This window comes from Lathyrus oleraceus, chromosome 3, assembly GCF_024323335.1.
Source record: "Lathyrus oleraceus cultivar Zhongwan6 chromosome 3, CAAS_Psat_ZW6_1.0, whole genome shotgun sequence".
Lineage (NCBI taxonomy): Eukaryota > Viridiplantae > Streptophyta > Magnoliopsida > Fabales > Fabaceae > Lathyrus > Lathyrus oleraceus.
The window spans coordinates 35293857-35365945 of NC_066581.1; the positions used below are offsets into that span (position 1 = coordinate 35293857).

Below are 72089 nucleotides of genomic sequence, written 5' to 3' on the forward strand. Positions count from 1 at the left end.
TTTGCCACCGTCTCTCTCGAACCTGTATGATGTCTTCCATGTGTCTCAGCTTCAAAAGTACATTCTCAGCCTGTCGCATATAATTCAGGTGGACGATGTACAAGTGAGAAAGAATATGACCGTTGGAGTATTCCTAATAAGTATCGAGGTTCGAGAAGTGAAACAACTCAGAGGGAAAGATATTGCTTTAATGAAAGTGGTATGGGGAGGACATGCTAGAGGAAGCTTGACATGGGGGTTGAATAACCGGATGAAGGAATCATATCCGGATCTATTTTTGCCGGGTAATTTTGGGGGGCAAAAATCCTTTTAAGTGGAGGAGAGTTGTAACACCTCAAACTTTTAAATAAATTATTTTATTTAATTATGAGGTATTTTATTCATTATATTTGAATTTTTGTGTTTTTTGGTGTGTAGGATATTTTAGTAATTTAATAATTACCAGGGTTATGAGATTTGAGAGCAGATAAATAAAGTATTATTATTGAGATTATTACGGATAATTAGACATACTTAATTATTTTGTAAGAAGTAGAGATAGTAAAAAACATAGAAATCTTAATTAAATAATAATTTAAATTGAATATTTATTTAATGTAAATATTAATTTAATTTAAATAAATAAATAGAGATTGAGTCGTTTGTGTGAATGAAGAAAAGTATGAGGTGAGAGAAGTGAATTTGGGAAGAAGTGGGCAAAAATATAATTTTGAGAAATAGTAAAACCATATATATTCTAAAATGTTAAAGGAGCTAGGTTTTTAGAAAAAATTTGTTGTACGTGAAAAAGAGGCAACAAGTTCAAAATGGTTGTTGGAAAGGAGAGTTGAGTTTGAGAAAGAGTTGCTAGGATCATCATCTTGCTGGAAATCTAAGGTAGAGAGAATTATATTCTTATGAATGATATATGCATCCAGGATAGCGAGGGTTCCTTACCATTCTATCAGCGCTTTGGGGTAATATTTTTTCTCCTTAATTTCTCTTTTCACTTACGATTTGTATGAGTTAACCAAATAAGATTTGAGCAAAACCTTATTGGTGTGATTGTTGAAGAATTGTTGTATGTGATTGCTCCGAGATCCAAAAAGGGGATTTGGGATAAATCCCCTAAGGTCTCTCTATAAGCGTTATTATTTGTAGGTTTATAATCTTATATTGATGATGTTTTGAACGTATGAATTCTTTTGCTTTTTGGTTAGTTTTATTGTGGATTTGATATTCTCCTATAGAATTCAAACGACTATGTTGAGTCGTTTGATTTCCCAAATGCGTGATGTTGAAACCTTGTTTTGTTTCCTTATTTTCCCCCTTTTACCGAGTCGAATGATTTTTGAGAACTTTTTCCAATTATAAAAAAACCTTAATTTAAATATATTTTTGGAAAATCAGTTTTTTGGTAGAAACTTAAACATTGGAAAATCTCTTTTCGAAAAATCAGATTTGGGGGGAAAATAAAAAAAATAAAAATTGATTCAATAAGGAGAGAAATGCAAAAAAAATCGTAGGTAGACATAAAAGGGGATTAACCGTCTTATTTTAAGCATAGATTAAGTTTCATAAGTGCTTTTAGGGCGCCGTTAGTTGTCTTGGAAAGCTAACGAGATAATATTTCGTTTAAAGAAAAGAAACAAGAGTTTAGGGGCACTACAATGGTAAAAGTTCCCTAGTTTTTATACCAGAGACGTAGTAAATTTCAGTCTTGTGTTGGTCATCTTGAGTTTCGTAAGTCTTTTTGGAGTGACGTCAGTTGAGTTAGAAAGACAGTTCAATGATATATAAAACTGGAGAGTTTCAAGAATTTATCATGAGTATATAAATTTTCATGCCATTTTGAAGTCAGCTATTTTGCTTTAGAGTTTATGCAGGAATTGTCACAATATATCTGGATTGAAATGAATAGAACTAGAGTTTCGTAATTTTGCTTAAGGTGTAGTTAAGTGCATTTAAAGGAGGGTTTACAGAAATTTCAAACTGAAATTTTTTATAATTTTATCATAAGTCATTAATATTTGGTACTATTTTGAAGTGAGACAACTTTAAATTTGTTTATAATTGTTTTAGAATTGTGGAAATTGTTTAAGAGATCGCCTTGAGAACCCTGTTGAGTTAAAGACAAAAATTGTCACCCATTTTGATGAGTTATGAGTAAAATATAAATTATTATTACTCTATTGATGTGTTTTAGCAATTTTTGACATCAATAGCCTTTTGGTACCCTTAGAGTCACTTTTGAGTAAAATCGTCTAGCTTTATGCTTAGTAGAGTTATCACTCCGAATCATTATCCTTAGAGCAATTAGGTACCTTAGAATACTTTTAGGGTACTCGAGGGTTATTTTGAGAATTATGAGTTATGAGGCATTTGAATTCCTTGAGTATTTTTATGAGTCGGGGGTTTGGGGGTAATAACACAATTTTACCATTTTTGATGAAAAATAATTAAAACTGTTTCCAAAATATATTTTTGAGTATAGTAATTCAGATGGATTACAATAATGACCTTGATTGGCGTTTTGAGCAGGGGCGGAGCTACTTTGTAGCAAGGGTGGATCCATGCCTCCACCGTAATGATCACTTATTTAATATTTAGTATTATAAACAATATATTAATATATTAATTATATTAAAAATTAGGAAGAAAATTTTATAATGCCCCCCACTTAATAAATAATATTGAATAATTTAGTTTCTTACAGGAACCAATTGTCCCACTGCATTTAAAATATCCAACTGTTTATTTTTTTATTTAAAAAATTAGTTTTACATAATAAGTAAAATAAATGATTTAAATAAAAATAAAAAAATTCAACTTTTCTTTTCCTATTCCTAGTAATTCTCTTTGACTCTTTTCGAGTATAAACAAATTATTTTTCATATTCTTCTTTCTCTCAGTCCAATTCCTCTCACTCCAAAGTGCATATATGTGTCATACCCCGATTTTGGTCCTGAATTTTTTTTTTAAAATTTTATTTAGCATGCTTGGCCTAACCTTACTTTGGTCTTATATGAGGATTGGTCTTGATCCAAAGTCATGGTGTTGTTCATGTGATTGTGGATACATCTATGGTCTGGGTCATCTGAACAACAATGCTTCTTGTGTTTCAAGCCACTTGCTAGTCATGTTATTGATTCATGGATGCTATGTCAAAACCCTAACCTTATGGTCTCATTTCATGGCCTTGTTCATGTACATTATCAGTCAAGTTATTTTTCAAAAGTCAAACATCCAAGTCATAAATAAACCAATGGTAAAACCAAATTTCAAATCATTTTTCAAACCATTTCAATCCATTTCATGTCATTTTAAACCATTACATTTGATTCTACACAAGAAAATACAAAATTTGACATTTTTGACCAATTGTTAACTTTGGTCAACTGTTGACTTTTTGGTCAACTTTGACCAAAGTCAACCCAAACTCCAAAAAACCCTTGATTTCACCCTTTACAATTGCTTCTTCAAAGTTGGAGAAAGTTGAGAACGTTGCTACTAGGGTTGAATTGAGTAACGGTGCTGTTGGGTGGGGTGAAGCACCGATTTTGCCTTTTGTTACTGCGGAGGATCAACACACGGCTATGGTTAAAGCTTCTGAAGCTTATGATTTCTTGCTGAAATGTCCTGCGTTAACATTGGGTTCTATGTTGGGGAAAATTGGTGATATTCTTCCCGGGCATCAATTTGCTTCGGTTAGGGCTGGAGTGGAGATGGCAGTAATCGACGCTGTTACGAATAGTATTCGTGTGCCATTGTGGAGGCTTTTTGGTGGTGCTTCAAATACCATAACCACTGATATAACAATCCCGATTGTTTCTTAAGCCGAAGCAGCTGAATTGGCTTCTAAGTACTATAAACAAGGATTCAAGACATTAAAGCTGAAAGTGGGAAAGAATCTGAAGGCAGACATAGAAGTGCTTCAAGCGATACGTGTTGCTCGTACAAACCCTTCACTTTACAAATCAAGAAAAACAGAAGATGATTATAACAAACAAGTGAGAAAATCCCAAGCCAAATCAGATAATTGCAGAAGGCTCTGACAGTAAATTGAATGAGTTACCTCAAAATGGTGAACAGTCAATATCACTGGTGGTTGTGTCAAATGAAATTAATGTTGAGGTTGCTATGAAACAGGATGATGCTGTGCTTAATTGTGCGTCTGAAACATCTGAAGCATTTTTTAGTAATCTTTCCAGCAGAATTCAACAAGGAGTTGAATCTAATACCATAGACCTCCTAGCTTTGTCAGAGCGACTCGTGAATTCATCTATATACTGGTTATGTAAGAAGGTTGATAGGGAAACAATTCCTCAGATAGATTCTCATATGAATGATAATAAGGCATGTGGTAGTGTAATTGTGTCTGAACTGATAAAACTACTGTTGAAGGATCCCAAGGAGATAGCTGCAAAGCATAAAAGCAGAAATTTGTTCTCTCAGTTATCTGATGCAGCAGGACCGGCTACAATAATCACAGAACATGCAGTTAGAGAATATGAACTACAGATTTTATTTCGAATGGAAATTTTACCATTAGAGGTTGCTGTTCGATCCTTTATGATCCTACGTCCAAGGTTCCATCATCCTAGTGGGGGAGCATCAAGTGCCACTGCCCATCAGACTGCTGCAACAACTTCATCTTTGTCAACAGGAAGTGGTTTGTCTCTTTTTAGCACGCCGACATCAACTCCCTCTCTGTTCGGTGATAGTACTCCATTGTTTAGTTCAACTCCGGCTGCAAGTTCACTCTTTTCAACTCCGTTTGCTTCAGTACACCATGTTGCCTTAACCAACAGATGCAAACTAATCTTGCATTTACAATAATCAAACATGTTAGTGATGCGAACAAAATCCAAGTCATGACTAAAACAGTAAACCAAAACCACACCATTGCCATGAGCTTGCGTCAATCGAATAATGGACCGTTGATGAGAGCACTGTCAAAGTTGATCTACCTTAGCAATCCCGACCTGGTCTTATTTGTTGGAGAAGCACTTGTTGGCAATGATGCAGTTGATCAACTTTCAAAGTTCAACCAGAAACTGGCTGATCTCACCTCATCCGCTACCCCAAAGTTTCACTGCAGTAAAACACAGAGGAGTTAGCATTGGCAACAATAAAAATTCAAATTTCAGAAGGATATCCCAAATTGGCATGAAGTCAAAACAGAGCAAGAAAGTACGAAGGTTCAGATTACCATTTTCGAACCTAGCATCAAAGAGGTCAATCCAATTTCTGAACATCCAAAGTGCTTTGCAGAGTTACTCTTCTGGAATACCAAAGACACCAACTGAAACCCTAATTTGAAAAGGATAAATAGAAAACGAATCAGTGGAGGAAAAGGGGGGGAACGACGAAAAAACCTAATAGGGAGGCGGAAAGGAAAACTTCAAAGAAAATCAAAACCCTAATCCTAAAATAAGAGAAAACCAGCACTTGAAGAGGCGAAGGGAAAGGTTCGATTGTTACCTGAGCTGTCGTCTTCATCGAAGGTCCGAAGGTAAGCTTCCTGTTTTGTAACAGCCATTGATCTCTTGTATGTTTGAGAGGGATTCGGTGAGGTCGCGATGAGAGAAGAGATTTCGTGAGGGAGATGAGAAGTTGAAAACGAAAGGCTAAGTTGCGAGTGAGAGGTTCGTGAGATTTAGAGAGCGAATTTGGGAGATTGAGAGAGAACAGGGAGAACGATCCTGTTACCAATTTGTTTTTTCCTTTTTTCTTTAATTCGTTTTAAACAAAATAAGTTCTTTTGAAACCATTAAAAAGTTTGTTTAAACCTAAGATTTAGTTAATATTAGTTAATAAATGTTTCCATATTTTCAATTCATATTCCCTGGAAAAACCCAACAGCCAGGCGGCTGGGTTTAACTACTGGTAGTCCAACAGACTTTTTTTTATTTTAGTTTTTATTCTAATGTTTAATCTATTTTGGTTTATATATTTAAAGTAGCATCAAAATAATAAATAACCATGAGTGGTCTGGTGGAGAAGGGTAGTATCATAGTCTTGAGTGGGGTGGGTTCAATACCCGGGTATGTTGCCTTGGTTTTCCAACACTTTGATTTATTTCCATATTTTCTTCAATTCTCACATTTAATTATCTAGCCTTATCATTTAACTAACATGTTTCTATCATTTATTCATTTTTTTATTATTTTATTTTTAATATGACGTATGTGATTATTCATTTTTTTGGGATTTATGTGAATTATTATATTTGTGTTTGTTCATTCATTTGTACAAATTATTTGCCTTTATGTGTGAGTTACGTTACAATCATGATAAATCATCACAATCTCATTGATAAAAAAAACCCATTCAAAACCATTTTAAAATTATAAAAATCATATTTTCTCGATTCAATGTCGAGCCCATTTTTCCACACCCTTGTAAGTCGATTGCTTTTTAAGCATCGCCATCAACCTCACATAGCTTACTCTTGGGCTTTCTTACAATGAGCCGGTTCTCTTGCACTTACACTCATATTTCGAGTCATTTTGTTGTTTGGGCCCGATTTAATTATTTCATGATTTTTGTCAACCCCCATTCATAACAAATGTATCCCTCTCCCATGAAATGTATAATATTTATTCTTTCATTCTTTATTCATCTGTTAATACAAGAATTAAAATGAACATTCGATAACCATTTCAAAACAAGATCAAAACCTCGATCCAACGTCGAGTAATCATTTTTCAAAACCTAACAGAACCAGCACGTATTCATCCACCCTTTTGTAAGTCGATTGCTTTATGCATCGCCATCAACCTTGTAAGTCGATTGCTTCATGCATCACCATCTACCCTTATCCCTAATGTAACACCCTTCTAAAATACCCCAAAAATTAATTAAAATAATAAACATATAATCAGAGTAATAGTGCACCAAGGGTGTCACACAAACATTCCACACCATTTAAACAATATAACAATCATGCTCTTTTATTTAATTTAAATATAAAGTATTTGCACAATTACGCAGCGGATAGAGATCAACTCAATCATGCAAAACATGTAACATCACATGTAATTTAGTTCAACCACAACAACAATAATAATCAAAGTGTTCCCGCCCGATGTTACATCTATCAGAGCATGACCCACTAGGGAGACTACACTAGACTCCAAGCATTTGCTTCTACTCAACTCATTTCTCGTTACCTGAAAAATAGTTGTAAGGGTGAGTTCCTCAATCAATATAATAAGCATTATAAAACAACATGTAATGCCAAGTAATTAACACATCAATCACCCTAATTGCAATACACATTCAGTAATAGCTCATTGGCTTAAACATCATACTCAACATCAATATACAATACCAGTATAATCTCAAATCATACTTAACAACAACACAACACACGTATAATATTGGAACACATCCATTCATATTATACGCCATACATATTTTTATGCAATGAGACTCTACACATGCGGTACCGACTATTCTCGAACACATAGTTCAAGCTCACCGATCCCTCCAGATACGACTACTAAGCTCACTAGTCCCACTCATTTGAGACCTAGTGACTCACTCACTAATTCCTCACCATGGGAATTAGCTACAGCCCCGAAGGCTAGACTATGCACACTAATCATCTAGTATGCAAACATCAACAACAACCCACAATGGTTCACTCACTAATTCCTCACTATGGGAATTAGCTACAGCCCCGAAGGCTATGCCATGCATGCTAATCATCTAGCAATGCAACATCAACAATAATTCAAGAATAAACATATGCTCACACTCTGAGCCATACAACAGTCCATTCACACATACATGCATAATATATACATTCACAGCATCATGTACATCATTATACATCATCAATCTTTCATCACATAAGCATGTCAGATTATGCCAAACAACAACCACAATATTAGTACATTTCAATATTGCATATACTGCTCAAAACAGCGGGAATTTATCCCTATTACACCATAGGCAACATAGGCCAACCCCCAATTAGGTACACCACGTTTAAAAACAATAATTTTTCACTCTGCAACAGTGTTAACCGGTTAACGCCCTGGGTTAACCGGTTAACGCAGGCAAAACTCACTTTCTGGCAAAACGCAACAGCGTTAACCGGTTAACGCCCTGGGTTAACCGGTTAACGCAGGCAAAACTCAATATTTTCACATTTCAATACAGTGTTAACCGGTTAACACCCTGGGTTAACCGGTTAACGCAGACCAAACAACAATTCCTGCGCTAACACACACGGCAGAATGCAGAATTCCGCCGTTGGAAGACTTCCGGACCTCCGATTCCGATTCCGTAAACAGCTATACGATCGGGAAAACATTACTCACACAAATACCGATTTAATTTCAACTTTCAACACAGTTCATCCAACAACATTTCAACATTTACAAATCCCAATTAGGGTCAAATTAACGGCTTATCACTACCCATGACATATTATCCCAAAATACCCATTAATCGACGATAAACCCCCCTTACCTTAACAATCCGGCGAATCTTTGAGCTTCAAGCCTTTCCGTTCTTCAACCTTTGCTCTTCAGCTCCTTTCTCCTCTTCTCTGCCCTTTTCCCTTTTCACGATTTCTCTGTTTTCACGTGAAAATGTTTTTACTCCCCATGGGCTTTTTCCTTAATTCCAACTTATATATTTTCCAAATAATAATTATTATTCCAAAATAATAATAATTCAAAAATAATAATAATAATAAAATTTCCAATTATTTAATTAAATTAATAATTAAATTATTAACTCAATTCAAATAATTATTTTATTATTATCGGGGTGTTACAACTCTCCCCCACTAAAAGAGTTTTCGTCCTCGAAAACATACCTCAAGCGAACAACTCTGGATAAGATTCCTTCATCTTACTCTCCAGTTCCCAAGTCACGTTGCCACCTGCTGGTCCCCCCCAAGCTACCTTCACCAAGGCAATCTCTTTACCCCGCAACTGCTTCAACTCTCGATCCTCGATCCTCATAGGTGATGTTTCAACAGTCAGGTTATCTCTCACCTGTACATCATCTATTTGGACTACATGCGACGGATCATGAATGTACCTCCTCAACTGAGACACATGAAAAACTTCATGCAAATTCGCAAGCGACGGCGGTAAGGCGATACGATAGGCTACTTCTCCTATCCTCTCCAAAATCTGATAAGGACCAATAAATCGAGGTGTCAACTTCTTCGACTTCAAAGCTCGACCAACACCAGTTATCGGAGTGACGCGAAGAAACACATGATCTCCCTCTTGGAACTCAAGTGACTTCCTCCTCTTATCGTGATAACTCTTCTGACGACTCTGAGCAATTCTCATCTTCTCCTGAATCATCTTAATCTTTTCCGTAGTTTGTTGAACAATCTCCGGTCCAACCACAACACTCTCACCGGACTCATACCAACATAAAGGTGTCCGACATCTCCTACCATACAAAGCTTCAAACGGTGCCATACCAATGCTCGAATGAAAACTATTGTTGTAGGTGAACTCAATCAAAGGCAAATAACAATCCCAAGCACCTCCTTTTTCTAAAACACAAGCTCTCAAAAGATCCTCCAGTGACTGAATCGTCCTCTCAGTCTGACCATCAGTCTGCGGGTGATATGCAGAACTCAATCTCAGTTTAGTTCCCAAAGCCTTCTGCAAACCTTCCCAGAACTTCGATGTAAATCTAGGATCTCTGTCCGAAACAATACTAGACGGAATACCATGCAAACTTACAATCTTCTCAATATACAACTCGGCTAATCTCTCTAACGGATAATCCATTCTGATCGGAATGAAATGAGCCGATTTTGTCAACCTGTCAACAATCACCCAAATAGCTTCAAAATTCCTACTTGTCCTCGGTAAACCCGAAACAAAATCCATACTGATACTATCCCACTTCCACTCTGGAATAGCCAACGGTTGCATTAGTCCAGACGGCTTCTGATGCTCAATCTTTGACTTCTGACAAGTCAAACAAGAATAAACAAAACTCGCAATTTCTCTTTTCATTCCCGGCCACCAAAATAACTTCTTCAAATCATGATACATCTTCGTAGCTCCAGGATGAATACTTAAGCCACTACGATGTCCCTCCTCAAGAATACTCTTCTTAAGCTCAATAACATTCGGAATACACACCCGACTACCAAATTTCAAAACACCATTCTCATCAACTCTGAATTCACCACCTCGACCTTGATTCACTAAAGTCAACTTATCAACCAAATGCATATCGGATTTCTGACCCTCTCTGATCTCCTCCAGAATACCACTCGTTAACTTCAACATTCCCAATTTAACACTGTTGTGAGTACTCTCACACACCAAACTCAAGTCTCTAAACTGCTCAATTAAATCCAATTCCTTAACCATTAACATAGACATATGTAATGATTTCCGACTCAATGCATCAGCCACTACATTTGCTTTACCCGGATGGTAATTCAACCCAAAATCATAATCCTTCAGAAACTCTAACCATCTCCTCTGTCTCATATTCAGCTCTTTCTGATCAAACAAATACTTTAAACTCTTATGGTCACTGAAAACCTCAAATCTTGATCCATACAAGTAATGCCTCCACAACTTCAAAACAAACACTACAGCTGCCAACTCTAAATCGTGCGTCGGATAGTTCCTTTCATGAACCCTCAGCTGTCTCGAAGCATAAGCTATAACCTGCTTATTCTGCATCAACACACCACCCAAACCCAACAATGAAGCATCACAGTAAACTTCAAATGGTTCCGACGAACTCGGTAACGTCAAAATAGGAGCAGTAGTCAACCTTCTCTTTAACTCTTGGAAACCTTCTTCACATTTTGAGTCCCAAACAAACGCTTGCCCCTTTCTAGTCAACATCGTCAACGGTAACGCCAACTTAGAAAATCTCTCAATGAACTTCCTATAATAACCAGCCAAACCAAGGAAACTTCGAATCTCAGCAACAGACTTCAGAGCTTCCCACTTAGATACCGCTTCTATCTTAGAAGGATCAACAGCAACACCACCTCTTGAAATCACATGACCAAGAAAACTAACTTCTTCTAACCAAAATTCACACTTAGACAGTTTAGCAAATAACTGCTTTTCTCGCAGCACTCCTAAAACCACTCTCAAATGCTCAGCATGCTCTTCTTCAGATTTCGAATACACCAAAATGTCATCGATAAACACCACAACAAACTGATCCAAGTACGGATGGAAAATCCTATTCATGTACTCCATAAATACTCCAGGCGCATTAGTCACACCAAAAGGCATTACAGAATACTCATAATGTCCATACCTCGTTCTGAAAGCAGTCTTCTGAATATCCTCAGTTTTCACACGTATCTGATGATACCCAGATCTCAAATCTATCTTGCTGAACACACTCGCACCAACCAACTGATCCATCAAATCATCAATCCTCGGCAAAGGATACCGATTCTTGATCGTCACTTTATTCAGTTGCCTGTAGTCCACACACAACCTCATAGTACCTTCCTTCTTCTTAACCAACAACACTGGTGCACCCCACGGTGACACACTTGGACGAATAAACTTCTTATCCAACAAATCTTCCAACTGACTTTTCAATTCAGCTAACTCAACAGCAAACATACGGTACGGAGCCATCGATATCGGTCTAGTACCAGGTACCAATTCAATCGAGAACTCAACTTCACGCTCTGGCGGTAACTCATTCACTTCTTCCGGAAACACATCAGGAAAATCACACACCACTGCTAGATCACGAATCACTAGTTTATCTTTAGCCTCTAAAGTTGCCAACAGCATAAACAACTCTGCCCCATCTGCCACTTCCTCATTCACCTGCCTGGCTGATAGAAACAGACTCTGCCCTTCCTCAGTCTCAGGAAATATCACCGTCTTATCAAAACAGTTGATATAAACTCGGTTAAACACCAACCAGTTCCTACCCAAGATAACGTCAATCTGCACTAATGGAAGACACACAAGGTCTATCCCAAAATCTCTACCAAAAATATTCAAAGGACAACTCAAACAAACCGAAGTAGTAGCCACTGAACCCTTTGCAGGAGTATCAATCACCATACTTCCACGCATCTCAGATATCTCTAATTTAAGCTTCACAGCACAATCCACAGATATAAAAGAATGAGTAGCACCTGTGTCAATAATAGCTATAAGAGGAAAGCCATTAATATAACACGTACCTCTGATCAAACGATCATCTGCAGAAGTCTCAGAACCTGATAGAGCAAAAACCTTGCCTCCTGACTGATTCTCCTTCTTCGGCTTAGGACACTGGGGACTGATATGACCCAACTCTCCACAGTTGAAACAAGTTACAGTCTTCAATCGGCACTCTGCAGCCAAGTGACCACCTTTCCCACACTTGAAACACTTCATCTCAGCACTGGTACACTCATGAACACGATGTCCAGCCCGACCACATCTATAACACTTAGCAGGAGCACTAGAGTCTCCCCCACTAGGCCTCTTCATGCCACTCTGCTTCTGAAAACCTTTGCCAGCTGCATACGGTTTTCCACGATCCATCTGATTCTTACCCTTCCTATCAACCCTCTGCTGATAGCTCTCTGCTCTAGCCTTGGAATCCTGTTCAAAAATTCTGCAACAGTCAACCAAGTCAGAAAACACCCTGATCCTCTGATATCCAATAGCTTGTTTGATCTCAGGACGCAACCCGTTCTCAAACTTCACACATTTCGAAAATTCTCCAGCAGCCTCATTATAGGGAGTATAGTACTTTGACAGCTCGGTGAACTTCGCAGCATACTCAGTAACCGACCTGCTACCCTGCTTCAATTCCAAAAACTCTATCTCTTTCTTTCCTCTGACATCTTCTGGAAAATACTTTCTCAGGAACCTTTCCTGAACACAGCCCAAGTGATCTCAGTATTCCCAGCAGATTCCAACTCAGTGCGGGTAGCAACCCACCAATCATCAGCTTCCTCTGACAGCATATGTGTACCGAACCTGACCTTCTGGTTATCAGCACACTCAGTTACTCTGAAGATCCTCTCGATCTCCTTCAACCACTTCTGAGCACCATCTGGATCGTATGCTCCCTTGAACATTGGAGGATTGTTCTTCTGGAACTCACTCAGTTGACGAGCAGCTCCCATTCCTACAACATTTGGATTCCCTCCAAGTACTCCAGCCAGCATACCCAGAGCCTCAGCAATCGCAGCATCATCTCTGCCTCTTCCAGCCATCTCTATTCTGAAAACCCAACAAACTAAAACAATAAGTACTGATAGGGTTACACAACCCCTATCCCGTACAGGGAAAACAGAATAATTACGACTCGACACGACCGACTATGCTCTGATACCACTAATGTAACACCCTTCTAAAATACCCCAAAAATTAATTAAAATAATAAACATATAATCAGAGTAATAGTGCACCAAGGGTGTCACACAAACATTCCACACCATTTAAACAATATAACAATCATGCTCTTTTATTTAATTTAAATATAAAGTATTTGCACAATTACGCAGCGGATAGAGATCAACTCAATCATGCAAAACATGTAACATCACATGTAATTTAGTTCAACCACAACAACAATAATAATCAAAGTGTTCCCGCCCGATGTTACATCTATCAGAGCATGACCCACTAGGGAGACTACACTAGACTCCAAGCATTTGCTTCTACTCAACTCATTTCTCGTTACCTGAAAAATAGTTGTAAGGGTGAGTTCCTCAATCAATATAATAAGCATTATAAAACAACATGTAATGCCAAGTAATTAACACATCAATCACCCTAATTGCAATACACATTCAGTAATAGCTCATTGGCTTAAACATCATACTCAACATCAATATACAATACCAGTATAATCTCAAATCATACTTAACAACAACACAACACACGTATAATATTGGAACACATCCATTCATATTATACGCCATACATATTTTTATGCAATGAGACTCTACACATGCGGTACCGACTATTCTCGAACATATAGTTCAAGCTCACCGATCCCTCCAGATACGGCTACTAAGCTCACTAGTCCCACTCATTTGAGACCTAGTGACTCACTCACTAATTCCTCACCATGGGAATTAGCTACAGCCCCGAAGGCTAGACTATGCACACTAATCATCTAGTATGCAAACATCAACAACAACCCACAATGGTTCACTCACTAATTCCTCACTATGGGAATTAGCTACAGCCCCGAAGGCTATGCCATGCATGCTAATCATCTAGCAATGCAACATCAACAATAATTCAAGAATAAACATATGCTCACACTCTGAGCCATACAACAGTCCATTCACACATACATGCATAATATATACATTCACAGCATCATGTACATCATTATACATCATCAATCTTTCATCACATAAGCATGTCAGATTATGCCAAACAACAACCACAATATTAGTACATTTCAATATTGCATATACTGCTCAAAACAGCGGGAATTTATCCCTATTACACCATAGGCAACATAGGCCAACCCCCAATTAGGTACACCACGTTTAAAAACAATAATTTTTCACTCTGCAACAGTGTTAACCGGTTAACGCCCTGGGTTAACCGGTTAACGCAGGCAAAACTCACTTTCTGGCAAAACGCAACAGCGTTAACCGGTTAACGCCCTGGGTTAACCGGTTAACGCAGGCAAAACTCAATATTTTCACATTTCAATACAGTGTTAACCGGTTAACACCCTGGGTTAACCGGTTAACGCAGACCAAACAACAATTCCTGCGCTACGCACACGGCAGAATGCAGAATTCCGCCGTTGGAAGACTTCCGGACCTCCGATTCCGATTCCGTAAACAGCTATACGATCGGGAAAACATTACTCACACAAATACCGATTTAATTTCAACTTTCAACACAGTTCATCCAACAACATTTCAACATTTACAAATCCCAATTAGGGTCAAATTAACGGCTTATCACTACCCATGACATATTATCCCAAAATACCCATTAATCGACGATAAACCCCCCTTACCTTAACAATCCGGCGAATCTTTGAGCTTCAAGCCTTTCCGTTCTTCAACCTTTGCTCTTCAGCTCCTTTCTCCTCTTCTCTGCCCTTTTCCCTTTTCACGATTTCTCTGTTTTCACGTGAAAATGTTTTTACTCCCCATGGGCTTTTTCCTTAATTCCAACTTATATATATTTTCCAAATAATAATTATTATTCCAAAATAATAATAATTCAAAAAATAATAATAATAATAAAATTTCCAATTATTTAATTAAATTAATAATTAAATTATTAACTCAATTCAAATAATTATTTTATTATTATCGGGGTGTTACACCTAACACTTCTCCTTGCTCCACTCGTCAACTCTTGTTCCGATTAGGTAGCACCCATTAGATAGAACCCTTTGTATGATAACATAGGTAAGATTCCCATATCCTTTTGTATGATAACATAGGTAGGATTCCCATATTCTTTTGTATGATAACATAGGTAGGATTCCCATATTCTTTTGTATGATAACATTAGGTAGATATTCCCATTTGTAAATCCTAAACACCTAAGTACATATTGCATGACAACTCTAGGGCAAAGCTTCCCCACTTCTAGACCTTTCCGAGCGTCTCCGATCTTGTGGCATGTAGTCCGTTCTATTGCAAAGAGGTAACTGCCTAAGACTCGATTCAGCGAGCTGCGACACCTACTGCTAGGACGTAAACACATTGCCCACTCTCCTTTGACACAACTGGTGTCCTCCTTTTGTAAGTCCATGTTCAGATGGCAACCCCTATGTAGCCGAACTACGGCAACTCTGATTCTTATGTTCAGATGAGATACGTAGGCACAAGATGCGATGTCTTGCCGAGTTTGACTAACGACTAACAACTAATCCTTGTTTGCTTTTGCCTTTGCTGCGATCCTTTCTATCGCCCTCGTTGCGATCGAGACATTCCCTTTCTCTTGCCCTAGTTGCAATCGAGACCCTTATTCCCGTAGTTAGCTGAACTACGTTTTGCTCTGATTCTCATTCCAGATGAGATACGTAGGCATAAGACGCGATGTCTTAGCGAGCACACTTATCCTTCACCCATAGGTACCCGAGCTACGAAGACTCTGATTCTCATATTCAGATGAGATACGTATGCAATGGATGCGACATCCGTGCGAGTCATTTTCTTTGACCCTTTCTTTTAGTAAATAGTACATTAGATATAACACACACCCTTTAGACAAGAAACAACAAGAGTGGATCCCGTAGAGTACTACGGATGCGTAGGGGTGCCAATACCTTCCCTTCGCATAATCGACTCCCGAACCCAAGATTTGGTTGCGAGACCTTGTCTTTTCCTTTCCTTCTCTTCAGGTTTACTTCGAGCGTTTCCTTTCCCTCCTTTGGGATAAATAACACACGGTGGCGACTCTTCTGTCATTTCTTTCTCGCCGGTTGTTTTTCGCACCTCTGTATTTTTCAGGTTGCGACAATATGCTATTAGTTTATTCTCCAATGTTGTTCTTTTAAAAGGTAGATTTTTTAATTTTAATCTTTATGAATTTATAACTTATTTTTATTATTGTAATAATAGTAAAAATATATTATTATCTTATTGAGCTTGAGATTGTGTTAATGGTAGGAAATTTAATTTTAGAGTTTTTTTTAGTGTTTATTTAAAATTGTTGTATTTGTATCAATTTTATAGTATTAGTATGAACTTTATGAATATGTTTTTAATTGTGAATTTTTGTTATTTTTAGTAATAAGAAATGGAAAAAATCAAAAAAAAAATCAACAGAGCAGTCATTAACTTCTAATCCTCAAACACATAATATATACTTATATTTTTTGTTGATGTTGAAAATGAAAAAATTATTCAACATTTTCAGAACATGAAAAATCGTAGAGAACAATTATAATGTATATTTATATTTTTGAAAATGAAATATTATATTTATATTGACCCTATTACTCAATTTTTTTGGCTCCGTCCTTGGTTTTGAGTATGTAATCTAGATGGATTATAGTGATGACATATGATTGACGACTTATAGATTCAAGAGTGAAACCTTTTTGAGGATGTTTTGAGATTTGTGATTTGTGATTTTATATTGCTATGATATTAAGGATGTTACATGTTTACATTATTTATGACCAAGCATCAATTTATTTCAGAGATAGGTATGATTTCGGTCCAGTGATGGCCTGGTTCAGAGAAGAACTATTATGGTCTCACGTCCAAAGAGGGATACAGTTCAGAGAGGAATCAGAGACATGAGAAAATCAGTAATATACCTCTGATCCCAGAGATTTGATGCCACATGCATTTTGAGAAGGAGTTGGTGGCATTAACATTTGCATTGTTATCTATTCGATTGTGTTTTTGGATGTGAATGATGTATGTTATAACTCGTTTATGATGTTGTATTTCACCATTAATATTTTTTAGATGTATTCTCACCCCCTGTCTGTTGTTGTGGCGTCTGTTCTCCTCGGGAGTACAAACACTTAAGTACATGAGTAGCCACTTGAGTTAGAGGATGACGTTGATGCCTCTTTAGCTTTTATTATTGGGTCTTAGAGGAGTCACTCTAATATGTATCACTGGGGTTGTGATGTTCATTCTTTATTTGTGTTATGTTTTATGTTGGAGTTTTTGTTGTTAAGACTTATATGTATAACTTGGTGATTTTCGCTGCTTATTTTCATATGACTATTTTGTGTTTGATATTTTTATGCTATGGTAAAACATACGTGACATTCTAATTATGGATTTTCATTTGAATTATTTTATTAAATGTGGATTCGGGGACTATGGTGTTACACTTTACCCCGACCTTTGTTAGTAGGACGATCGTGATTTTTCTTACTCCGACTTTTCGAAGAGGCAGAAGCAACTACGGGAACCCAAAAATCTAACATATGTATGACACCATTAGCCGATGAATCTTTCTTTTTGAGACCATATGTAAAAAGTGGGTGATTAAACAATAAGATAATAACCAAATACATGTATTTCAAGAGAAGAAGGGAGTATACAATACCAAAAGGTCTCCTCCTTTCCACCACAAACTCTGCCTCAACAACATCATGACAACATGTTTCTAAATCAGAAAAGGAAAGTAATGTCTTCCCCACATCCTTCTGTGCAGTAGTGATGGATTTATAAGGAAAGTAATAATCCTTAGCTTTATGAGTAAAATGACCCGAGGAACAAAATCGCCTCCTCTGCTCAGAACAGATAGCAAGGCCAAAGAAGAAGAAGAAGCAATGCAGACTTTATTATGGACAGGAGGAATGAGAGGGGAAACCAGGAAATAATGCCCTTTGAAACCCTTCCAACTATCAATATAGACGTGGAAATTTTTGTTTTTTAAAGTGGCAGATAGAAACAAGTCCATTTCCCTTGCTCTTGGAAGGTGAATTAATTTAGAAAAGATGAAAAAAGAGATTTACGGAAGCCGAGTCCATTTTCCTCTGATACTCATACCAATATTGGAAAACCCTCGCAAAAGCCAAGGCACGTGGATAAAGCTGCGATGGGGGAATGCAAAGGTGATCCAGTAGCCCCTTTTCAAAAGCGGCTAGGGGTCTAACTTATCAAAAATGTAAGAGTAAAAGTGGATGAACCACCCCTCTAACGTGTGACATGCCCTCTTATCTACAAGGATCGCCAAATTTTTTCCAGACTGAAGAAGACCCAACTTCAAAGGGAAACTCTATTCCCCCATCCTTTTAAACATGCTTGGAAGGGATCCCTAAATATTGAGGATATACCCTTGAATAATCTTCGACATTGTTCACGACTATATCAATGATATCTTTGTTGCTGCATACGATTAAATCTAAAGTGGAAAAAGATCGACAGTAAAGACGGACCATGTAAAAGACAAAAAGAAAGAGTAAAACTTCGACAACATACCTGTATAAAGAAAGGAGAATCGCAATGCAGATGGTTAATTTAAACATGAGAGACGATATTCAATGACGTAGAAAGACAATCACAAATGAGCCAAATAGGAAACCTATCAAACATTAACTGCCCAAATTAAAGAAGGGTATTAATCCAAGGGCAATCATCACGCCACTCAATAACATAGACACTCAAGTGCTATAAATAGAGAAATAATTCCCTAAGACAAGATCATTAGGCTGACATGACGATAAAAGGTATCAAAGCGTTCTTATGACAAGAAAGCATTTAATGCTCTTCTTCCCCACTACCCTTTAAACAAAATATGGAGTGTTCCGATTACATTTCACACTGGACCTTGTCAAGGAGGCCAACCTGAATTACTTAAGGCCTCGCCCGTCTCCTTCGGTGTCCGACAAAGCCCTGAGGGCAATTGTTCCGGACCTGCCAAAAGGCCCAATGGACCAAGGTCCAATCCATCTCAAATCCATTATATGAGATCCAATATATATATAAAAATATATAATTCACGCATCTTGAGAGGTATAAAATCTATGATCTTCAATTTCACTTTACTCATCTTGAATCTTAAACTGACGTGGATATTGAAGTGCTAACCATACATGTCCACTCCACACCATCGTAAAGAAAATCAGAGCCAACATTCAATATCAACATTTATTCACCTTCATCCTTTTTAGTTCTTTCGTGAAGTTGAAACTTTCATTTTTAATTCCCAAACAAAACATGATGAAATAAAACAAAATTGCTATTCCATCCAAATTATAGAATTAAAAAAAATGATGAAATGATATGAGATAAAATAACCATCTCTCTTATCAAAATTTTATTTAAAAGTGGAGTAATTTAAAAATACGTGAAAAAATGGGTTAATTTAAATATTTATTTTAAAAAATTGATTATTTAGATAAAAATTTCATAATATGATATACCTTTCATATTCCATTATATTCGATCATCTTTTTATCAATCCAAATAACTACTCTCTCAATTCCTTTTTAATTGTCATTTTTTTGACTTTTTACACATAATAAAATTAATCATTATTGTTACTTTTTCATTAATAATTCTTATTTTACCTATAATACACTTAATTATTTATTATATTCATTTTACTTTTTTTTCTGTGTAATAATTATCTAAAGGTAATTTTGACAAAATACAATTAATACTATCTTGAACTGCGTGACTGACAATTAAAAAAGAATAATTTTTTTTATAAAAAAAATATTTATAAAGGGAGTATAAAACTTTTTAAGAATCCAATCCTTTACATTTTTAAGAATCCAATCCAAATCCAATCCAAATAATAAATCATAAACCTATTTTAATCCACATTTATACCAAATCAATCTTGCTTACAATTACAAACCCATGTATGCTAGACACCTCTTTCATCTTGCATGTACCCACTCTTTACTCGGACCAACCTTCTCATTCTAACGATATAAGTTAAATTTCAACCATTTTCTTATATTCACCCATCCTTATCATATCAGACGCGCGTATCTTGACTTCTCAGCATCGAAACCACCGTGCGATATTAAAATACATATTAGATCAGAATCACCGATTTTAAAATATCTTCCGGCAGCGCCCGCCGCAGAATGCGATGTTTGTTCGAAACAACAATATCCAGTTTCCCACTAGCAGTTTTACTCACCACCATAGGTATTCATTCATCATTCATAACTAACTTTTTCTCTCATAGTAACAATAACTAATCTCTGAATCTCTTTTCTACTTAAAAAGGATGGAGTCTTCAACTCCTCTTCTATTCAGAGGGAATGCCGAATCGCAACAGCGTGAATCCGACGACGATGACGGACAGAAGCAGAAGCAGAATGCAAATTCTTCTTCTATACCATCACCAACTCTCACACTTACCACTCTTGTAGCTGTTTTTGGTTCTTACGTTTTCGGAACTGCTGTAAGCTACTTCGCCATTTTCTTTAAATAAAATCCGTTACAGAAAATCTGAATCGCCACTGGTTTTGTAGATCGGGTATTCGTCCCCTACTCAATCTAGAATCATGATTGATATCAATCTCGGTGTGGCACAGTTTTCAATTTTCGGTTCAATTTTGACAATTGGAGCTATGATTGGTGCCGTTGTCAGCGGTACGATAGCAGATTACGCTGGTCGTCGTCTTGTAAGTTTCGCTTCCGTGTTTATTTTAAAATTGAATGTTGTTGTTTGTTTTCCACCTTAATTGAATTTGGTTATTTTGTGTTATGTTGAACAGGCTATGGGATTCTCACAGCTATTCTGCATTTTGGGATGGCTTGCCATAACAATTGCAAAGGTATGTAGTTCATTTCTTCCACTTTATTCCCGAATTCTATGGTTTTCGGTTGTGATTTCAGCTTATGAGAAGAGCCATACTGAAAACATTGATCCATTAGGTGGAAGAGCCTCATGGCTTATGGCTTTAGTATCACATTGTGCTTTCTTATTTACTAAATGTTGGAATTATAACTTTTTCTTTATGCTTGCTTCGTACATACTAAACGACATGGCTAACGCAAGTACACAACTTATATTTATTCCAAGTAAGGGGAAGGACTTCTATGGAAAGGATGTTGCATAAAATAAGATTAGAATAAAATTAGAAATGACAATATTAGATAGTGTTGAGGTAGCACCTATAGCATCAAAGATGATGGAAAGTAGACTTAGGTTGTTTAGGCATTTAGAGAGAAGACCTGTAGATTCTGCTGTAAGGAAAATAGATCATATGGAGAGAAGTCAAACAACTAGAGGTAGAGGAAGACCTAGAAAAACTATAAGAGAAACTACTAATAAAGATCTCGAGATTAACGAATTGGATAGAAACATTGAATTAGATAGAACATTATGGCTGAATTTGATCCATGTAGCTGACCCCACTTAGTGGGATAAAGCTTGGTGGTTATTGTTGTTTATTTTAACTATTGGAAATTTGAAGTATAAGCCATGATATTAACTAGGAGACGTCACTTAGCTCTCCTAAGATATGTTATACACACTCTTCTATTTTTTAAAAAACAAATACTCACATGGATCCTTATTTATTGAAGAAGTTGCATTCCCCCTCCCTTTAGGTTTGTTTAACCGACACCCTTATTCTGAGTGTAATTGAGGGGACATCAATGTCATTTACAAAATAGAAACAGATCAACAAAGTTGAGCTACAAAATGTGAACTACTAAGATTCTATCAGTTGAGTGCTCTTCTTATTTCCACGGGTTACCTCAAGTTCAGTTGTTGATATCTAATCTTTAGTGGTGCTTATTTGAAGAATGCTTGGTGGCTTTACATTGGAAGACTGTTGGTAGGATGTGGGATTGGCCTGCTATCTTATGTGGTAATTTTTGTGACATGTTATTTGTTATGATTGCAATTAAAACAATATTGTCACCGAAAGAATACAAATATATACTCCCCTTTGCATAATAGGTACCGGTTTATATAGCAGAAATAACACCAAAGAATCTTAGAGGCCGATTCACCGCAGTTCATCAGGTGAAGCAATATTGTAATGATATAATATCAATTCGCTCTTTTTTTTGGTGTACCTTGTATTTTTGTATATGTCATTGTAGCACGTGTAGGCACATTTCAAATCTCTATTTTATTTTATTTTCACAGTTAATGATTACCTGTGGGATGTCATTAACTTATCTTATTGGAGCATTTGTAAATTGGCGGACTTTGGCTCTAATAGGTAACATTCTTCTTTCTGGCGTTCTTTTCACAAAACAAAACCAAGTGTTTGATGTAATTCTCATCCTTTTCGTCTCTATCTCAGGAATTGTTCCTTGTCTTATACAGCTTCTCAGTCTTCCCTTTATCCCGGATTCTCCTAGGTGGCTGGTGAGTTGTCCGTGATATGATTGTTTGGGGCTGTATGTGTTGGACATGGCCTACCCAAGCGGCTGGAGGTTTTTCATCATTATTTTTGTCTGAGTCAAGACATGTCATCAAGTGGTACTCGTGATCTTCTGCAGGCAAAGGTCGGCCGCTTGAAGGAGAGTGATTCTTCATTACAGCGCCTTAGAGGAAAAAATACTGATGTTTACAAAGAGGCCAATGAAATCAGAGTATGTATTTAGAATGCACTCTTGTGTTGCAAAAGGTAGAAGCCAAATGGATAAGTGTTTATCATCTGATGAATTGTACTTTTATTTGAAGGATTATACCGAAGCCCTTCAGCAACAAACAGAGGCTAGCATTATTGGCTTATTTCAATTGCAATATTTGAAGTCACTTACAGTGAGCTTTCTAAATTTCGTCCTATTCATGGATCATATCTTAGGTTTTTTTGTGTGTAGATTCTTATGATATTTACCTACTGCGTTTAGGTAGGACTTGGCTTGATGATACTACAACAGTTTGGAGGGATTAATGGCATTGTTTTCTATGCAAATTCTATATTTACCTCTGCTGGTATGTTTATGTTCTTTTCTATGCTAATACTATTTTTACTACTATACGAAAAATAAAAGAAGACGGATACAAGAATATTAGATTTACGACAACTTGATTCACACAACTGCAAAATTTCATCTATGACAGGGTTGTCGGAGAGTATTGGAACTATAGCAATGGTTGCTGTTAAGGTTCTTAGTTCTCTTCACACAATTTCATCATTTACGTTGGTCTAATTCTGTATAAGAGAATGGATGCACACTTCATTAGTGACTCCTGAGTCTCTTCACACAATTTCATCATTTGTGCTTGTAGATTCCAATGACAACTTTAGGAGTATTTTTGCTGGATAAATCTGGAAGGCGACCACTTTTACTGGTAATACGTTTGAGATTGTATTTCGTCTTATTTTGCAACGTTTTGTAAATTCTGAATCCGAAATTTTGATTCTTACACAGTTGTCTGCAGTGGGATCTTGCTTAGGATGCTTCCTCGCAGCCCTATCATTCTTCTTGCAGGTTCTTCTAATACCAAAATATATGCTTTAACAAATATTTTTCCGCATGAATTATTAATTAAGGTCTCTGTTTAGATTGACTAATTCGAGCTTATCTACTGGTACAAGTACTTGTGAGACTGTTTTGGATAGCTTATGAAAATACTTATAACATGATTTATAAAAACATTTATTTCTCCTTTTGTTATAGAAATAGCTTATACATAAGCACTTATGTGCCATACACAATAAATTTGTTTATCCAAACAACACTAAGAATAGTTACACTTGTCTTGTGCAGGACATACATAAATGGAAGGAAGTCAGTCCTATTCTGGCACTTGTTGGTGTACTGGTAATAATGCTTATGCAGTCATCCTCATATATGTCGAATCTTGGACTATAGTGTGAAATCTCTTAAATTTAAACTCAAGCTTGTAGTTTCTTTCAATGGCCTTATACAGTTGTACTTTCCTTCATGTGATAGAAATGATTTTAAGACTTTGAATCTATTGACAAATAAATGTAATTCTCTTTTTAATTTTGTTAATGACCAGGTCTACGTCGGATTTTACTCGCTAGGCATGGGAGCAATTCCATGGGTTATAATGTCTGAGGTAGCTTCGTCTTAATATGCCTGAAATAATGAAAATACAAATCCAAACATAATAAGTCCTCAGCATGATAATGAGTGATTATATTTCATTTTCCAGATATTTCCTATTAACGTGAAGGGCTCTGCTGGAAGCTTAGTAACCTTGGTTAACTGGTTATGTTCTTGGATTGTATCATATGCTTTTAACTTCCTCATGACTTGGAGTTCAACAGGCATGTTTGCTTTTAATCTTCATATTCCTCGGTTCTTGAATGAATTTGATTTTTTTAATGTAGTACGTATATAACAAATGAAATTGATTATTGTGTATGTTCGGCCAGGAACTTTTCTTGGATTTGCTGTTGTATGCGGCTTCACCATTATATTCGTAGCAAAACTAGTTCCTGAAACCAAAGGGCGTACACTAGAAGAAATTCAAGCTTCTTTGAATTCAAATTCAATGAAGAGATGAGTTCAATGTACAAAACACCCAGTAAGAAGTTTTCAAAAATGGCAGATTGATTCTAAATGAAGGTTTCATGAAACATCTTGCCCATACAAAGATGGAAAGCGCGTAAATTGTATTGTAAAGTCTCACAGTTATTGTATTGTAAAGTCTCACAATTATTGTATTGTAATAGTTTGTGATTTTTACTCTTTTTTTTGTTGACAGAACGCGACTTTCACATCCTTAGAAACAGATGTTAAATTATACCAGAAATTTTATTGATATTATACTCAACTAGTTCATACCTTATATAAACTATTTTGTATTTAATGTGTATTATTTTTTCTTTTAATAACTCTAATGAAAAAAGTCACTGACAAAAAATAATATCATATCCTCTCATTTCTCCTCCACAAATTTTGATAGCACATGCTGCATATGGTATATATATTAAAATAACTATAAATTCAATGATAAAAGGATTATATTTATACCACTTAGTCATTCTATATCATATTTCTCATGTGAAACTTCATGAATAACATGACTCCAAAAAATTTCTACTTAGATGATTTGTCACATAAAACAAAGGAATTTGTTGTGTAGGAAAAATAATTTATCATTCAATACAATAGCTTAAATAAAATAAGTTCACATTTTCTACAACAAAACCAGTGCCAATCATTTCAGATCACACACACACATCACATCATATACACTCAAGTTTTCTTCTTTTACAGTATCCTTTCTGAGTTCTGAGTGTAGTTTGTCATGGACAATGAAAGTACCGAACCATTCGAATTTTCAACTCATCTTCTTTCTTCCATTTGCGAAGATGCTAGTTCAGTACCAACTAGTATTCTTATACTTAGCACCCTTGTTGCTGTCTCTGGTTCTTACGTTTTTGGCTCTGCTGTATGTTTCCATTGACTCCATGCTTTGGGGGATTTAACAAACAAGTTTATGATATACTAACACTCTCATCTTGCAGGTCGGGTATTCATCCCCTGCTCAATCTGGAATCATGGATGACCTCAATCTTGGCGTAGCCGAGGTTTGAACTTTCTTTCAGTATATGAATCAGTAATCACAGAAACGCTTGTTTATTTGGTTCCGATTTATTAGTCTCTCTAAGTCAAACTAGTTGCATTTATGCAGTATTCAGTTTTTGGTTCAGTACTGACAATTGGAGCAATGGTTGGAGCCATTGGTAGTGGCAGCATAGCAGATTATGCAGGTCGTCGACTTGTAAGTTTCTCCAATTCTGACTAGATTTCCTAAAATGTGATCACAGTTAATTTATTGTTTTTTCAATTTGGTGTCATAGGCCATGGGGTTGTCACAGCTATTCTGCATCTTGGGATGGCTTGCCATAGCATTCTCAAAGGTTTACGGTTTCTTTGTCTCTGTTCCCATTTTTTCTTACTTGCTTAGGCTCTGATTATTTTGTGAAAACGTTTTCTATTTTCGTATTCTCTGATTACAAGTTCATCGGTTGATATTTGATGCTTGGTTTTTCTTGTTTGAAGGTTGCTTGGTGGCTTTATATTGGAAGACTATTGTTAGGATGTGGAATGGGCCTTCTATCTTATGTGGTAAACTGCATTGACTTTTATTTTGTCGTAATTACAATTCAAACGATACTTAGCCACTTCGAAGAATTACAACAAATAGGTAGTTCCCTTTTCATTTTAGGTACCGGTTTATATTGCTGAAATAACACCCAAGGATCTTCGAGGGGGATTCACCGCAATTCATCAGGTAAAGCAATACTATCCATAGGTTGTATGCGACTTAGTACCACCTATGGATTACATATATGATACATATAGGCTTATTTTAAATCCTTATTTTGATATGATCTTGACAGCTAATGATTTGTTTTGGAGTATCGTTAACTTATCTTATCGGAGCATACTTGAATTGGAGGGTTTTGGCTCTAATAGGTAATGTTCTTTCTGGTTTTCGTTTTTAAAAAATGAACGTAAGAAGTCTTTGCATAAACTTCTTTCTATATTTCAGGAACTATTCCATGTCTTGCACAGCTTCTGAGTCTATACTTTATTTCCGAGTCTCCTAGGTGGCTGGTGAGTTGTTCACAGCTGTTACAGGTTTATTGTTTGGAATATTTGTGTAAGACAATTCAAACAAGATACTGAAATTTTTTATAATTTCAGACACCGGACACGACACTGACATTAAGATGCAAACACCGATTATAATTTGAGAAAATAGAAGTGATGGTATATAATCACAAGTGTCAGTGTTGTCAAACATGCCCTCGTTATAAAGTGTTGGTGCTACATCCAAAAGTAAGTGATAGTTGCAATCTTCTGCAGGCAAAGGTTGGTCTCTTGGAAAGGAGTGAATCTGCGTTGCAGCACCTTAGAGGAAAGAATGCTGATGTTTCTGAAGAGGCTATTGAAATTATAGTATATAATAAGCGTTTTTCCATTAGTGTTGATTTGAAGGTTATAATCTAATTAGGAAACAAGAAAAAAGAGGAAGAAACCAAAAAAATGTTTAACATATTTTATACACTGTACTTTTTGTAGGAATTTACAGAAGTCTTTCAAGAGCAAACAGAAGCTAGCATGATTGGATTATTTCAATTACAGTATTTGAAGTCACTTACTGTCAGATTTCTATGCCTAATTCATGCATCTTATCTTAAAATTTTGCAGATTCTTATGGTATTTAGTTACAATGTTAGGTAGGAGTTGGCCTGATAGTACTACAACAATTTGGAGGGGTTAATGGCATTGCTTTTTATGCAAGCTCTATATTTGTGTCTGCTGGTACGTGCAGGTTTCGTATATGCTTCTCATATGATCTATGTAGCCGACACTTCATCTTGAAGACTTGTCAGGTGTCTAATATTGACACGATTGAATTATTCTATTTTCTCAAACTATCACCTTTGTCGAGTCGAAGTGTCTGGTGTCCGTGTCAGTGCTTCATAGCATACGAAATGTAAAGAAGGTGATTACAAGAACATTAGATTTATAACATGATTCTCATGAAAGTGAAAATTGTTATTGATGGCAGGGTTTTCCAGAAGTATCGGAACAATAGCAATGGTTATTGTTCAGGTTATAAATTCTCTACATATAATTTCTTAGTTGCTGTCTTCTTAATGACGACAAATAAGACAAGATAGATGTCAATTTTGACAAGTCGTTACCCAGTCTCTTCACACTATTCAGTAATTTCTGTCTTCATAGATACCAATGACAGCATTGGGAGTAATTTTGATGGATAAAACCGGAAGACTGCCACTTTTACTGGTAAAAACGATTGAGATTTTGTGGGTACCTTTTCATTTTATTCTGTAAATTTTGGAATCTGAAATGTTTACATTTATACAGATCTCTGCATCAGGAACATGCTTAGGATGCTTCCTTGTATCTCTGTCATTCTTTTTGCAGGTTCTCTGAATAACAAATCTTCTTTGTTTTCTTGTTTTTCACATTAGTTCTAAATCAATAGACTTTTTCACTTCCACTATACAGGAGTTGCATAAGTGGAAAGAGTTCAGTCCTATTCTCGCACTCGTCGGTGTATTGGTAATGATCTGTCTGATTCTTACTTTAGAATTTGCTTTAGGTCTCAATAATTATCGGGCTGACTTGTTAGAAGGTATATGATAATATTCATATTCACCATTTAGTTTTCATAATAACCAGGTATATACGGGATCGTTCTCACTTGGCATGGGAGGAATACCTTGGGTTATAATGTCCGAGGTAATATTGCTCCTTCCATGCTTTAGACACTACATGAAAATTTTGATCTTAATCTAAGTTCTCATCTTGACTCGATAATCATTTTTTACCAGATATTTCCCATCAATGTGAAGGGATCTGCTGGAAGCTTTGTAACATCTGTTCACTGGCTGTGTTCTTGGATTATATCATATGCTTTTAACTTCCTCATGAGTTGGAGTTCAACAGGTAGGTTCCGAGTAACTCCTGATCCCTCAAGCAGAAAGAATGGTTATCAAGTGTTGAACAAGTTCATTAATATGTTGTTTTTGACCAGGAACTTTCTTCATGTTCTCTAGCATATGCGGCCTCACCATTCTTTTTATAGCAAAACTAGTACCGGAGACTAAGGGGCGTACGCTTGAAGAAGTTCAAGTGTCTCTGAATCGATATCCAACAAAGAGATGAATTTGACATGACCCTGTAAGAGAATTGCATGCATAATAAATCCAACAAAAATGGTTGTATATTATAGTGGTGTGCATAGAGGTTCCGGAAACAAAATTGTTCATGTTGTGTTTTCATTCACAAGATTTGAATAATACCATTTTCAAAAGGGAGCGTTTCTCATTCTTTAAATAAATACTATGTATTCCTGTATTGAACAAGGGGGCAGTCACCTGAGTTGAGGATGTTACTCCCTGCCTCTTCTCGTACAGTTCTTCTTCAAAGTAGGAAACTGTATCGGTAAAGACACTCCAATACTAAAGTAAGGGATGGTGAAAACAACATTTAAGTGAGATATCAAAAGCAGGTACACTTGGGAGACGAACCCCTTATTTATAGGAAATGGATTCCATGCGGTCAGATACTAAATGTAGGATGATCTCAACCATTGATCTGTCATAATAATTTTTATATGCTTATTGAATGTTAAACCTGTGCCGTTTGATTTTGATCATAAGGATTATATCACATTGACTGTGTGAATGTGTCAATCCCTGACTACAGGGAATTATGGTCCCTATTTATAGTGGTTTCGAGTTCTGATACTCACTTATTTGAGTTTATCCTACTCGTAAAGCCATTGCGAAGTAGTTGGGGGAGCACCTCGATATGCACAATGGTTAGGACGCGCCCAATTTCTAGTGCACTTATCATCATGTGAGAGTTGTGTTTATTCCGGAGATGATCTCAAATGTAGTTTCTATCTAAGTCATGATGTTATCTCATTCAGTCCTCCTCTTATTAGACCGTTTCTATACATCTTGGACCAAAATAATTATGATTTAATCAGTGGATTGATTTTTCGAATCTAAAAATATATTTTTGGACGCATCCATTTTATACCAAATACACGTGTAAATGAGACACATCTCTCTTTATGTCTGAAAATAGTCCAGAGATGCACTTCCGTATTCACCCTATATGCATCACATGCATTCCTACCTGAGATACTCTCATTTTGACATAATTTGATTTGCAAAGGCTCTGTCTAATGAGCCTCCGCCTGTAATGGGTCAACGTTGATCTACATATGTGTCTTTCCCTTATCAGCAAACTTAAGTCGCTCATCCTTGATTGCATTATGTACGAGATCCTTGAAAAGAAAAAATTGTGAGGTTTTGTGTCCCAAGAAATTATGATATTTACGAAACCCTGTTTTTTTTCGTTGCTCTGAAGACGATGTTTTAGCGCCTGGTGGCACTATTATTTGACTATCTGCAATGAGTAAGTCAAAAATCTCATCACATTTAGTCACGTCGAAAGTGTAAGTTCTCTTAAAGAACTTATCATTTTTTTTTCTGTTTTGACATGATTTTTTCCATTCGACGGCTTAAGTAGTTTGCATACATGTGACGACCCTTGTTTTAATTCGGCCACATTGATGCCATTCCCTTCGACACATTCGACGTCCGACACTTGGCCATTTTCGTCTATGTCTACAAACGCTACGCTTTCTATTTTATTTCTAGTCACCCTAGTTTTTTTGACTTTCATGCGTTCTACTTGTCGAACTCTATCAGCCAACTAGGCCATATCCCTCAAATATTGTGTATCTAGTTTTTCCCTAATATGGTAATCTAAACCTTCATCCGCCATTTTGACAAGCTCATACTCAGACATTGTGTGAAACACCTCGCCTTCAGCAGTCAGAATCTATTTAGATAGTCTATCGATTCAGCAAATTTTCGCTTTACACTTGCTAGTTCTTTCAAACTAATTTGGAGTGTCCCATGGAAAAACCTCTCTAACTGTGTCCAACCATTAATCGAACTAGGGGGAGCGTAGTAAACCATATAAACTCATTTTTGGTTAAATAACTAGGGAAGTATCTCATCCTAAGGTTCTCGTTATTTGATATGTCCCTAGCCTCAGTCATATATCGAGCAATATGTTCGACTGCGAAAGTTGTCGAGTCACCCGCAAATTTGGTGAACTTAGGGACTTTCCATCCTCTGGGGAGTTATGTCTACAAGACATACTCTATTAAAGGGGAAGTATAGTTGGGTCGACGCGAACCTATATTTAGCCCGTTTTGGGCCATGATTCGTTCGACTACGACTATAATGTTATTTTGCCCCACCATATTATCTTGTCGAACTTGTTGTATTACTTGATCTGCATCTGGTCCCTTTGAACTATACGGACTTGTGGCTGTGGGGCGCCAAAGAAGTATGTTGTTCGAGACATCTAGGTAACCAATTATTGGTAGCTTTGATGGGTGTCTCGAATCAAGGGATTGAATACATTCCCAATCTGTCTGGTTAACGTGTTAACCATTTCATGGTTACTTTCATCCATATGTTGCCTCATAACCAATATCGAGTTGGAAGTTATGGGTGGTAACGCTTGAGAGCCAAACCTATTTCCTAACTGAGACTGGAAGTTTCGACTAGGGTCACTTATAGAAAACCCTGATTCCAAATGCGTGTTAATGGGTGATAACATTGTGGCTGCATTATCAGAAAATGTTGAAGGGTTGGTATAAAAACCTGCCATCATGGACGTAGGCATCCCGTATTGGAAATCACTGCCAACAAAGGGCGGTATAGTAAAACTAGGCATATAAAGCATGTATTCATTGGCCATAGTGGGCCTTGGAGTTACGAGAATATTAACAGTTGTTGATGGAAGAATCACAACTGCTTCTTGCACACTCGACGACATAGCCATTGAACTCGCCATGGAGGCGCTGGGATTGGTCGTAGTTGTAGGCATCGAGCCCACGTTTGTAGGACCAACATTATCCTCATTCACGTTAGTGCTTGTATCGACGCTCATAGAACCAACCATCCTAGTATGTCTTTTGGATATTCTCTCGTGATTTCTAGTTGTTGCACCACTTCTAAGTCTCATGCACTTTCAACGAGCTTTTGAAAAGTTTTCAAAACAGAGGAAATATTTTCCTAAAATAGAAATTTCAAACAAAGATTTGCACGACGTCACGTCGGGGGTGCCAATATGTTTACTTGTGAATTTGGAAAACAACCGCTAGTCCTTCCAAAAAGGGTCACTCGCGGGATCGACTAGATTGATCCCAGGACATACGTGCAAAAGTTGTGATTATCGTGTGTAGTGTGTGCATAAAAACTCAAGAGTTTTGTTTTGAAAATAACTTTTCGAACAAATGAAGAACAAGATGTAAAACGTTTTCTATGTTTCAACTAAGTATTGGAAAAAAAGCAAGTAAAAACAAATATAAGTAAAAGACTTTGATAAATAAAATGATGTATGAACGCACATTTGCACTCAAATCACTCTTTTCTCTCTTTGACACTGATACTTTGAGTAAGTGAGTTATGCAGTAATTTCAACACACAAATTTTCCTAAGTTACAATCCTTATTTATATTAAAATTAAATAATTGCTTCTTAATAGGTCTTTCTTCCCCACTCGCCACGTTTTGCCTACATGCAAAACCGTCTCTAGATGTGCTTCCACGCATCTCTTGTCTTGGATAAGGCTGAAAGAAAGTTATTTAGCCTCATTTTATTCCTCAACTGCCTCTGGTCGAGCGAAATAGATTTTCATATTGCATGAATTTTCACTAAGTCCTTTAGATCACATAGCGTATACAAGGGTTTCAACTAGCTACTTAAAGCCAGTCTTGGGTGTCGACAGGATCTTAGCGACAAACTTTGTCGAAATATCCTCACCTGTCGAAGCCCTATTCTATTCCCACAGAAACCTTTTCTTTCTTTTGGATTCTTTCTTATTTTCTTATGTCGAAGTGCCTCCTTGGTAGCATCCAACTCGTCTTCTATTCATTGACTCATCACGTCAAAACCCCAACTAACAAATACGTGATATAATTGAAATTTCAAAAATAACAGTGCAGAAAAATTCTTGAATAATCTCCCCGAAAACTGATTTTGGTAAGATTAAAATATGTTTGATCCAAATACATACTGGAAAATTGCAGAAACTTAAGCTAAGGTGCAAAATTTCCTTAGTGTGAGAAAATGACTACTTTACAAATACTGAATTTTTTCCTAAATTAATATTCTAATAACTTGGATGATCAGAACTGAACTCTAAGGACCTATTTATAGGGTATTTTTTTCGTACTAGGGTGTCCCATAACATGTAGAAAATAATGGATAAAATGGTGGAAAAACAACTGGCAAAGTCTGGAAACATGCCAAAATATTCTAAGTGGAAGGTCCATGACGGGTGTCATGGTCATGATGGCCCTGGTAGTCACGAGTGGAAGGTCATGACGGGCATCATGGTCATGACGACCATACCCGTCATGGTGCTAAAGCTTGACTGTTTTTGGTTTTGTCCTCTAGTGATGAGACCCCCCTTTGCCATGTCATGATGGGCGTCATGACAATAAGGCGGGCGTCATGGCAGTGTAGAACTTGGTTTTTGCTCCCATTTTCGCTGTTTCACACCATTTCTCCGCACGATCACTCTTGCAATCAAAATACCTAAAACAAAGGAAAAGTACAAACATAAACCTATAAAAAGGAAAGAAAAAGGCTCAAATTTTCATGTATATCGAGTCAGAAATGCGATACTTTTTCGAGTTATCAATGTCCAACTGATCTGGATATTGGTGGTTGAGTACACCTATTGATTTCAATTTCTGCATCATAAAAACAACCGAATACAATACAAAAATTAAAATGCACAAACAATAACAACAACATACAACACATATATTTTAAATTATACTTATACCTCAATCACATCGCATGTACACTTCTCTCGATCAACCTTAGCCAACCTCTCCCGCTCCTTCTACACCTCCTGCAACATCTTCTCCCACTCCTCCTGCAACATCCTCTCTCGGTTCTCCTGATTCCACTTATCCCACTCGTGTTTTAATACCTCCCATATCCTTTCAGAAACTAACTCTTCAATTTCTCTCATACAACTTACTTTGTTAATTGGCTGTGATGGTCCAAAATGTAGCTTCAAGCCGACGCCTCTTCCAAGACCTCAGACACACCAAACATGCTCCTCGGTTCTAATCTCTTCTACCAAGATGTCATGATGGGCTTAAAGAGCGAAGCTACAAACTTTGGTTTGTTCAACTAGTACATCCTATAACATATTGAATTAACTAAAACTGAATTAACTAAAATAAGTAATGTTGAAAAAAGTATCTCCTTACAATCTTTTCAACCACTTCGCGTGTAGCCTATGATGTGAACAAGCCATCTGGTATTCGACGTGTCCTCTTCCATTTTTCATGTCGTGATGGTGGAGATTGACTGCGATCAAGACTTCTAGAAGGATCTCCCAACTCTAGCTCCCTTTGTTTTCTTTTTTCATCAATCATTCTCTGTTCAAGTTTATTATATCTTCCACGAGATAATCTATGTGGATAGATATTTCTAGCTTTATTCTCCTTTCCTTGTTGGCTCTTAGCCAAGAATTTACAAATGGTACGATACTTTACAAATTACTCCCAGACTTTCTTACCAATAAATGAATACTTCATGTATGGAGGGACCACATTATCTTTTTTCTTTTTAATATATTCACCTGTGAACCGTGTCTTAAAGCTCATCCAATACTCACTAACATATGCAAGTTATTTCTTTTTCAGTATACTATCCTCTGGAATAATAAACACTTCCTACATTTATATAATTAATAGAGTTGATATTAGTATTAAACCAAAAAAATAAATTGTCATATATACTTGTAAAACAAATCAAAAAATTCATAATAAATACCGTAATATCAGTGCATATGTTATCTTTCAAATCACCGTCAACCTCGTACCAATTATCTATCAAAATACTCACATTGCTTATAACTTGTAATGCCACGTAACCCTTAAAATCATCAGCATTTTCACCATAAACCTTTTTGATTCTCAGATCAAATTAACCGGGGAGCGAACACTGTTCTCATGAGCTTTTTTAACCTTGGTACACATCGTGAAACCTCTAACTTTTCTTTTACTTTTTGTATTAACAGAGGCTGCAATGTAAGTTGTATGAGAGTTACTTATCAAATCACCCATGTTTGTGTAAATTAAGAAAAATAGCAACATATATATCAACTGCAAGCATAAATGTTACCAACTGAACCTGAACTAATGTATTCCTTGTGATTCAAATTAAGGTAAGTTTAATGTGTTTGTGCAATTCACATTAAGATATTCAAAATATCTTGAAAAGAATTGTTGTGAAGCATTTTGTCTTTTGTGTTGTGGAAAGAATTCATATTTTGAAACAACAAGTATACTAAATATTTCACATTTTTCTTTTGTGTTTATCTAGAACATAGAAACATCAACAATAGTAACATACACTTAAGTTCCTGACAAGTGTGTTATCTAAAAGATGAATAGAAAGTTGGACATTAATAACCAAGATGGATTTTAATGACAATGTGGCAAACAAAATTTTATAAACTTTGTCTATAAAAATCTTATTTTTACTAAGCTTTACATTGGTTTTCTAAGTAAAGTGATGTTATCGTATGTCTTGCTTTTCTTAGTTGGACTACAACAACTAAACCATAATCAGACTATAAAACTAAAATATCTTAGTGGTATTACATTTCAAAACATCTAAACCACAATCGAAATATAAGTTATGATGAAACACATATGATAATATTTTGAGTTCTATGAATATTTCAGTGGTATAACATTTTAAACAACATTTCAGTGGTAACTACATTTATAACAATATTTCAAACAACATTTCAATGGCATTACCATTTCTATAAGAGATGAACATGTTGGTGGTGAGTTACGTATCTCAAATGTGATGACTAAGTTTCAACGAGTTTTGAAAAGAGATGATATTCGAGTTGATGTTGAAAAGTGATGATGGAAGATTTTTGATGAAAATTGTCTAGGATTTTGTTTGAAGAGAATGACGATGAAGTTAGAGTATTTGTTGATAGGTAATGAAAAGTTAGAGTCTAGTTCTCCAAAGTATTCATGCAAAAGATCAAACACGTCGAGTTTTAGGCAAAACCGAGGAAATATATTAATTAAAAAAATATAAAAGCCCCATATAACGTCATATTTTGGGAATTCATTTAAATTAACTATCATGTCGATTTTAAGAAGCAACTGACGTAATAGATTAATTATAATTAAAAATGATATAAAAAAATGTATTTGAAAATGTTGATGCAAAATAAATTACCCATTTGTTAGGCAATATAATTGAGGGTAATACAAATAAAAAATAAAAATACATAAATAAAAGGAAAAGAAAAAGATGTCATGTGACCCTAAACTAATTAAAAATAAAAATAAAACATAAAATGCAGTAACTGGGATTCAAATCGATCTCCCTCGTAGTTATATTCCCTCGGTTTAGGGAATAATCGAGGGTATAGGTTGTATATATTAAAAAAATAATGGCACTACAGGGATATATACCTCGATTATTGGTGGATCGAGATGAAAGTTTTGTCATAAAAATATTATTTGTAGAAATGGTCCGAGAAGAGCTAGAGTAATTTCTCTATCTCACAGAGGATCGTCCACGATCAAGGGTTGGCCCCCGTCCTTGCCCCTAGGTTTAAGCTCGGTTCGAGATGGACGTCTCCTGAACTCCATTGCATACACTATTTGAATGGCTAACTCCTAAGAGGGGGGTGCACCAGCTGCGACATAATGCACGTTTTGTCTTGTTCCTTATTTTCCTAAAAGAAAAAGAAGGGAAGCATGTACATGAGCTAGAGCGAGTCAACACGTTTCTTGATGGAGAATCAATCATTCGAGATACGTAAAATATTGAACTCCCTTTTAGGGTATAAAATAATATATATATTTAAGCAATAGAAAAAGACAAGTTCCAAATTAGAAAGAAGTGTAGGTCAAACTTACAACACCTGTTTAAAGAGTGTCCCTTCTTACATGTCATTATGAAGTTTCTTTATTAGAATGTGATGGATATGAAGTTTTCGAAAAACTATATATTGTTCTTTCGATTGCAACTTATAAATAAGGACTCATTATATTGTAACTCTTGTCCTGATAAACTTATAAACTATGATCATTCGATTGCAACTTTCACGTAATAAGATATTGTTCTTTCTTTCATGAAAGAGGAGTCATTAAAAGATAAATTAGATCTTCTTTACAGGGCCGTCCCAATCAATTTGGAGACCCTGTTCTATTTTAAAATTAGATATTTAATAGATGAAAATACAACAAATTAATTTTTTTTTAATTAATTGTAAATAAAATTAAATATATAGAGACAAAGATAATAAAAAATACTATGTAGAAATTTGATTTATTGAAGTTTAGTTATTCGCGTTTTTCTTCTCTTACCATCTTCGATTTATAAAAAAAGTTCATACCATTTAATAAAAGGAAAAAATTCTTTGAACAATTTCCACAATATTAAAAACGAAGTATTTTATTTAATAAATAATAAAAAAATTCATAGATCTATAAAATATATTAATAAAAGAAAAAAATTGATTAGGTTAATTGCGATATTAAATTTTAAATAAATTTAAATATAATTTATTTAGATTATAGGCTGGATAGGATATACTTCAATATATTAATAAAAGAAAATATTTATTAAATTAATTGCAACATTAATATTTAAAAATAATATGGTGGTGTTTTTTTATAAAAGTAAAAATATCCATAAAATGTAAGAACAAGGAATCAAACATAAAATGTAAGAACAAGGAATCAAATCCAGATTATATTCCTATCATATTAATATAACAACCACTCGGCTACACTATAATAGTTTTTTTTTTGGTTAAGGCTAATTCCCTTTTAAATATTTTTTATTTTTATTTATATACTTATAAAATATGCGCATAATATAGGATGAGGGAGAATGTTTATATAGTTTCAATGATGTTAGGATACTCTTAATACAGCTAAAAGAAAATTAAAAGTCTTTTATCTTTAATTGTTTAACTATTTAATAGTTGTTTTGTGAAAGGTAATGTATTATTATTGTGTTAAATCTTTCTAAGGTAGTGTATGATTATTTAATTAGCTACTATTATGAAAAACATGTTCACTCTATAACTTTCGACTACATATGAATAGAATAAAAGACTTGGCTTCTGACAAGTTCCATTCCCATACACGTACGCTTTAGCAGTCATCATGAGACTCTTGAGTGTTCTTTGTTTCTTTTGTTGCTTGATTGATTTTAAATTTTTTAAGTGTCTCAATCTTAGTTTTTTCTTCTTCTGTGTTTTGTCTATTTCTGGTATTTTATTTTCAAATATTTTTTCAAATTCAACAATACACATACATTAAATGACCTCACTAAAATCAATTATTGTTTGAGAAAATGTCAAGCATATTGAAATAATATATATCAAAATTGATTGGTATTCTTATTCGTATACATCATAAATCATGTTTTGATGAATTGTATTTTTGGTTTTCTGTTTGATTTTGATCCATCACTTATTTTTTTGAGCGATTTTAATCCTTCAATTTTCATCCTTTGTGATTTAATAGTTCTCCTCTAAAATTTACACTCATAAAGTATTATTTATTGACCTAGCATTCAACTCTCATACTTAATGTTATTTTTCTTTAAATATTTAAACTTAAAATTTCAAAAATATGTTAAGAGGTATGGAAGTATACTTAGAGACTCACTGGCTTTTTTTTATTAAAAAAAACAAAATTCATTCTCTCAAGAGGCAATTCTTGATGATTGGAATACGTTGTGTCGTTGAACAAATATAAATTTTAGTGTTCTTTTTTCCCTTATTTTTTTATAGTTTTCAATGATCTTTTTCTTATATTTCTTTTCTGGAATTCAACAAAAATAGTTATATCTTTCAAATCAAGGATTTGATCATACTTTTAGCCTTAAATTCTTGAATCTGCATGGGATATCTATAAGATATAAAGTTTTTGACACAATCTCCCAAAATTCTAATTTTTGTGTATCATCTACGAATTTTTTATTCAAATATCCCACATTTTAATTTTTTTTTTTTAAAATAATTCATTTTTAAAATTATTTTTCAAACCAGTTTTAAAAAAAATGTTAAGGCATAGGTGGCAGATCAATTGGTGCCTACCCTTAATTTTAAAGAAGGGGCGCCAATTGAATTGGCTACAGCACATGGTGCTGCCAATCCAATTGGCGCCCATGTGTATAAAGTGAGAGGAGACGCCAATTGGTCTGGCGCCTCCGCGTATTGTGTAATTTTTTTTGTATAAATAGATGTGTTGGGTGATTCATTTTTCTATATCTCTTTTCATTATATTGTAAACATGTTTAGTCTTCATTATCGCTATGGAAAAGTGATTTATTCGAGAGACAAGCCTCCGACGGAGATGATGTTTTGGAACATCTGTCGTTTCGAGCAACTAAAGAGGGAGTTGGTTCGTTGGTTAGATGGAAACATACCCGAAGGAAAAAAATTAGAAGTATTGAGAGACTCGATGACGTACGTGGTTGGGTGCAAGTAAAAAATGATAAGGATGTTAGGGAAGTGATGTTTGGACCAGATGGCATCAGTTTGATTGTTGTAATCAGTTAGAAATGTTGTTTTTAAATGTTGTGGTTAAGTATTTTCATCTGTTTTGATATTTATTGTTTGTGTTGTTTATTCAGACCTATTCGATTTTAAGTGTGTTTAAGTTTGAGTGATGTTTGTTGTTAACCTTGTTGTAACAAAAAGTTATTAATATATCAAAATCAAAGGTTACAAAAATTGAAAGGTGGTACTAAATTATGATGCAGAGGTTACTCCTAGATTGAGACATTTTTTCTTATTGTGTTCGAGTTGACGACATATACTACATAATCTTATCAATTTATCAGTCGTATCCACTTTTGTTCTAATACGCGTGTTGTTTGGCCGTCCTTTTTCTTTCTTCACATCTCATCGTTGTGCCAAACTATGTCCCCTTGATATGGAGGTCAGTATTCCTCCATTGCTAGCACTGAGAAGCTTTCGCTATATACATTCATGATGGTAATGGCCTTGTAAACATCAGATATATGGTTGTAAGCGTCCTGACGAGTATGTGCGCATGCCGCAATGACATGGGAGTAAGGAATACAGAAGGCCTAAAACTTTCCACAGTCGCACCAACTTCTGTTTAGTCTGACAGCATAGGATAAATTTGGCCTCCCCTCAGTGTGGTCCATTATTTCCTGTACACATAAATTTTTCCTATGACAGTCAAAGATTGTAACCGCGTGTGCGCTAGCTATGATAGTTTCCTCTTTCATCATTTTTATACAACATTTACTGAATAATTGATCTGACATTAACATTGCACTCCATCTTTCACTCTGGTTGCGAAGGTAGATGCCAACCTAAAATAGGTTGTTATTAACAATGCGGTTATTGGTAGATTCCTAATGCCTTTGAATACACCGCTCATGCATTCCACAAGGTTTGTTGTCATGTGGCCCCATCGACAACCTCTGTTAAATGCCCTTGTGCACTGCTCTAATGGTATGTTATCCACCCACCTTCCTGCATCTACATTAGACAATCTAATTTCTTCACGACCCACACCAAGTAACTTACACACAAGAAGGTTCAACATCTAACCCCCAACAACATTGTCAGACCGGTTACTCACAACCCCCTATCCATCAAAATTTTCGGTCCACAAACACACAAACCTACAACCCTAACATGTCAAACACCCAACCATAATACCAAGAGCATATCCCGTACCACCACCAACAAATAAATCATCATCAAGACACCCAACATCGCTATGCACCCAACACATCACCCTACTATAGCCGCCTTATCCAAAACATTCAGCAATCATTTAACATCAACCGTCCCTCCTCCTACTATAGCCAAGAAGCCCAAACATCACAAAACTAAAACATGCAACAACCATATGGCTACCAAACACCACAACAACCATTTCAAACTTTCCTCGACGCATCATTCACACTAATGTCGCCATTCAATCGTCCTGGTCACCCTCTAATAACTCAAACACAGCCCAACTGCTCTGGCATGGGTCACGAACTCAACTATGACGGTAACGCTTCATTGCATACACAGGACTACGCAGATTTGTCTGAAAATCTTAGGCAATCTCCTGCAGGTGGTGGTGATGTTCCTGCCCCCTCAAATACTCAAACACCTTGGATGAATTATCAACGTGGGTTAGGGACACGCGTTCGGGTAGCTAGGGGATGTGGGACCGGAGGTCGGTTAGGTCATCTTGGTCAACGACATTAGTCTTTTTGGTTATCGAATGTAAAAGCATATTAATATTAATATATATATTGGTCCGATTTCAACTTTTATCTGAAATGTACATTGTTTTTAAAAAAAAATTACGAAACACACATAGGGGTCAGACCAATTGGCGTCTCCTTTAAAACCTAACACACAGGTGCCAATTGGATTGGCAACACTAGGTGCATAGGTTAATCCAATTGGAGCCACCTCTTTAACTTAGAGAGCAAACGCCAATTCATCTAGCACCACCTCTTCAAAGTGGGGTAGTTTGAGAAATAATCTGAAAAATAAGTTATTTTGGATTTTTTTTTTGAAAAAGTGGGTTATTTGAGTAAAAAATTCCCCACATTTTCTTGGGCGCCACATTTTCTTTATATTTTATGATAAACTATTCAACCAATAGACAACTGTGGAATAAATCTTGGGCGCCACATTTTCTTTATATTTTTAAATATCATTTATTCTCTATGTGAGGTTACCAAGCAATAGGAAAAGTGGCTCAGGGACGACAATTCGAATCTCAACTCTTGTAATTTTTATTTTTATTTATTTTTTAATTAGCGTCTTTCTTATTTTTTATTTTATTATCAAACAAAAGAATTTATTCCCTCAGTTGGGGAACCAATGGATGGAAAAAGTGGCTCTGGGACCAAAGTTTAAATCTCACCTCTTATAATTTTTACTTTTATTTTTATCTTTTTTAATTGACACATTCTTTTTTAACTTATCTATTTTATCGGTTGGGATTTCCAACTGAGAGGAAATCTCAACTTTGCATTTCAATTGACGTTTTTTGTTTTAATTTATCTATTTCCTCGATTGGGAGTTCCAACCTAGAGGAATTCTCTTTTTCATGTACTTTTCACAACTAAACTCTAGTTTCCATTCACTCTTGCAACTTTAATTTTCATCTTCGTTTCTCCTGCGAAACCGGGAAGTCACTAAACTGATGACACTCTTGACAATTTTCATTTTCATTTTCACCATCGAAACACCATAAACATAACTCTAAACTCAGATTCCATAAACGTGTTATGAAACTTCATATCTACCAGCACACGCATGTGTTTGAAACTTTATTTCCTTTCTTTCAACATCATTGAAGTACCAACGAAACTTAAAACGAATGAAAGACAATGAAACTCGAACGAAGATTCCTCTTCCATTGTTTCTTCTTCATCATGTTTTCTCTACGTGAATCAATTTATCCATGCACGTAACTTAGAAATCTTAGTTTTTTTTTTGTTGTAAAATGTTCAATGTTGTGATTGAAAGTTTATCTATGGTAGTAATATATGTTATTGTTATTGTTGAGAGTAAAAAGTTTAATGTAACCATATGTGTAATGAGTAAAAGGAAAAATATCAAGCCACATTTGTTTTTGTTGTTGTTGATGTTGTGTTAAGCAAAAGTTTAATTTTGTCGTTTTTGTTGAGAATGAAGTTTTCAGTACATAAATCACTTTATCCATGCATGAAACTTTGAAATGTTAGTATTTATTGTTATAACATGTTTAATATTGTGATTTAAGGTTTATCTATGGTACTAATATATGTTATTGTTATTCTTGAGAGTAAAAAGTTTAATGTAGCCATGCATGTAATGAGTAAAAGAGAAAATCTCAAGTCACATTAGTTGTTGTTGTTGTTGTTGTTGATGTTGTGTTAAGCAAATGTTTAATGTTCTTATTTTTGTTGACATTGAAGTTTCTGGTGTTACACAATTGACTCCAAACACAAGGGGATGGGGGTGAATTATGAAGGTTTGAAAATATTTGATTAAAAGCAAATCTTTGAGAAAATTAGAGTTTAAAATCGTCTGTAAAAAAAAGCAACGAAATAAAGAAACTGGTGGAAAAACATAAGAAGGAAAATAATTACTCCCTCTGGTACTTTTTATAAGAGACACATCACCTTTATAAATTAATTAAATAATTAATTTATATGAGTCTATAATACAGACCAAGTACATTAGTTATTCAATGAATATAAAAAAAGTGAGGTGTCTCTTATAAAAAGGACTGGACGGAGTAAAAAGTAAAATAAAGGGAAAGACAAAGACACTAGCAAACTATAGAGGTTCGGTCTAAATGAAGGTGACTTAATCTTCTCCCTAATAATTATTCTTCATATTTTCAAATATCTTGAGAGCTTTTAAGAGAATATGCTCACGAACCTCCTTTTACAAGGATTCGAAATATTTCAATGGCTAACTTCCAACCAAAGTTAGAGTTTTGATTGGCTATCATCCGAACCAAATAGAGATTTTGTACGGGTTGACCTATGAACCGAGAGGGATTTTTTACACAGGATAACCATGTAACCAAATGAAGCTTTTACACTAGGCTGATTGAAGCTTTCCTTGAGATTTTACACGAGATGATCTAAGAACCTGGCAAAGCTTTAATACGGGCTCAATTCAAGAACCTTGCACGAAATTTTAGCTGAGTGGGTTGATCTCAGAACCATATAAAGATTTTAGACGGGGTAAACTTAGGAATCTTTATGGAGATTTTTCTAGTTGATCTTCATGAACCAAACGGGAGCTTTTGCAGCAGGTGAAACTCACAAACTAGACAAGAAATTTCTAAGACAATCCCCAAACAAAATAAGATCTTTTAATGGTTTAGCTTGTAACTAAGAAACTTCTAACAGAAGATACTTTAGTCAAGAGATAATGCACTCTTGGGTAAATTACAAATATGCCTTTCACTCAAAACAAATATCCTCACTAAGCATAAGAACACTCTCAAAGATTTAGGGCAAAATTCAAGTGAGAAAAAGAGAGATTTATAGAAGAAGAAAAATTAGAAAGTGAGAAAGTAGGATCAAAAATCAATTTTTGAATGATTTGGAATGGTAGAGGAGCTTTATATTTATAGGCCAAAGTGTGGTATAAATTTGTAAATAATCCATGAGTTATTTAAGTTCCACAATCAATTATCAAGCCCCAAAATAGAATGATTTGATTTCTAGTTGTTGTCAATCATTAAGAGACTACTCAAATCGATTATAGGTGTTACAAACTGAAATAATCAATTATAGCACTAAGACTAAACCATTATTCTTTGTAAAAAGTGCTTATAGTTGATCAAACAATTCCCTAATCATTTAGCTAGGTTTTAAAACATTTTAAGGTGGTTTAAAAAAAATAAGAGAGGATCCTCAAAGTTTTATGTGTGTGTGTGTGTGAGTTTGTGTGTGTCATTTTCCTTACTAAATCTAGAGATACCCCTTGTGCCTTTATAATACTTTGTTCACTCAGACAAACACAACCAGGAAAGCTTTCACACTTCTTCTCTTTCACAATTATAAAGCTTAAAGTCTTGGAATCATTATCTTTGAATTTAGAATCACACAAAAACTTTGATTCTTTAGCTTTGATGAGGCTTAAGATATATCCAATTTGATTACCATCATTGGAGAGTTGAGAGACCAAACCACAGAGAATCTTGAAACATAAGTCTTCACTAGAACATCGTTGGATGTCATAGTTGACTTTAAAGAGATGAATTGATGTTATAGTTAAGTCTTCTAGGAATTTAAACAAGATCATCTTCAAAAGGATAAATTGATAAAATATCTTGGTGCTAAGAACATCTTCAACCGCTTGAGTCATCTTTAAGAGATTAAGACTTCACTAGACATATTTTGATATCAGATGTTATCTTCATCAAAACCAAATAGTTGATTTCATCTTTGATATCAACAAATTCCACTACTTTGGATCATATTAGCATTACCTGCAAGCACATTGATCCAAATTCTCCCCCTTTTTGATGATGACAATGCATCTCTTAGTGAAGTAATTAAAGATAAAATAAAAGGGTAAAGTTTTGAGTTGTTAAACTCCCCCTCACATGAGTATAAAGTATATTATAATCCCCATAAAAGTATACTTCTCTCTCTTTGGTATAACCAAAGAGGCGGAAAAGATGCAAGCAACAAATGATAAACAAGCAAGCAAATAAGCTTGATTCGAATCACATAATGTCTGATTCAAATCAAACACTGGGTGCAACCTTTGGAAATTGATTATGTGAGTGTGATTCAAATCATACATTTTTATGAGTTGAATCATGTGACTCGAATCACATAGTAGGATTATCATATTTCTTGGTTTTTAATTCAAATCACTTAATCATTTGACTCAGATCATACTCTCTACTTATGACTCAAAACAAACACCATTTTTATCTTATTTTTGTGCTAGATCTCTAGCACATATATAAATCATTTTCTCAAAACTTTTCACAGTGTTGGAAAACATACACTTCCATTGTTGATTTGAAATTTTACAACACACTTATTCTCTCAACTTTTTAAAGAGTTTTGAATTTGGTTTTGAGTGTTTTCAAATGAAATCTTCTACCTCATTCTTTATCCATTTTCGTTTGGATCTAACTTTCATCTTCGAGGTGTTAGATCTGTGAGGAGGTTTTCTATTGTGATTAACATTTCTTTGAAGATTTCTTGAGATTTTAAGGTTTGCAAGTTGTGTGTGTATGTGTGTGTGGCTAGTTTTGTCAAGTCCAACAGAAAAAAATGAGGGTATCTCTCCAAAATTACTGTGGTAGTGCTATATGGAAGCCTATATATAAAGTGAGAGTTCTTCTCAATCTTTGGACAGTTCAAGGCTCAAGATACTGGTATGATAGAGTAAATATCGCTATAGAACAGAGACTTTAGAACAGCGTTCTTGGAGCTGGAAGATTCAAGTCAATTTAGAGCAAAGATTTCGTAAGGATTTAGTGGTAGATATTGTGTACAAGTCAACGAGGTTTCAGATCAAAGATTTTATATATTCAACATTATTCAGATTATGATTATATTGGACATATTGTATTTTTTTGTCAAATCATAGTAAAAGATCATGAAAGTTTAGATGGGAAACCATTGAAGAATGGAGTAGCATAACAAGGACGATTGTCGAACCATTTTGCATCTAACGTACTATCTTATTCTTCTCTCTCTCTCTCTCTCTCTCTCTCTCTCTCTCTCTTAATTTCTTATAATTGCATGTTTAGGTTGTTTTTGTCATTTTCTTAGAATCACATGTTGTTAGGTTTTGGATCTTGGTAGCGATTTTGTGTATAAGTTTAAGTTTTGTTAGATTAGTATTGTGAATTTCTCTTGTTATTGATTAAGACTTGAATTTGTAATTGTAAAATTCAAACTATATTGATATTATATTATTACATCTATTGTGTAAGACGGTCATAATTCAATATACTTGTTGATTTGTTTGGTTATCTATTTGATCCAATTTTTATCTATGTATACCAATTAAAGTGTTGTGTAAATGTCGTCTGATAAGCATAGTAATTTTATACGCACTATGTTTCCACTCGCCAAACTGCTTTTAAACTCAGATACTTTTTCAAACTAAACAGATTTTCAAATCGATCATATTTTGGGAGGTCCATTCAACATTCCTCTAGATCGTTCTATTCTTGTATTCTCGCCCGACAATGTATAACCTTTAAACTCATACTTATTATGCATCAGAATTTTATGAGTATATCTATCTTTATATCCCACCAAAGGACAACATGCATTTAAATGTTAAAAATTGTAATATAATACAAGACTTTGATGAAGAGTTAGAAGAAACAACAAACATGAATGATAATCATGAATAAGGAACACATGATGCATCTCAAATTCATAATAATACAAAAAACCCTATGAGCCACACAGATTAAGAACCTAACCGGAGCTCTGATACCTATTTGTTACTGCGTGAGGCACTTTTAATGAGGATATATATATATATATATATATATATATATATATATATATATATATATATATATATATATATATATATATATCCTCATTAAAAGTGCCTCACGCACTAACAAATAGGTATCAGAGCTCCGGTTAGGTTTTTGATCATGTTTTCAAGAATCACACATCGGCGTCCGTGTTTCCAGGATTGTGGATTATTGATCAATCGCTGCAAAGATGAATGGTACTAATGACATTTTGAATTCTCTTCCAATTATTTATGACAAGAATTGGATTCGATGGAGAAAACAGATGCAATCCTTGTTCAGCTTTCATGAAAGCCAAGAAGTGGTTACTAATGGCATCTCTGAGCTTGCTGAGAATGCAATTGATGCTTAGAAAGTCATGCACAAGGAGGCAAAGAAGAAAGATTGCAAGGTCGCGTATTGCATTCGATCGACGGTAGATTCGATGAATTTCAACAAGATATCTCATGCTAAATCAACAAAGGAGGCATGAGATATTCTTGTCAAGTACTATAAAGGAAGTGAGAAAGTCAAAGTTGTCAAATTGCAGACTTCACAACGACATTATGAATTGCTTCAGATGGGAGAAGATAAAAAGATTGCAGGCTATGTGTTGAAGGTGCATAGTCTCGCCTATCTCATGAAGGGTTATGGTGAAACTCTAATTGATAAGATGATAGTTCAGAAGGTAACACGTACGTTGACCTCTCACTTTGATCACGTTATCGTAGCTATTCAAGAATCCAACAATCTTGAAACCATGAAACTGGAATATTTGGTTGGTTCGTTTAAGGCGCATGAGATTAGGATTGTCAAAAGGAAAAAGGGTTCAAGATTCGATACAAGCACTGCAAGCTCAGGCTTGGAAGAAGCATGGTGGTTCTGACAAGTTCAAAGGAAAAGGAGATAAGACTTAGAGTAAGAAGTCTTGGTCGAACCTTCAAAAGCATAAGGTTGATGATAGGGCTTCTGAATCCTCAAAAAGAGGAGGAGGAAACCCTTATCAGAAAGAGAAAAAAGGTGTGTCGTGCTATAATTGTGAAAAGTGTGGTCACTTGGCCAAGCATTATTGGTACAATAAAGACAATGGAGCGACAAAAGGAAAATAGGAAGGAGAAAACCTTGCACACCAAGATTTAGATGATTTTGAAGATATGATGGTTATGGCTGTAGTTGCAGATGACCATGTCGACTCCAAGATCTGGTTCCTCGACTCGGGCTGCTCGAATCACATGATTGGTCAAAAAGTGTAGTTAGCAGATTTCGACTCGTCGAAGAAGAGAAAGGTCAAACTTGATGATAATAGCTCGTTGCAAGCATAATGTATTAGCGACATAGTTATTTAAAAGAGCAATGGAGGAAAATCTATGATCAAAGATGTATTATATGTACCTGGAATGAGGTGCAATTTGCTAAGTATTGGATAACTAGTCAAAAGAGTTTTCAGTGATTATGAGAGATCGAGCCTTGGAGTTGTTCAACACTCAGAATAATTTAGTCTAGAAATCTCCTTTGTCGAAGAATAGGATATTTAAGACCATGATAAATTTGACTGAAGTAAAATGTCTAAAAACCGTTGTCGACTACAAGAATAGTTGGCTGCGAAATTTCAGTTTTTGACATCTGAACTTTCTATCACTCAATCAACTTATCACTCAAGATACGATAACTGGTATACCAAGTTTGGATATTCCCGACAAACTCTGTGAAGGTTGTCTAGTCGGAAAGCAATCCATAAATTCTTTTGTTTCGACTATGCCAATGAGATCCTCCTGCATAATCGAAGTTATACATTCAGATGTATGTGGCCCTTTTGAGGAGAATACCATTGGTGGAAACAAGTATTTTACTTCGTTTGTCGATGAGTTCAATTGAAAGTTATGGATCTATGTGATCAAGCGAAAGGACGAAGTATTCGAAATCTTTAAGAAATTCAAGATGCTTGTCAATAACTAGAGTGAGAAGAAGATCAAAGTTCTATGAACAAATGGAGGTAGAAAATACACATTCAAGATGTTTGAAGAATTATAAGAAGAACATGGTATTGATCATGAGGTAATTGTTCCTTACATACCTCAATATAATGGAATAGCATAAAGAAGAAACATGATCATATTGGACACAACGAGATGCATGTTGAAGCATAAGAATTTTCCAAAATCCTTATGGGGTGAAGTTGTTTACACTGTTGTTTATATTCTGAACATGTTCCTTAGTAAGAAGTTTAAGAATATGGTTCTTGAAGAAGTTTGGAGTGGCAAACGATCATCAGTGAGTCATCTGAAGGTGTTTGGCTCTATTTGTTACAAGCATGTTCCTAATGCTAGAAGTAGGAAGCTTGATGACAATAGTGAACCTATGATTCTTATAGGATATCATAAAGCCGGTGCATATAGGTTGTTCAATCCAATTAATCAGAAGATCGTGATGAGTCGAGATATTGTGATTGATGAAAATTCTGTTTGGGATTGGAATTCTAGTGATGAAATGGACAAGCCATTGATGAGCTATGATTTTGACGAAGCAAGTAATGATGTCAAAGTCAAAGATATTGTCGATATTTCAGTCAAAGTCGAAGCAGTTCCTGACATGGCCGAAACAATCGAAGTCGAAGATGGTGTAGATAGTACTAGTCAGAGACCTCAAAGCACATGAGAGTTAGTCGAATTGCCAACACATACAAAAGTTATCAAAGTGAAGTGGGCGTTCAAGTTGAAGCACAATGTTGATGGATCGATAGCAAGCCATTAGGCGATATTGGTAGCCTGAGGTTTTATTCAGAGAGAAGGAGTCGACTACTCTGAAGTATACGCACCAGTAGCAAGATTAGATACTGTTCGACTAGTTGTCGCCTTGGCATGCAATCAAGGTTGGTCGACATTTCACTTTGATGTGAAATCAACATTTTTAAATGGTCCTCTAAATGAAGAGTTATATGTCACACAACCTCCTGGGTTTGTGATTAGGAGGAAGCAAGGAAAGTACATAAGTTGCACAAAGCGCTCTATGATCTCAAGTAGACACCTAGGGCATGAAACAAGAATATCGACTCATACTTAGTTGAATTGGGATTCGTGAAATGCAAATCTGAGTATGGTGTCTATGTTCAGGTTATTGCATAAGATATAAAAATCATCTGCTTATATGTCGATGACCTTTTAGTGATTGGAAACAGCTTGGAAAACCTGGCAAAGTTCAAAGAGATGATGAAGAAGGAATTTGAAATATCGGATATGGGAAAATTGTCGTACTTCCTAGGCATGAAATTTCAAATGTCAAAGCAAGGTATGATGCTACATCAAAGAAAGTATGTCAAAGAGATACTCAAGAGATTCTGGATGGATGATTCAACTCCTGAATCTTCACCTGTCGAACCAAAGTTGAAGTTGGAGAAGCATGAAGAGGAAGACAAAGTCGATGGAACTTTGTTCAAACAAATTGTTGGATCTCTGAGATATGTGTGCAACAGTCGACCTGATATAGGTTTCTCAGTCGGATTAGTGAGCAGATACATGAGTGAACCAAGGGTGTCACACATGAAGGTTGCAAGAACAATCATGAGATACTTAAAAGGATCGATAAACTATGGAATTCTATTTTGACGAGACTCTGAAAGCAAAGAAGTTATGGTTACTTGTTATTCAGATGCTAATTGTTGTGGAGATAAGGAAGATCGAAGAAGAACAACTGGTTATTTCTTTCAAGTATTTGGTGCCCCAATCACATGGTGCTCGAGAAAATAATATGTGCTGGCATTATCGTCGTGTGAGGCTGAATATATAGCAGGATCATATGCTGATTGTCAAGCAATTTGGATCAAATTTGTGCTTGAAGAAATAGAGATCAAAGTGAAGAAACCTATGGTGCTGCAGTTCGACAACAAGTCAGTTATAAATCTTGCGAATAATCCAATTTTTGTATGGAAGGAGTAAGCACATCGAAGCTAGATTTCACTTCTTAAGGGAGAAGGTAAATCGAGGTGAACTTGAAGTAAGACATTGCTCAAGTGATGCACAGTTGACCGACATTTTCACCAAAAGATTAAAGTTCGACCGATTCCTGAATTTGAAAAAAATATTAGGAATATTTCAGATCGACTATAATTAGCATTTGTTCGACAAGTTAGATTATATGAGGGGTATGTTGAGATATAATATAATATAATCCAAATTGTGTGCGGCGCAAGCCCAAAAGATAATTAGGGTTTATGATTGTTATAATTGTTACTTATTAGTCAAATTACTTAAGTGTATATAAATATATACTTTGTAATTCAGTTTATAAATCATTTAATAATACAATCTTTATTTTCTTATTCTTCCTTTCTCAACTCACTAAAAAAATATCTCACACACTAAGATACTTAAATATCTATTGTTATAATGTGAACACAAACCCAAATTACAAAAGCATCACCATCCAATAATTTTAAATAATGATAGATTAATAATTGTTTTAATTATTTTACATGAAATCAAAATAATGAAAAACACTTAACTATACTTTTAATAATGATAAAAATGTGTTCTTTTGCTTATAAAGGCAAGAGAGAATGTTCTAAATTGTCAAAATTGTGTTATTATAACATTAGTAAAGAAAAAACGTGTACCAACTACAACTCAAGCCCTTTTCACAACCACTAATAATTTCCATTTATTATTATGATGGTCAAATCAAATAGCACAAGAATATCCAAAATTCCATTTCCTTTTTCCTTTACTAATTTCCAAAACAGCTGTATATCTTCCACCCCTTACAAACAAACAAAAACGTATTAGATGAACAATTCAAACCAATACAACTCTATCTAAAAGTCATAACACTAATAAGAGGTTAATCTTATTGTTAAATTTAACCCATACAAGTAAAACAGATTAACAACAAAAAAAAACTTGCTATTTAAGGGTAATCACATTCTTTAGTAGTAATAACTAATAAACCAACGTGGGACCCGGCACCGTTTACTGATTCTATCCAGCTCATATCTTAAAAACAAACTCTCCACCTCATCTTTTCTTTGCCACCCCATCATCAATGTTTCAACATGAATCATGAATCAATACATAATAACATCATTTCTAACTATATAACACTCTTCTCCTCTTTTTTACCCTTTTCTTTTTCAAACTAAAAACTCAACCATGACAGAAACAAATACAGATACAAATACATATACAGATACAGCTCTCTTTCTATATTACCCTATTCCTATTCTTCTCTCTTTCTCTTTTTCTCTGGCTCTTCCTTCTGTTATTAACTTGTTCAAGAAAAATATTCAATCGCTTTTCGATCTAACTACCGTCACTACTGCACAATCTCACTCTATTTCTGGTTTGGCTCTCGTTACGGACATCACCGATCGCGATAACCTTCCGGTTCGGAATGTTCTTGAATCAACGATGTTGTTAAATTCGAAGACGATCGTTAATGAAAATTCTCCGCGGATTGAATTTCTCTCCGGTGATGTTGATGGATTGATGTCTTGCACGGAGAGTCTCGGATTCGAGAGTTCCGACGAGAGAAGAGTTAATGGTAGAACGGATGTGAAGGTGAATAGTGATGAGAAGGATGAGATTTGGAGGAGGAAGATGATGATGAAAAAAGCTGAAAGTAGAGGAAATTGTATGAGGTCGTTTCCACCGCCGATTCCGTCGTTGAATCGGAATGGTAAACCTAGCTTTTATCTCAGGCCGGTGAGGAAAGACGGGAGGTTGGAATTAACGGAAGTTAGAATACACCGACCTGATATCCTTCATGCTTCACGGCATGATGGACGGTTGACATTGCATCTAATACCAGATCGAGATAGTGAAGAAGAAGGAGAAAGTGAAGAAGAAGACGAAGAAGATGAAGAATTTGAGGAGGAAGAAGAAGAAGAAAATATGAGAATTTCTACGGTAGTGGGAAATAGTAATGAAGGGTTAAGGAGGTGTCATGAAATGGTGAATCAACAACATCTTCTCGTTCATGGGAACCAAATTCGAATGTGTGTGTGATATGAAAGGGATGAGAGTTTTTATTTTTATGAGTAGTATTTTATTTATTATGAATGATCAAATTTTGAAGTATTGTTATGTTAGAGAGAAAATAAAAATTGAACATATTAGGCTGTGTTTCCTTTTGTTTATTTTCTTAGACGTGTAAATATTATTTATGAACTTGTTAAGGTGACTTTGTTATATTGATTGGCCAAGTATGTTAAATGTGACATGGATGAATGAGGTTCTAACTTTTTGGGGGACAAAAAATGGTTAGAAATCGGAGAGGGGAACTTTCTCAAAAAGATTAATTATAGAAAATATATATATTTTTTCGAAGTATCCTAGGGTTTGTGAATAAGTAGGATATATGTATACAGGGGTGTTTATAGGTTGGATAAACACATAATTTTCGAATCAATATAATTTTCGAATGAAAAATTGTTCAAAATAATGGAGTTTTGGGTAAAATCGGACACAACCCATAAAATTCAATCAACCTACAAATTTGACCATTAGCGACTAGTTATTTTTGTTTTGCATGTCTCTTGATGAAATGATACATGAACTAATATTTATATTTTCATTATTGGAATTTGGTTAAAGATATTAATGTTAAGTCAAAGTTTCATTTTGAATTGTGAAGGATATTGAACAACGTTCTTGACTTTTTTTTTAATTTAATGAATGATGACTTTGATGTATTTATATTTGGTTGCTTTAATTTTAGGCTCTTATTTTGTGAATCATGATTTGAAATTATTTAGGATGATGCACTTTGATTGTTTTGATGTTAATACTAATAAGTTCGGAGTATTTTTATGTAATTCTAGTTCTAGCTACTACCATAATTGCGTCTTTGTTAGAAAGTTTCCTAACGATGACTTCATTATCTTGTTGTTATATATTGATGATATGTTTATGGTACGAAAAAATATCTTTATCATTGACAGGTTAAATGAGCAGTTTGGCAAGTCATTTGCCATGAAAAACGTGAGAGCGGCTAAACATATTCTTGGCATTAGAATCACGGGTGACAGAAAGTAAAAGAAATTTTGGATGTTGCAAGAGCATTATGTTCAAAGAGTATTGCATAGATTCCATATGGAAAGTTATATGAATGTAAACACTCTTCTTGCTATCCATTTCAAGTTGAGTTCTAATCAAAGTCGTTCAAGTAAAGATGAAACATTTGATATGAAACGTGTTTCTTATGCGTCTAATATGAGTAGTTTTATGTATTTAATGGTGTTTACAAAACCAGATATAACACATGTTGTTGGTACAACCAATAGATTTTTGTCAAATCTAGTTAGTGAGCATTGGAATGCTGTAAAATGGATTTTAAGGTATCTTCAAATTACTACTTGTATGAGGCTTTGCTTTGGATGAGATGATACTAATATTAAGAGGTACTCTGACTCATATATGGTTGGAGACATTGATTCTAGGAAGTTCACTTTGGACTACATGATTAAATTTGCAGGAGAAGATGTGGTTTGGCAGTCCATATTGAAAAAGTGTGTAGAATTGTCTACTACAGAGGCATGGTTCATTGTCATTACTGAAGCATGCAAAAAGTTATTATGTTTGAAGAAATTTGTGTCAGAGCTTGGTTTTTTTTAATACAAATATCTATTATTTGTTGATAGTCAAAGTGTTACTCATCTTGATAAGAATTCGACTTTTCATAATAGGTCCAATCACATTGATTTGAGGTATCATTGGACACATGATGTTTTGGATGCTAAAATATTGAAGTTAGCTAAAATTCATATAGATGATAATGGTTCCGATATTATGACTAAAGTGCTACCAATAAGGAAGTTTGAAGCTTCTTGTGATATCGTCGGTTTGGCGATTTCCTCCATGTAGCTGTGAGGGAGAGGTTTGTTGAGTTTGGACTCCTTTTCTATCTAGAGAAATGCCCGAATATGTTAGCCAATTTGTGTCTCACTTATTCTAAGTAGAGAGAGTCTTTTTAGGTTTGAGAGAGAGAGAGAGGACTACAAATAATACATTTTATGAAAAAGCTTCCACATTAGCCAATTAAAATTGAGGTCAAATAATGTGGAACGCACCATTTTATTTTATTTTTCTAAATTAAATCACATCCCTTTGTTTTTATAGAAAAACAACATAAAATATAGTTCATGATTTAAGCTTCAATTCACAGCTCCTACAATTTCGTGTTTTATTTGGGACCAAAATGGAACCCTTATTTTATAAATCATAGTTTCCCTCGGTTTTAGAAAAACTGACATGAAATGTTGATTAATACTTTATTCTGTTAAATTGAACCCAAATTTTACGTTAGTTGTGTTCCCTTGATTTTTTAAACAAAAAATGAGATATAAACTCTAAGTAATATTTTATTCCAACATCAGAATGTAAGTCTCATTCACTTTTCATTATTTCTAATAAATCTTTTGTGCCTTAACGAATGAAAGAAACACCATTCTTCATCATCTCCACATAAAAAACTAAAACATCATTCTCCAAGGAGAAAGGAAGTTCGAATAAGGAAACTCGAACCTCAAACCAACACATTTATTTAACTCTCTCATCGTGTTTCCATTATGTAAAACTTTCTCTATGATAATACTAGTAATGTTGTTGTTGTTGTTATGGTTTTTGAGACTTAGGGTATATCATTGTGTTATTTTTTAGGTATTTGTAGTTGTTGTTGTTTAGTGTTATTGTTGTTTTATTGAGCTGGAATGTTCATTTTTGTTGGTTGTGTACTATTTTTTATTTTATTTTCAAAAGTTGTATGTGATTATGGATCCTAGTTGGATGAAAACCAATATATTAAGTAAAGAATGTGAGAATGAAGTCTTTCAATTTATTGAATTCGTGTAAAAAAACCTTCCTAACAATAATGTATTTTTTTGTCCTTGTAAAAAATATAGAAATATGCGAAAATATCCAAAGAATGATATATTCAATCGTTTAGGTTGTGATGAAATTATTCAAAATTACAAAAAATGGGTATGGCATGGTGAAGTGACAAAAAAAGAACTACGTCACATAAAGTTGAAATTGATGAATTTATGAATGATACTCTAGAAGATATGATTCGTGATATTAAACTAGATGCTTTTAAGAAATATCATGTGGAATATACTTTGCAAAGTGACATGAAAGACTCGTTATATATGAGGTACAAAAATTCTACAAGATTGCATGTTATGTTAATGTCATTGCTTGAAGTTTCATTGAATTGCTTGAATTGCTGCAAGGTGGATGGCCGGATAGAAGTTTCACTGAATTTCTTAAATTGTTCCAAGAAATGCTTCCATAAAGTAACATGTTTCCTAACCTTAGTGTAAGACCCCAATTTTGTCCCTAAGATCCCTCATGGCATCATATCATATCATTTCATTGCCTCAAGGATCATTGTGCACCTTGCCTGCTTTCCTGTGGGTGGGTCAGCTTTTGAGTGTTGATTCTTGATCACCAAGCATGTTTTGCATTTGTATATCATTGCTTTTCATTTGTCCACTAACCAAAAGTACAAAAATATGTCATCTAACCTTGTTACTTGCAGATGAAGTAATCACAGGACAAAGCAGTCAAAGGCAGTCATTGAACCATAGATGGTGGCCATTCTTGAGAATTTGGACACCACATTCATTCACAAGAGCTTATATGAGATATGATGTCATTTTGAATCAAAATCCCAAGTGGTAGAGGCTTGAAGCTCATCAAGGCATTCTTCAGTCAACTGAAACCCTAGTCAGTCAACTGCCAGGTCAACTGTGGATTTGGAAGTGGGAAGTGATTAGAAATACTTCATTCATGTTCAAACAAGTCTCATTTGAAATTTCAAACATCAACAATGAAGAATTTGAGGTTAGATGAAAACTTTCCAAAAATAGTAAGTGACCTGTAATTTGGAATTGCCAAAAATGGAAAGGTTTTCTCCTCAAGATTACATCATCAAGCAAGCTTCAAATGAAATTTTGTTGAACATGAAAGTTGTATATCTTCATCTCCCATTTCCAAAAAGTCCAAGATCATCAATTTCTCATGTGTGGTTAAGGAATTATGATCAAAACATGGCCAAGTGTGGATTGAACTTCAAAAGTGCATAACTTTCAAACCAAAGCTCCAAATTGCATGGCTCTTTTTGCTAAATTCTTGTCATGACCTATAATTTCATAATATTGCCTTGCATTGCATCAATCATCATCACATGATCATTTGCAAAATCTTGATTTTTTGGAGGGAAATTTCACAATTTAAATTTGGTAAATCATTTGAATATTTTGCCATTTCAATTGATTTTAAAAATTCAGTTTGAGTGAAAATAGCTTGCATTCGTGTACTGTTCATGCCTAATTGCCATGCATAAGGGTGAAATGCAAATTTGCAAAACACCTCAATTTTCCCTAATTTCATTTAGTATTTGGTTAATCTTGATTAAGCATGACTAATAGGGAGTATATAACCTCAAACCCTAACAGAAAATCACAACCACACTTCACAAATTTCAGATCTATAAAATTTCTCTCAAACTTTCTCTCATTTTTTTCTTCACAATTCTTCAATCCAATTGCATTTTCCTTGCCAAATTCATCATCTAGCATCATCATAGAACAAGATTCAAGCAAGAATCACATGAGTTCGTGCAGTTTGGAAGCATACATGAAGCTTGAACAACAATGGTGAATTTCAAATTCTGTGATTTCGAGCTCAATTGAACATCAAGACTTCTTCCAATCAACTCCACAAGCTTGCTAGAGGAAGATCTAAGCATTGCAAGGCCTGAAACGCGTGGATTCGAAAGATGCTCTTCAAGAGGTCATGAAATCGTGTCTCTTATTTCTCGTTTTTGTTATGCTAAACTTGTAGATCTTGTTTGTGTGAGCATGCTGAGCTTTGAATCACTTAAAACCGTGCATTATTCACTTAGTTTCGATAGATTAAAGTTTGATGTTGAATTCTTGATTTGCTCGATCCATGCGATTTAGGATGTTAGATGCTAATTCAATGCTTGATCCTTGCTCCTTGATGTGTGTGCTACATGAACATGTGCTTATTTTGAAAAACTGGGAAAAATGTTCATCAATGTTCATACCAGTTCACTGTTCATCGCGTTTTGTTGGAGAAGAAGATACAGTGCTTTGGCCATGGTTTCCTTTTATTTTTGACCACGCTTTTCTGTTTCCTATAGTTCCTAGGGTTTGAATTCTACTGGTTGCATGAGAGCTCCATGCTCAATTCTGATTGGCCAGTGCTTTTGGTTAATGAAACGCAGCGCAGCAGCTGGGCGCCAATTGCCTCTTTTCAAAATTAATTCAATTATTTCCATTAATTCATTTTCTTATTCAATTTTTATTTCATTTTCATTTGCATCTTTAAAAAATCATAACAAATCCAAAAATGCTCCAAAAAATATAAGGATTTTTGCATGGTGTCACATTTTCTGTCTACTATTTTTGGTTATTTTGTCATGAATTGTGCACGACTGGAAATTATTTTGTGCTAGGGTTTGTTAACATGTATGCTATTTTGACCTTGCTTGACATATCTTTTGTGAAATAATGGTTGTTGATCCTATGAATCTGAAAATTTACATGTTGAAACTAGACACTTTGATGGATATTTTGGTGTTGAGTTTGCATTTTTATCATTTATCATTTATGGTTTGTGATTTTTCTAAGTAGGTGTGACAATTTGTGTCATACCTTGTGATGTTCATCTTGTGTTATGTGTTTACCCTATCAAATGATGCTCAATTGTTCTGATTTTTGCATGCTTATCATATGAGATGTCTTGAATATGTATGAATTTTTCCAGATTTTTGTGAATCATTTATGATTTAATTGAGATTTTTCATTCTGTTTGATCACATTTGGACTTTAAAATTGCCTTGAACTTCAATTGATCATAAAATGCATTTGGTAAATGATATTGATGGGAGACTTTTTGATATGTGTCAATAATTGTTTGAAGTTGATTCATGTCAAATTTCAACTTCTGTTTTGAATTTTTTCCCCATCTTTGACCCTAGGCTTTGACCTAGTGGTTTGCCTCTCATGTTTGAAGCTTTGTTTCAGGTTACACATTCAAGTTACACAATTGATGATGCCTCATCTTGAGAGCATTTGATATTTGCTTTTGATTACTAATGTGTGTTTTGTAGGTTGATGTTGACTCTCTTGAGTTTGACTTTTGGATTACACATTGTGTATATTGGTTATCTGTTGCATTAACTGTTGGTTGTTTGTCTGTATAGTTGTACTGGTTTGTTTGATGTTTCCACAGGTACATTAGTTGCTCAACTTCATTTTGAACTTGCTTTTGCTTGGTTGCTTAACCACTTAGGTATAACCTCTCTTCTTCATGTAGTCTGGAAGACCTGGCCTGTTATGTGGTCAGGCACCTGTCTGAAGTCCTCCTTAAGAGGCAATGCTTGTGATTGTTTACTCTTTGTGCCAAGCAGGAAAAGTCCTCATATGAGGCAATTGGTAGATAAAAGAGATGTGTAATCCATCTCCTACTATTCAGTATGTCATCCCTTTGCTCACATAACATGTTAATGCATTGTGGATATTAACCCAAGATCTATAGAGTCATTCACTTGTGGAGAGAGTTCCAACTTTCTGAACTCCCACACTTTCCATTATTCAAAGCTCTCCCAGGCCAGGGATAAGAGCTATGAGGCACACCCCTCATCTCCATTTCATCTGCTTCACCTTAACCCTTAATGTTAAGGTTAAGAGCACAACTTACCCCATTCCAGTTGACTGTAAAGTCTAACCTTGCTTGAGCCAAATTGCTTGTATATAGTGTGTGCTAATTGACTTGTGTGTTTCCTTACTTGATTCATCTGTGCATATCTGCTTGAGTGTGCCTTAGTGCATTTATCATCATCATTTGTATATCATTTCATAAGCTTTGCTTTATAGCATTTTTTCTTTGTCCATGGAGGAGACAAGCATAAGTCCATTACTTGGCAGTTGTTCCTATGATATGGTGTGAGATTGGTATAAGTCCATTGATTGGCGTCCGGTATCATTGTTTTGTTTTAGGAGATTGGTGTAAATCCATTGATTGGTATCCGGTATCCATGTTTGTTTTGTGAGACTAGTATAAGTCCATTGATTGACATCTGGTATCATTGTTTTGTTTTAGGAGATTGGTGTAAATCCATTGATTGGTATCCGGTATCCGTGTTTGTTCTGTGAGATTGGTATAAGTCCATTGATTGGCATCCGATATCATTGTTTTTTTTAGGAGATTGGTGTAAATCCATTGATTGGTATCCGGTGTCCACCTTTGTTTGTGAGATTGGTATAATCCCATTGATTGGTATCCGGTATCACCTTGCTTTGTATTTGCTTATTTGCATTGTTGCCTTATTCCAAAGGAATCACTTGAATCATCTTCCATATGATATCAAGAGGTGAACATCTAAGAAGTTTTACACTTCCTCACCCACCCACCTTTTGTTCTTTAAACCTCCATCTTTGCATGTTAATCCAAAACTTTGACAAAAATATTGTGCAAACATTTTCATCTCTTTTCAAATTAGAAACCTAGGCTTTAGGCCTTTGATTTTTCAAACTCCATTTCATAATACTTCTTTGAATTGAATTCTAATCATACTTTGACCACTCTTTTGTGAATAAATCCTAATTGGTTAATCCAACTCATACAATTGTTTTGTGGCTTTGTCCATTCTTGATAAGTTTTCATACATTAGCCATAGTTTTGATTTATCCTAGTTGGTTGATATTAATCTCACCTTCTTTGTCCTTAGTGATTGAATTGTAAGACTTCCTTGCTTATTATAGGGTTAACCCCTCACTAGCAAGTTGAAGCTGTTCTCACATGATGGACTTGTTGTTTGTATAAGGTTGAGTTTTCTCCCATGGATAACGAAAGACCTTAGGGCTTTTGTTTTAAAATGAACCCACTCATATTTTTGGAATTTTTTAGCCGAACTACGGCGTTTTGATCCTTACCTTCCATGGAAAGGTACGTAGGCAACGGGTTCATCCGTTCAAACACAAAAATAATAACTTGTATATTCTCTTCTCATCTTCCCAATCATGTTTGCACAATATGTCATAAACAAATAAAATTTTTATACAACAAATGTGAAAAGGGCTCCCTAGGAGTACCTAGGACGTTTTGGGTGCCTAACACCTTCCCATTGCGTAATTAACCCCTTACCCAGACTCTCTGATCTTTTCATTAGTTTTCTATGTGTAAAACTTCTTAGGCTTTTGTTCGCTTTTTAGCCAATCCTTTGGATAAATAAAAGTGCGGTGGCGACTCGATTCTTTGTATGCTTTGCTTTTGATTTAATCAATAAATCATAAAGTGACGAATACACCGCTACAGAAAAGTGGCGACTCTGCTGGGGAAAAAATAGACCTTCCTTGGTGGTTTTGCCTACTTTTCACCCTTGTTGTATGATATTTGTTTATGTGTTACTTGACATATTTTTGTACAATTTGGGATAACTGTATTGATTGTAATGTTTGAATTGCTTGATATACAATTGCTGTTTGCTTGGTGATCTCTGTGAGATGAGTTCTATACCCGAACTCGAGTGCACCTTAGGATAGGAGAATGGCATAGTCTTGTCGACTTGTGTGGAGTATTCCTTAACAAGTTGACTTGTGAGTCCATTCACTTGGTGGAGGTCATGTTGGATTAATAATGTCACACAAGTTATTTGTGGTTAGGCATTATTCTTTCAATCATGTGCCTTAGAAGCCAAGGACTGTAGTTTACCAAGCCCATCTTGGCCTATTTTTAGGACGTAGTGCGGAGGTCGTTCAGATGTCAGATCTGATGCGATTGTTACGCGATACTACACTCATAAGAGTCTCTCTTAAGAATATTTTTGGAATACGAGTATTCGTTCCTCCGATAATATCCGAAAGATGGGACGATGATTATGGGAACCTCTGGTAGAACATGTTCGGTAGGTTTAAACCCTAGTACACTCCCTTTGGGTGGTTCTTAACCGAGACTCCATGCTCGTGACTCTCAGCAAACCCATGATTCATGGTTGAGTTGTTCAGACATCCTTAATATTAGTGGTACTTGGGTGTTGATAAGGTGAAAACCATAATCCACCAAAATGGATGATTGATATTAAGGATGATTGAGCCGGTTCATGTATTGTTAATATCAATGGAACTTGGGTGTTGATAAGGTGAAAACCATAATCCACCAAAATGGATGATTGATATTAGGGATATTATGAGCTTTCCCATGACCTTTGTCTGGTGTGATTTGCTTGATCCTTGAGTGTGGTTGTTGCATTCATGCATTCATGCATCCATTTGCATTCATGTCATCAGAAAAATCAGAAAATTTTTCAAGGAACTTAAAGGGTTTATTTGCAAAATTTTCAGACATGGAAAGACCAAAAAGGCATACAAAGAAGTACAGCTTTAGACAGCCCGATGTGAAAGAGTTAAGGAATCTGACATCTTATGTATTAGATCCCTTGGGTTTCAAAGCTTGCTATGGGAAGCTTCTGCCTCTGTTGACTACTCAGGTTGATGAGGGATTGATGAGCACTTTGGCTCAGTTCTATGATCCTCTGTATCATTGCTTCTCATTTCCGGATTTCCAGCTGTTGCCTACGCTTGAGGAGTATGCTCATCTTATTGGGATCCCGATTTTGGATCAGGTGCCGTTCAGTGGCTTGGAGAGTATTCCGACTTCTCGAGAGATTGCAGACTTGTTGCACATAGATGAAGCCTTGATTAAAGCTAATCTGACTATCAAAGGTGGAATTCAGGGTCTTCCGTCTGATTTCCTCATCGCTCAAGCTACTGTTTATGGGAAGGCCAGGAGTGAGGATGCCTTTGAGGCTTTATTTGTGCTGCTCATCTATGGATTGGTATTATTCCCCAACATCGACAAATTTGTAGATGTGAACGCCATTAGGATCTTTTCAGTTCTTAATCCCGTTCCGACTCTGTTGGGTGATGCCTATTTCTCTTTGCATTTGAGGAATGCAAAGGGTGGAGGAGTTATTGTGTGTTGTTTGCCTCTGCTGTATAAGTGGTTTATTTCTCACTTACCGCAGACGTTTGCTTTCAAGGAGAACAAGGGATGTCTACGGTGGTCTCAGAGACTCATGTCTCTCACTAATGATGATATCTCTTGGTATGATCGCGTGTATGATACAGTTCAGATCATTGATTATTATGGTGAATTCCCTAATGTGCCTCTTCTTGGTACATGCGGTGGAATCAACTACAATCCTATATTAACACGTCGTCAGCTTGGGTTCCCCCTAAAGGATAAACCTCATAACATTCTGTTAGAAGGTGTATTCTTTCAAGAGGGTAAAGATCCCCAAGGCCTGAAAGCCAGATTTGTCTGCGCTTGGTGCAAGATTCAGAAGAAGGGTAGGAATGAGTTGGGTCCGAAGAACTGCATAGCGTTGGAGCCATATACCTCTTGGGTCAGACAGAGAGCTTCTGAATATCTGATGCCGTATGATCATCCGAGACCTACATCATTGGTTGTGGCTGGGCCTTCAACCCTCCCTAACCAAGATGTAGAGGAGTCGAGAGAAGAAGACCTTTCACGTGCTTGGATCCGTGAAAGAGAAGAGTTGCTTCAGCAAATCAAGGAGAAGGACGCTCTGATTGAGTTTCTCGAGCATCAGGTGATCGATGATCCGAATGATACTTGGACTTCTCTGCTTCCCCAGTCTTCCAAATTCTGGAAGAGGAAGTATGATCAACTTGCAAAGGAGAAAGCAGATATGGAAGCAGCCTATGAGAGAGAGATCAAGAAGCTTTGTGTATCTCGTCTTCCAGCATCCCGAGCTTCTAGGGATCCATAGGATGTTTATTTTCCTTTTCCCTTGTAATAATAAAAAATGTTGTACTTCTTTGTCTCGAATATATATTTGATGAGATATTTTCCATATGTGGTTAAAATACTTTAAATATTCAAAAATTTGCAAATAGAACCATAAAAGTTCCTTGAAATAAAAAACAAAGCATATGCACGAGCATTGCATGCATCATTTTGCATAAGCAGGTTGTTCTGGTCTTCTTGTCCGTGGCCTAACTCTGTGCTCTTCATTTATTTTGAAGACAAGCTGACTCACCGGTACTATACCAGAGCCAATTCTGTTAGAGTGATGGATCAATTGGAACAAGAGAACAGAGAGCTGAAGGAAGAGGTCGCTCGTTTGGGTGCTCTGATGGAGCAATTGTTGGCTGCTCAACATCAACCGTCTCCACCTCCCGCAACTCCTCTCCAGAGGACTGCCATATCAGAGGTTGCTTCTTCGACTGTGCCAGCCGCTAGTGCTCACTTTGTGCCTAATGCCATGCCAGCCGGGTTTCCGTGGGGTATGCCTCTGGGTTTCATGCCAGATATTCCAGCTCCAACTTTTGCTTCCATGCCGGCATCTAGCCCGGTCCTTGTTATGCCTCCTCCTGTCGTGCATACCATTCCCAGGGTAGACGACACCATCTATCATTCTGAGCCGTCTGAGGGCCCAGATGTTAATGAGAAGATGGAAGCAATGGATGACCAATTCCTCGAGCTGCGAAAGGAATTGAAGACCCTCCGAGGGAAAGATCTGTTTGGCAAGTCTGCTGCTGAACTTTGCCTTGTTCCCGGTGTTAAGATTCCAATCAAGTTCAAAGTGCCTGACTTTGAAAAGTATAAGGGGAACACCTGCCCTCTTGCTCACCTGGTTATGTATGCCAGGAAAATGTCTACGCAAACCGATAATGATCAATTGTTGATTCACTATTTCCAGGATAGTTTGTCCGGTGCGGCTCTTCGTTGGTATATGAGCCTTGATAGTGCAAACATCCGATCCTTCAACGATCTTGGCGAAGCCTTCGTCAAGCAATATAAATATAATGTTGATATGGAGCCTGACCGTGATCAACTCAGAGCCATGTCTCAGAAGGATAAAGAGACATTTAAGGAGTACGCCCAGAGGTGGCGAGAGTTAGCAGCTCAGATTACTCCTCCGCTGGAAGAGAAAGAAATGACTAAGATCTTTTTGAAGACTCTTAGCTCATTCTATTATGAGCGGATGGTTGCAAGTGCTCCCTCTGATTTCACCGAGATGGTGAACATGGGGATGCGTCTGGAGGAAGGAGTCCGTGAGGGACGTCTGTCGAAGGATGAGAGCTCTTCTAAACGGTATGGGGCGTTTAAGAAGAAAGATGGGGAGGCACATGCTGTGCAATCCCATGCTAAACCAAGAAGACCCTCTGTTAAGAGGAAGCCGACGCGTCATCAGCACTAGGTGGCTCATATAGCACCTGTCTTTAGAGACAATGCTCATCAGTATCAGCAACAACCTCAGTATCAACAACAACATCGTCCACAGCAACAGGCTTACCAGCCTCGTGGTAGTACTAGTAACCAAGCTAATCTGAATTATGATAGGAAGAAGATCAGTTTCGATCCCATTCCTATGTCATATGCTGAATTATATCCTTCCTTGTTGGAAAGGAAACTGGTTACTCCCAGGGATCCTCCGGCTGTGCCTGCAAATCCGCAGTGGTGGTATAAGCCAGATCAACATTGTGTATATCATTCCGGTGCTCCGGGACATAATATTGAAAATTGCTATCCATTGAAGACTAAGGTGCAAGACCTTATGCGATGTGGTATTCTGAGCTTCGAGGACTCAGGCCCCAATGTTACAAAGAACCCATTGCCCGAGCATGGGAAATCAGTGAACATGGTCCAGGGGTGCCCTGGGAAGTATAAAGTCAAATATGTGAGCCATATTCGACAGTCATTGGTCGAGTTGCATCGTTTGCTGTGTCAATACAGTCATATGGAGCATGACCATGACAGATGCCGCATCTGTTCAGTTAATAGACTGGGTTGTCGCCTAGTGCGAAGAGAGCTTCAAGAGCTGTTGGATGAAGGTACCATAGAGATTCTTCAGAACCGTAATGTTGATGAAGATGAACCAGAAGTCAATGTTATTTCTCTTGTGTTCAAGTTGCCTGAGCCTGTTGTCATCCGCTACGATGGTAGCAAGTCGAAGTTCTCTCCTTCTCTGGTCATCAAGCCTCCAGGACCTGTGCCTTATTCTTCGGATAGAGCTATTCCTTTCCGGTACAATCCAGTTGCTGTGGAAGAAGGAAGAGAGGTGTCGTTGCCTTCCACTTCTGTTGTTAATATTGCTGATGTTAGTGGGTTGACCCGTAGTGGTCGTGTGTTTTCTGCACCCCCAAAGCATCATGTTGTTTCTGATTTTGTTGAACACCCGGTTGGGACCGCAGTGAATGTTTAGAACCCGACACTTGCTGTTGCCAAACCCTCCTCTGTACAAAAGACTCCTGTTTCTTCTGTTGGCCCGAGTGGCACTGTGAATGAAGAATGTGATGAGATGCTGAGGCTCATCAAGAAGAGTGAGTACAACGTTGTAGACCAGCTTCTACAAACGCCGTCCAAAATCTCCGTTCTATCTTTGCTGCTGAATTCAGAACCCCATAGGGAGGCTCTGCAGAAAGTTTTGGATCTGGCTTATGTTGATCATGACGTCACCATTGAACAGTTTGACAGTATAGTTGCAAACATCATTGCTTGCAACACTTTGAGTTTCTGTGACGCTGATCTCCCTGAGGAGGGAAGAGACCACAACATGGCATTACACATCTCTATGAATTGCAAGACTGATGCCATGTCCAACGTGCTAGTTGACACTGGATCATCTCTTAATGTATTGCCAAAGACCATACTCTCTCGATTGTCATATCAGGGGCCTCCCATGAGGCAGAGTGGTGTTGTTGTGAAAGCTTTCGATGGGTCGCGTAAGACCGTGATTGGGGAAGTTGATCTCCCAATCAAGATTGGACCTAGTGATTTCCAAATCACCTTCCAGGTTATGGATATCCACCCATCATATAGCTGTCTCCTTGGTAGACCATGGATTCACGAGGCTGGCGCCGTGACATCCACCCTACACCAGAAGCTGAAATTCGTCAAGAATAAGAAACTGGTTGTGGTAGGGGGAGAAAGGGCTCTCCTGGTTAGCCACCTGTCTTCTTTCTCATACATTGATGCTGAGGATGAAGTTGGAACGCCTTTCCAAGCTTTATCTATTGCTGAGCCGATTGAGAAGAAGTCTCCTTCATTTGCTTCCTATCGTGATGCGAAACTGGCCATTGAATGTGGTGTAGTTGCTGGTTTGGGGAAGATGATTGAGCTTGAAGACAATAAATCCCGGGCTGGCATTGGCTATTCTTCTGGGGCATTCAACGAGCAAGGTTTGTTCACAAGTGGAGGTTTCATCCACACCGATCAAGTTGAAGAAACTGCTGCTATTCTGGAAGAGGATGCAGAGGATTTGGACAACTTTGTTATCCCTGGTGGTGTCTGCCACAATTGGGTCGCTGTAGATGTTCCTACGGTCATTCATAGATCAGAGTAATGGTTCACTTTGTTCAAAACCCTTCTCCCATGCCAAAAGGAGAAGTGATGACATTGTTGGCAGCATATATACAATGATGTTTTCATTCAATTAATGCATTGTTAAACATTTGTTTTTCCATTTGTTTTCACTTTTTGCTTTTTGCATGAAATCAGTGATCACAAAAAACCATAAAAACAAGAATAAAAGCAATCTTTTCATCTGCATAATGATTTTCTTGTTTAAATTCTAAAGTTTTCATTATCCTAAATCATTATGCAGGTTGATTCTAAAACCCATTGAACATAATGATCCAACGCCATCTCCCAATCTTGAATTCCTTGTATTTGAGGCAGAGGAAGATGATGTTGAAGGGGATTCCTGACGAGATTACCCGTCTTTGTGAGTACAAAAAGAAGCTCATTCAGCTGTATCTTGAGAATCAGCAAAACAGTCAAACTGGGGCATTACAAATGTAATAAAAAAAAGAGAGAGAAAGAGGGTGAAAAAATGAAGAAAAAAAAATCAAAAACCAATTTTTTTTTAAAGAAAGTATACCCTCAGTCCCTAGTTGACCGATTGCTGAATGGGTTCAGAGTCGTTACGACCAGCTGAATTTAATCGAAGAGAAGCGATTGACTGCCATGTGCCATGGTCAGTTATATCAGCAGAGAATGAAGAAAGCATTCGATAAGAAGGTCAAGCCTCGTGTGTTCCGAGAAGGTGACCTCGTGCTCAAGAAAGTATTGTCTTTCGCGCCCGATTCCAGGGGCAAGTGGACTCCAAACTATGAAGGTCCATATGTTGTCAAGAGAGCCTTTTCAGACGGAGCTTTGATGCTCACAACAATGGATGGGGAGGATTTCACTCGTCCTGTGAATTCAGATGCAGTCAAGAAATACTTTGCCTAAAAAAAAGTATATGCAAATGAAAAACAGAATAGCTCGCTAAGTTGAAAACCCGAAAGGGCGGCTTAGGCAAAAATGAGCGTCTCGGTGGAGAACCCGCAAGGGCTATCCAGGCAAAAATTAGAGACTTGAAAAAAAAGAATATTTGCATCCCGCTAGATTAAGTACCTCACCCTGGGGCAATCTAGGCAAAAATTAGGGATTTGGCAAGTAATTGCATCCTGACAAGACTTTCTGTTCCGCAGCTGTCTTTTCGTCAGAGGTTCTCGATTCGTCGTCGACTGAAGCTGCGAATACATCGAGATTCAAATTGGTAGAGAAAGGATCATTATGTTCAATGTAGCCCTCTTCCCATATATATCACTGATTTCGAATTTGTACAAATCTATGGAGTCTTGCCATTTGCAGGCTACCATTCCATCAAATCAATTTGAGCTTTTTATCCAATTATTTGCACTCTTATTTGTTTCAATTCAACAAATGTTTTGCATGTTTTAATTGATAAAATGTCATTGTTTTCAACAAATAAATTTTTTCAAATTGTTGTTTTAAACAAAGTGAACATTCACAATGATGAAATGATACTTAAGAATTTCTCAGTGCTCTCCCAAGGGTGGCATGATTTCCAACAGGTAAGACATTTGTTCATATTCCTGACATGGTTGTATCCTCTTTATCCTGCTTTGTTGTTGGGGTTGTTCCCCAAGCAGAGTTGTTGTTATGGGTTGTTCCCCCAAGCAGAGTGCTTGTTGAAGATTTCGTTTTCTTCTCCAGCAGTATTCTCTCCCAGCATGGGTGTTTTCCTTTTGGAAGATTCGGTAGTTGATGGTTTGAAACCCCGGTACCCCGTCACTCTCTCCAGTGCAGTCGCTAGCGGAGTTGTTGTTTCTCTCCTCAGCATGGTTGCTTTCTTTTTGAAGATTCAGTGGTTGGTGGATTGATATCCCGGTACTTTACCACTTTCCTCAGCATTATCGCCAGCGGAGTTGTTGCTATCTCCCCATCAGAGCGTTTAGCCTTCAGCAGAGTAGTGATTATTTTCCTCCTCAGCAGTTGTTGATTTGTTTTCGGAAGGTGTAGCATTCAGTGGTTGATCCCCCAGCTCCCCTCCATATCCCTAGTGGGTCCCTCAGTGGATTCCCTAACCGTCAGTAGATTTGTGGTTTGGTGGATTGTATTTATGCAAAATCCCCAAAAGAGTTGGTATCCCCAACAGAGTCAGGATTGCGTCTGTGATAATCCCCTCAGAGTCCCCGCCAGAGCTGGTATCCTCGACAGAGTTGCTTTTGTGGTAGTTTCTGCTTATTAAAATCTATGTTTCCCCAGTAGGGTCAGTTGGTGGTCTAGCATCCAGAGATTGGGTTGATTTCCTGATTGCTTTTGATCCTCAGTAGAGTGGCTTGTTGCAGAATCTACTTGTGTGATCTGTTTTTCCTTCAGGGGGTGTATTCCCGATGGAGTGGCTACTTGTGTTCTCCCAGCTAGAGTTGCTTGTGCAGTAGATTCTACATGGATGACCTGTTCTCCCTTTGTGGGTTGTTCCCCAGAGGAGTTGTGTGGAGTTGCTTTCATAGTAGTTCTTGCTTGTGCAGTGAACTTTTGTTTCTCAGTTGATACTGAGGATCCCCCTGCAGATATCTCGGGATTTCTCCCATTCCCCAACAGATTTGTCTTTGTGGCCGTTGTTGCCTGTTGTGACTTTCTGTTCCCCAGTTGGGTTGATTGTTGATCCATCGCTCAGAGATTGTGTGATTTTCTTTTTTATCTCTGATTTTGTGCCTCCCCGCAGATCTTTGCTTTTTAGCATGTAGATCTCCCGCAGATTGGCTTTCCATTTGGTTTTTCCTCTGGAAGTGTAGTACCGGGCGTTTGATTCCTGGGCCTGTTTGTGTTAGATATGTCTGTTTTGTCAGCATTCATCAAACATAAATCACGCATACTCATGCATATTCATAAACATTCAGATATTCATGTTGCATTTTTTGCCATATATCTCTTGTTTGTTGTCTCCTGCTATGGGTGATATAGATCTCCAATAGATCTCCTCCAAGCAGATGTCAGGTGTCTAATCTCTCAATATAGAGTCCGCCCCATAAGCAGAAAGTGTTTGTCTTTCCTTCTGCAGTTCCCCACTGAGATATATCCTCGTGGATGACGGTTTCTTCCGTTTCCTCCCAACACATATATTGGGATGGATTTTCCTATTGAGTTATATCCTCATAGGACGAGTCTTAATTCAGTCTGTCTTTTCGGTTTGGTCCCGAATTGGCATTTGACAACTGTTTCTCGTGCTTCCCTGTGGAAATAAATGAATGAACTGCCCAGTAACCGGCATTAATTCTTTTATCCCCAGCGGAATCTTTTTGGGCCTCTACCCTTATACCGGTAGTTGTAAGTCCTATGTTCCCTCTTCTTGGTGGAATTTGTGGTTATATACCTTTTATTCCTCGGCAAAAGTCTTTGGTTTTTTACCCAGTATTCGGTAGTTGTAAATCCTAGTTTTTCTGCTCTTCAGCAGTTGGTGGTTTGTTATAAACCCTATTGTGTTTCCCGTGCGGAATTGTGATTCTTTCATTCCCACGCGGAGTTGTGGTTTTCTGCCCCGTATTCGGTAGATGTAAACCCTATGTTTTTATCCTCATCGGAGTTGTTGGCTACTACCCAGTATTCGGTAGTTGTAAGTCCTATCTCTTTTCCCCTAGCAGAGGTAACCTTTGTGGTTCAGTCTGGTTGATGGTGGATTTTGTGGTCTTCTACCCAGTATTCGGTAGTTGTAAATCCTATGTTGTTGTGGTTTTATTCCCCGACGGAGTCTGTGCTTTCTTGTGGATAATTGTCGGATGCTAGCAACCCTATCCCCAGCCAGAATTTGGTTTTCTACCCCGTATTCGGTAGTTGTAAACCCTAATTTCTCCCCTTTGCAGAGTTAACCTTGTTGTTCATCCTAACCGATGATGGTTACTCTTTGTGGTTATTGTAGCGGTGTATTCGTCGCTATATGATTTATTGGTTAAACCATAAGCAATGTATACAATGAATTCGAGTCGCCACCGCACTTTTATTTATCCTAAGGACTGGTTAAAAAGCGAACAAAAACCTAAGAAGTTTTACACGTAGAAAACCAATAGAAGATCAGAGATCGGAGTAAGGGGTAAGTTACGCAATGGGAAGGTGTTAGGCACCCATCACGTCCTAGGTACTCCTAGGGAGCCCTTTTCACACTTGTTGTATAAAAAATGTTTATTTGTTTTGACATATTGTGCAAACATGAATGGGATGATGAGAAAAGAATGTACAAGTTAATTATTTTTTGTGTTCGAACGGATGAACCCGTTGCCTACGTACCTTCCATCAAAGGTAAGGATCAAAACGCCGTAGTTCGGCTAAAAGATTTCCAAAAATTAGTGAGTTCAATTTTAAAACACAAGCACTAAGGCTTTTCATTACCAATGGGAGAAAACTCAACCAACATCAACAATCCACCATGCGAGGACGACTTCAACATACTAGTGAGGGGTTAACCCTATAATAAGTATGGAAGACTTACAATCGACTCACTAAGGATAAGGTAAGATTTACATCAACCACTATGGTAATTAAAACCTACGGCTAATGTATGAAAACATATTAACAATGGACAAAGCCAAAACAATTGAATGGGTGAAGTTAATTGATTATGATTATTCACAAAATATGGTCAAAGCATGATTAGGATTGATTCAAAGAAGTGTTATGAAAAGTGAAGTTTGAAAAATCAAGGACTTAAGGTCCAAGTTTCTAATTTGAAAAGAGGTGATAATGTTTGCACAACAAGTCAAAGTTTTTGAAAGTCAAGTGTGAAAAGGTTTAGGACAAAGATGGTATGGATGATGGA

The 72089-nt window shown here is 36.2% G+C and overlaps 3 protein-coding genes across 6 annotated transcripts; all 3 read left to right on the top strand.

The window, feature by feature from the left end:
• Window positions 1-20239: 20239 nt before the first annotated feature.
• LOC127132323 (sugar transporter ERD6-like 5) lies at window positions 20240-25112 on the top strand. Of its 3 annotated transcripts, XM_051061252.1 has the most exons (18): window positions 20242-20539; window positions 20621-20798; window positions 20869-21021; window positions 21115-21174; window positions 22150-22215; window positions 22308-22373; window positions 22500-22575; window positions 22660-22724; window positions 22859-22951; window positions 23043-23123; window positions 23213-23297; window positions 23427-23470; window positions 23595-23657; window positions 23738-23797; window positions 24077-24130; window positions 24333-24392; window positions 24489-24603; window positions 24712-25112. In XM_051061252.1, exons 1-18 carry the CDS (start codon window positions 20481-20483, stop codon window positions 24840-24842), a joined length of 1509 nt encoding a protein of 502 aa, XP_050917209.1. In that variant the 5' UTR covers window positions 20242-20480; the 3' UTR covers window positions 24843-25112. The 3 variants fall into 3 exon arrangements, 2 of the variants coding, with proteins under 2 accessions (XP_050917210.1, XP_050917209.1); XM_051061253.1 differs by lacking the exon at window positions 22500-22575 and having other exon boundaries at window positions 20240-20539; window positions 22683-22724; XR_007806668.1 differs by lacking the exons at window positions 24489-24603; window positions 24712-25112 and having other exon boundaries at window positions 20240-20539; window positions 23748-23797.
• Window positions 25113-25326: 214 nt separating this feature from the next.
• LOC127132324 (sugar transporter ERD6-like 5) lies at window positions 25327-29165 on the top strand. Of its 2 annotated transcripts, none has more exons than XM_051061255.1 (18): window positions 25327-25733; window positions 25810-25872; window positions 25977-26066; window positions 26146-26205; window positions 26348-26413; window positions 26514-26579; window positions 26689-26764; window positions 26841-26905; window positions 27158-27289; window positions 27374-27454; window positions 27532-27616; window positions 27867-27910; window positions 28043-28105; window positions 28187-28246; window positions 28331-28384; window positions 28505-28564; window positions 28657-28771; window positions 28860-29165. In XM_051061255.1, the coding sequence occupies exons 1-18, from the start codon at window positions 25590-25592 to the stop codon at window positions 28988-28990; spliced, it is 1455 nt and encodes a 484-aa protein (XP_050917212.1). In that variant the 5' UTR covers window positions 25327-25589; the 3' UTR covers window positions 28991-29165. The 2 variants fall into 2 exon arrangements, with proteins under 2 accessions (XP_050917212.1, XP_050917213.1); XM_051061256.1 differs by having other exon boundaries at window positions 27158-27250.
• Window positions 29166-51797: 22632 nt separating this feature from the next.
• Window positions 51798-53116, top strand: LOC127132325 (protein FANTASTIC FOUR 1). Its single transcript, XM_051061257.1, has one exon. The coding sequence runs from the start codon at window positions 52079-52081 to the stop codon at window positions 52931-52933; it is 855 nt and encodes a 284-aa protein (XP_050917214.1). The 5' UTR covers window positions 51798-52078; the 3' UTR covers window positions 52934-53116.
• The last annotated feature ends 18973 nt before the right edge of the window (window positions 53117-72089 follow it).

What these genes read in the sequence shown, in the direction of transcription:
- LOC127132323 (XM_051061252.1), top strand. Translation starts at nt 20,481, where the DNA reads ATGTTTGTTCGAAACAACAATATCCAGTTTCCCACTAGCAGTTTTACT. An exon ending in GCGGACTTTGGCTCTAATAG is followed by an intron (nt 22,576 to 22,659) that starts GTAACATTCTTC and finishes TCTCTATCTCAG; the next exon opens with GAATTGTTCCTTGTCTTATA. An exon ending in TAGCAATGGTTGCTGTTAAG is followed by an intron (nt 23,471 to 23,594) that starts GTTCTTAGTTCT and finishes TTGTGCTTGTAG; the next exon opens with ATTCCAATGACAACTTTAGG.
- LOC127132324 (XM_051061255.1), top strand. Translation starts at nt 25,590, where the DNA reads ATGGACAATGAAAGTACCGAACCATTCGAATTTTCAACTCATCTTCTT. An exon ending in GAGGGTTTTGGCTCTAATAG is followed by an intron (nt 26,765 to 26,840) that starts GTAATGTTCTTT and finishes TCTATATTTCAG; the next exon opens with GAACTATTCCATGTCTTGCA. An exon ending in CCGAGTCTCCTAGGTGGCTG is followed by an intron (nt 26,906 to 27,157) that starts GTGAGTTGTTCA and finishes AATCTTCTGCAG; the next exon opens with GCAAAGGTTGGTCTCTTGGA.
- LOC127132325 (XM_051061257.1), top strand. Translation starts at nt 52,079, where the DNA reads ATGACAGAAACAAATACAGATACAAATACATATACAGATACAGCTCTC.